This window comes from Salvelinus alpinus, chromosome 18 (assembly GCF_045679555.1).
Source record: "Salvelinus alpinus chromosome 18, SLU_Salpinus.1, whole genome shotgun sequence".
NCBI classification, from domain to species: domain Eukaryota; kingdom Metazoa; phylum Chordata; class Actinopteri; order Salmoniformes; family Salmonidae; genus Salvelinus; species Salvelinus alpinus.
The window spans coordinates 37,106,686-37,177,843 of record NC_092103.1 but is presented as its reverse complement, the minus strand read 5'-3'; the positions used below and the strand labels follow the sequence as shown (position 1 = coordinate 37,177,843).

The window sequence follows — 71,158 nt, the reverse complement described above, 5'->3', positions numbered from 1 at the left end:
ATTTGTCCTGTATGTCAGACCCAATTATTTTGTGTCACCATGCCCATGACATCCCTCCCTGTTGTCAAGGACTGGAGTTGTCAATTAAACTAAGTTACTAGGTTTCTGGGAGAATTTTTTTTATATTCTTGATCTGCTAGAAAGCCCTTTTGGATTTGTGTTCTCAACAAATCAATGCTTACAGTGAGACTCAAAAGGAAATTCGACTGCATATTATTTCAAATATGCTTTCTCAATGCAAGCCTGGTCACTGATTTTTATTGAGTGGGGGCCCTTAAATGGTTTGGTTACTGAAGTGGGTTACTAAAGTTGGCTGGCTAACTTAGAAGGTATTTCACAAAGAAGGATTACTATGTGGGCTTGGCTACAACTGTCCAACTGTTGCCCTTCCACTAAGCCTCAATATCACCAGTCGTTATCAATCGTAATGAACTTACAATTGAATAAGGGCTCTAATGATACAACTGACAGTGGTATCTGGTCATCTTCATTTAATTGAACAAGCTATTCTATTTGCTGGGGAGAAATGTAATTTTATTTCTGTCGCCCACGGATTTTGATCACGTTAGAAGAACATTGCATTGTGGGTATGGTGTAGTCAGAGCCAATCAGAGCTAACAATGGAGGATTTTGAGTAGAAACTCCCCTCTCATCCCCAAATGACAATGGCCTCTTGTATGTGTGTTTGTGCCTGTGCATGTCTTTTTTAGGGAGGGAGTGGAAACGAGGAAATGTCCGTGTGTGTGTGTGTACTTCCGCGCATTGTCTGTGCGTGTGCAAGCTGAAGAGCTTACCACTCACCTGTCTCACGGTTCTTGACCCCTGAGGAACGTTTCAGTTGATCTGAAAAGCCCTCAGCAGGGAAACGGACCTAATGCGCGCGCCTTAGCCTGTAATATCGCCCTTAGTCTGTTCATTTGAAATGTCTTTCAAAGAAAAAGTGCAATATGGGCTTTCATCTACACACCTGTAGCTTCAACATAGCTTCCTAACAAGGATGTTTTTTTTTACAACAGACATAAGGTGTCCCAAATGGCACCTTATTCCCTACATAGTGGACTACTTTTGAAGAGAGCCCTGTATAGAGAATACAGTGATATTTGGGACACAGACATTCACAGCATACTGAGAGTTGACATTCAGAGGCACAAAGAGAAAAATGTCTCCTGACTGGCCCTTTAAAAAGAAAATTGGGCTGTGTGTGCTGTTGCAATGTGCTTTTTTGTGTGTATTTCACTCTCCACCTTGCGTCATTGTCATTGTAGATGCTGTGTGCATACTGTGTGTGAAAAAAAAGGAAACAATGAATGCATATCCTTTAACTTCACTGACGTGCGTACACATGCATGGGGAAATGTTGACAGGTCTTCTTAGCTTTATTTGTATGTGTCAAGCTGATATGGGCCATTCAACTGTATTTCATCAACTTTGATTATACAAGCCCTCTGTAACACAGTGAATCTGTATTTTAGCGTGAGCTTCTTTTACAACGAAACCAATTGATTTCTTTCACTTGGCGTCTTTCATTACGTTACACTGTCTATCTCGTAGTAGTGTAGTCCCAAGCATTTTTATTAATGATAATGGTTATAATAGCAAACACTTGATTAATATTTTACTTGTTTTAATTTTTACCAGCTGGCTGGTTTATTTGTTCTATGCAGCAGAGATGTATTGGTAAACCTGTACCTGTGCTCTACTTTGAAACATTGAAAAATCAAGTATACAAAAAAAATGATATACTAAAGAGTTGTAATAATTGGTTATTTCTGATTCCCCTGCTACTGTTTTTACAAGAGGGCTCATTGTATATTTCTTGAATTGTTTGGATTCTGTTTTCCTACATTCTTGACTATTTGTAACCTGTGATTTTTCTAACAAACGAGTTGAACCAATATGCTAACATGAGGTTCCGCTGTCATGAATGGAACGCTAAGGATTTTCTGCTGCATATTTGAAATATGAATTAATCAACACATCACTATGGAGGGTGAGGTTTCTCTGATGCAACACATCATCAGATATTTGTCATCGCTTTTCAGCCACTATATCACCTACATTTTGTGGGTTGAAGAACTTGGTAGGTAAGAGGATGGCAGTCAATAGACAGATTGCTCTCTGAAAGACCGAGTACTGTAAATCAATTTCATTGTTCAATCAGAGATTAAAAAATCAATAATTTCTTTGAATATCATCATTTGCAAACTCACATGGACCTTTCCTAAGGCTAATCAGCTCAGTAGGTAGGGGAACCAGAACTGAATGGGGACCAGATATACCATTCCTCCGTCTGAAACCTTGGCCGGTATGATATTCATGATAACAGCACTTAGGTCTGGACAACTAACTTGACATAACATTTGATCTATTTCAATTATTTATCCTCTATTTCTTTTATTTTTTTCATCTTTGTAAAGGGATTTTAAAACTATGCACACGAGTCCAAGACTCTCCGAGAGGTCCACCCAAACTCATGACCTTAAGAATTATAATATTAATAATAAGAGATTTATATGATTAAAAAAATCAACAGTTAATGAATTTATATCAATAGACGACTATTGAAATTACTATTTTTCTGATTTTCCAGAATTATTTAGACATTATACACATACACACAGGTATTGCTCCAAAGTTCTCATCTTTTTTTCACCTAAAATGCATTTATTCTATCACATTCAACTCACATGTGGAGAGACACTGTGACATGATGAATTGGAACTATATCTGTACACACATTGTAATGTTTCCTTTTCAAGATGGTAAATGTCTATTTGAACAATGTAAATGTCATATTTTGGGGAAATAAAGCCGTTGTTGGGTATCTAAAAAAACTTGTTGGCTGATTTATTACACATTCATAATACAATGTACCTCTCAATTTCATATAGGAGGCCATACAGTAACTCCATAATGATCATGTTGTTACTTTGACTCCATCTTGTAGTGGAAATATGTCTGATTTACAAGTATACAGTATCTCCAAGACACAACAATCACTTACATGTGATTAAGCAATGAATCATCTAGCTGGTACCACTATCATTCACATTTACCAAGGAACATGTTGCAATAGTAATTTCAACTAAACTTCCGGAGGACCTATAATCCTTTCACTCCCTCCTCTCCACCTTCTGTTCAAATCAAATCACATTTTATTTGTCACATACACATGGTTAGCAGATGTTAATGCGAGTGTAGCGAAATGCTTGTGCTTCTAGTTCCGACAATGCAGTAATAACCAACGAGTAATCTAACCTAACAATTCCACAACTACTACCTTATACACACAAGTGTAAAGGGATAAAGAATATGTACATAAAGATATATGAATGAGTGATGGTACAGAACGGCATAGGCAAGATGCAGTAGATGGTATAGAGTACAGTATATACATATGAGATGAGTAATGTAGGGTATATAAACATAAAGTGGCATAGTTTAAAGTGGCTAGTGATACATGTATTACATAAAGATGGCAAGATGCAGTAGATGATATAGAGTACAGTATATACATATACATATGAGATGAGTAATGTAGGGTATGTAAACATTATATTAAGTGGCATTGTTTAAAGTGGCTAGTGATACATTTTTACATACATTTCCATCAATTCCCATTATTAAAGTGGCTGGAGTTGAGTCAGTATGTTGGCAGCGGCCACTAAATGTTAGTGGTGGCTGTTTAACAGTCTGATGGCCTTGAGATAGAAGCTGTTTTTCAGTCTCTCGGTCCCTGCTTTGATGCACCTGTACTGACCTCGCCTTCTGGATGATAGCGGACAGGCAGTGGCTCGGGTGGTTGTTGTCCTTGATGATCTTTATGGCCTTCCTGTGACATCGGGTGGTGTAGGTGTCCTGGAGGGCAGGTAGTTTGCCCCCGTTGATGAGTTGTGCAGACCTCACTACCCTCTGGAGAGCCTTATGGTTGTGGGCGGAGCAGTTGCCGTACCAGGCGGTGATACAGCCCGACAGGATGCTCTCGATTGTGCATCTGTAGAAGTTTCTGAGTGCTTTTGGTGACAAGCCGAATTTCTTCAGCCTTCTGAGGTTGAAGAGGCGCTGCTGCGCCTTCTTCACAACGCTGTCTGTGTGGGTGGACCAATTCAGTTTGTCCGTGATGTGTACACCGAGGAACTTAAAACTTACTACCCTCTCCACTACTGTCCTGTCGATGTGGATAGGGGGGTGCACCCTCTGCTGTTTCCTGAAGTCCACAATCCTCTCCTTTGTTTTGTTGACGTTGAGTGTGAGGTTATTTTTCTGACACCACACTCCGAGGGCCCTCACCTCCTCCCTGTAGGCCATCTCGTCGTTGTTGGTAATCAAGCCTACCACTGTAGTGTCGTCCGCAAACTTGATGATTGAGTTGGAGGCGTGCATGGCCACGCAGTCGTGGGTGAACAGGGAGTACAGGAGAGGGCTCAGAACGCACCCTTGTGGGGCCCCAGTGTTGAGGATCAGCGGGGTGGAGATGTTGTTACCTACCCTCACCACCTGGGGGCGGCCCGTCAGGAAGTCCAGTACCCAGTTGCACAGGGCGGGGTCGAGACCCAGGGTCTCGAGCTTGATGACGAGTTTTGGAGGGTACTATGGTGTTAAATGCTGAGCTGTAGTCCTCTTCTCTCTAAATACCAAGTCACTTGGCTCCGACATATTCTCACATGGTGTATCCTATCATTGGTATGCGGATGACACTCAAATACTTTTCTCCATCCCCCTTCTGACACCCAGGTGGCGACACGCATCTCTGCGTGCCTGACAGATATCTCCGCTTGGTTGTCGGCCCACCACCTCAAGCTCAACCTCGACAAGACGGAGCTGCTCTTCCTCCCGGGGAAGACCTGCCCGCTCTAAGACCTCTCCATCACGGTTGACTCCACGGTGTCCCCTCCCAGTGTGCAAATAACCTTGGTGTGACCCTGGACCCTGTCGTTCTCTGCAAATATCAAAGCAGTGACTCGCTCCTGCAGGTACATACTCTACAACATCCGTAGAGTACGACCCTACCTCACACAGGAAGCGGCGCAGGTCCTAATCCATGCGCTTGTAATTTCCCATCTGGGTTACGGCAACTCGCTGTTGGCTGGGCTCTTCACTTGTGCCATCGAACCCCTGCAATTTATCGAGAACGTTGCAGCCCACCTGGTGTTCAGCCTTTCCAAGTTCTCCCATGTCATCCCGCTCCTCCGCACACTACACTGGCTTCCAGTCGAAGCTTGCATCCACTACAAGACCTTGGTACTTGCCTACGGAGCAGCAAGAGCAACTGCCCCTCATTACCTCCAGGCTATGCTCAAACCCTACACCCCAACCTGAGTACTCTGTCCTGCTACCTCTTGGCCCTCCCACCCCTATGGAAGGACAGCCCCCACTCAGCCCAGTCAAAGCGCTTCGCTGTCCTGGCACCACAATGGTGGAATCAGTTCCCCCTTAAGCTAGGACAGCAGAGTCCCAGCCCATCTTCTAAAAACATCTGAAACCCTACTTCTTCAAAGAGTATCTTAAATAATCCCACAGCAACCCCCCTCGCACCCCCTCCTCACCCCACCCCCATTTTTTTAAAAGCAGAACATTTTTATTTTGTGAACTAACACTCGCACTTGACTCTTTTCCCTCTTACTTGCTCAATTTGCTGATAGCTACGTTGAGGAAAAATTTACTTACCATGACTGTGATATCTGGGTTGTCCCACCTAGCTATCTTATTTTTTTTTTAAATTACCAGTTTTTCTCCCCAATTTCATGGTATCCAATTGATAGTTACAGTCTCGTCTCATCGCTGCAACTCCCGTACGGAGGCGAAGGTCGAGAGCCGTGCGTCCTCCAAAACAAAACCAAGCCGCACTGCTTCTTGACACAATGTCCGCTTAACCTGGAAGCCAGCCACACCAATGTGTCGGAGAAAACACATACCTAGCTATCTTTATATGAATGCACTAACTATAAGTCACTCTAGATAAGAGCGTCTGCTAAACGACTCAAATGTAAAGTGTTAATGTTTAGGTCACATGGTATCGCTCTACTATGGCTGGTTAAATCGATGCCAATTTGAAAATGCAATGTTATATTGAAAGGAGAAATTGCATTTATATTTTCATATCATTGCGCATTTAATCCGATAAACCATGGTTTGTACCTTTGCTGGCTTTTTGACTCCCCCATAAACTATGGTGTGCAGGTACAGTATGTCTATTGCACTTTGCTGGCTCTTTGGCACTCCAATAAACTATTGTGTGCAAGTACCGCAATTGCACCACGTCAGTATACATTTATTTTCCTAGATGCTTCTCTTGTGATATTTTGTGGTTCCCTTTAAATTTCAATCGCATTGTTAAACTGAACATCCGCGATTCAGATTGATTAGAGCCCTTCATCTCAGTTTAAGGGACTGTATTGTGGTCATCCATGGCTTCCTGTTTCACTGGGGTATAAAAATTAGGTAACACGCATGTACAATCCATTTGTCATCCATCACCCCGGGGAAAGGCAAAGATCTTACAAACAAAAAGAGACAAATTGTTGTTGAACTTCATAAAAATCAGGCACTGGGTACAAAACAATAGCTAAAAAACGAAATACCACTTACCACTAGGGATGGGGAAAAAGTGTGACACCACTCCAGCCCAAGAGGACTGGAGTTGCCTATCCCTGCTGTAGGCTGTACCTCAGTAAGCACGGATCGACGCTGGTACCTTTTGGATGTCTTTTTTTGGTGCAGTCCTGACCAGCCTTGATTTCCACGTCCACGGATGTTGTTTTTTGGTCCGATCTGGACCAAATCTGAACCAATCATAGACATCTAGGTTTGGTTCAGATTTTGTCTGGTCTGGACTGGCCTTGATTTGGCCCAAACATTAACGTCTATGAATGTTTTCAACTTTCATTCCGAAACAAAAACTAACCTGATTTCAACGTCTGGAAAATACATACACCTATTTTCCCCTTTCATTCAGAACCTAAATTTAACCTAACTTTTACGTCTGGAAAAATTGCTATTTTAGACATCTTTCAATGTAATTTTGCTTACTGGGACTATTCTTGTAGGGGCGGCAATTTTTTGGTCTAGCCTAGGGCAGCAGAACGGCCCAGTCCTGCTTCCAACCAAGGCTATCTGAGATAATCTAAAGAAGTTTCAGGGCTTCCAACTTTTGACGAAGGCTTGGAGTGAGATTTGCTATGTGAATTTCATTGCTCAATGGCACAACCCCTAGACGGGGTTCTGGGTGTCCTCTCCCAAGAAAACTGTACTGTTTTAAAGCTCATTTCCTGCAATTCTACATATTCTGACATGGTTTAGGCCTATGACCAGGATGGAAAAGAAAAAAATTAAATGCAGAGGTCAGGTGTAATTAGAACGACTGTTACTTTGAGTATGCTAATATTTTTATTTTACATATTTTTTGGGTGGTTTGACACTTTATTCAGACAGTAATTAAATGAGCTGGGGAGACAGGAAAATGGGAAAAACAGTAGAAAGGTTGGATGCAGGGATTGATCCCTGTTCTCAGGTGAAAAGCTATATGTGACACATGTCAGGGAGTGTTACCACTACACCAAAGCTCTGCACAAGAATGACTAATATTAACAATTGATAGCATTGGGTAACCAAATCATATTCTCCTCAATATTCAGTTGATTTATGCCTACTAATTGAAGATCCTTGCCATCATTTTACTCTACATAGACAAAATATGATGCATTTGTGAGTTGTGAGTCTCCCTAAAATGTTGAAAATTATATTTGATTCCTGGAGCATTTATCCAACGCTTATTTCTATGACTTATTCAAAACTGTCCATGAATGGCTGAAATAATACATAGCCTCATATAATATATTTTGTATATGCATAGTAGGCATATCAGATTTTAAATATGTGATTACACTGGCAACACTGGCAACATTGGAAAGAAGTGGAATAATAAAACAAGTGTGGGGAATAACAGTCGTGTTCTTGCTGACAAGCACAGTAATTAACCTATATTGTTACCCTATATAATCCCCCATTGTTAAGAATGAGAATTGTTCCACTGATCAGACTAAATCAAGCAAAGCCCCATATACTACCCACCACTGCAACCCGTATGCTCTCGTTGGCTGGCCCTTGCTTCATATTCATCGCCAAACCCACTGGCTCCAGGTCATCCTATAAGTCTTTGCTAGGTAAACCCCCACCTTATCTCAGCTCACTGGTCACCATAGCAACACCCACCCGTAGCATGTGCTCCAGCGGGTTCTGAAGGTTCTGAATGAAAGGGGAAAATAGGTGTATGTATATTTCACTGGTCATCCCCAAAGCCAACACTTGCTTTGGCCGCCTTTCCTTCCAGTTCTCTGCTGCCAATGACTGGAACGAATTGCAAAAATCACTGAAGCTGGAGACTTATTTCTCCCTCTCTAACTTTAAGCATCAGCTGTCAGAGCAGCTTACCGATCACTGTACCTGTACACAGCCAATCTGTAAATAGCACACCCAACTACCTCATCCCCATATTGTTATTTATCTTCTTGCTCTTTTGCACTCCAGTATCTCTACTTGCACATCATCATCTGCACATCTATCACTCCAGTGTTAATGCTAAATTGTAATTATTTCGCCTCTATGGCCTATTTATTGCCTACCTCCCTACATTTGCACACACTGTACATAGATTTTTTTTTCTATTGTGTTATTGACTGTACGTTTGTTTATGTGTAACTTGTGTTGTTGTTTTTGTCGCACTGCTTTACTTTATCTTGTCCAGGTTGCAACTGTAAATGAGAACTTGTTCTCAACTGGCCTACCTGGTGAAATATATATATTTTTAAAGATAATAAAATCTCCTGAAGACAAGATAACATAAATCTGCCCCTACACCCTAACCAATTTATGTTTGCATTTAATTATGTGTATGTGTATATTTTATTCCCCCTCGAGAATAAAATATACACTTTTGGGTTCACAATCTGTTTGACAAAATTATTTTCATAGTTACAAATCAGGTCGCCCTACCAAACTTCCTTGCTAAAACATACTCTAGGTCTGTTTGCTGCTTTTTTGTTGCCACAGCCTAAATGCCAATCACCAAACCAGGGGACTAACGCAAGTGTGAATTAAACACGCTGTCAAAAGGCTGCATTCTGCAATAGGGGAGTGAGTAACAGCAACCTAATTTTGTTGTACATAAAACAGCGATACCGTGCTGCTCTTTTTACAGTTTTATAAACCTAGCGGATAACATTCTCTCTCTCTCTGAGGTTCCAGGAAGATGAAGGCGAGTGCAGACGGGATTTTAGCTTGCTCCGAATAACCTTACATTTTAGTAAGTTTGTGAGGTTAAAGTTAACAAAACTCGGTTTACAGTAAACACAACAGAAAACAACACTCAGTAAACCGCTAATTTAATCTGAAACTTGGCAAAATGTAAGAAAAAAATGTGAGAAAGAGAAATGGGAGGAGAAGGCAGTTGCTAGCTGACCACTCATACACCCGGAGCGAAACTGCCACCTGACTCCTCAGGAGAAGAAATTGAGGAATCTGGACATTCGGTTGATTCAGAAACTCCAGTTAATAGTCCTGCACCCCAAAAGACACAGAAAGAATTGTCTTTGCACGATCTCCAGGTCAACATAATCTATGCTGTCTCTGCAAAGATAAACGAAAGAGCCAATGGTCTGGAGAAAATGATACACGAAAACACATAAAAAAATTGTTGACCTCGAGACCTCTTTGACTCATGCATATGAGTATCGAAGAGCGTAAACATGCAAACACTGCAACCTCTGATAAATGCACTACACAGGATAAGACCATTGACATGCAAGAGCACTTGTCAGAAGCAGAGCGATACCAGAGAAGGTGGGGGCTACAGCTTTAAGGTGTCCCAGAGGACCAGGGTGAGAATGTGAAGTGCATAGTAAGTGACATCTGTAACAATGTAGCCCTGGACTTCCCCGAAGGATATATGGACATGGCTGTGGATGTCGCTCATCGTATTGTGAAGAAGCAAGATGCCATCGGCAGCCGCTCGATCATCATCCAAGTCGCTTTCTGCACAGCGAGAGATGCAGATTGGCAGAAAGCAAAGGAAAGCGCCTTTTTGAAAGAGAGAAAATGTTGAATCGGTGAGGACCTGACTGCAGCAGACAAGGTAGCAAAGGCAAAGTTGTGGCCTCTCGTCCAAGAGGCCAGAAATCAAGGAATGGGTGGAAACTACAGAGGAATCATGGACTGAAAATAAATTAAACCGGGGTGATTTGCTCCTCCAGTAGGCTTACAAGATAGCCCTTTCCCTACAACAAACGGAGCGTTCTAGTTTTGAATTGTGGTGTTATGGTTTACAAGTTAAGACTTCTGTAAATACATAAACTCAGCAAAAAAAGAAACGTCCTCTCACTGCCAACTACGTTAATTTTCAGCAAACTTAACATGTGTAAATATTTGTATGAACATAACAAGATTCAACAACTGAGACATAAACCGAACAAGTTCCACAGACATGTGACAAACAGAAATTGAATAATGTGTCCCTGAACAAAGGGGGGGGGGGTCAAAATCAAAAGTAACAGTTAGTATCAGGTGTGGCCACCAGCTGCATTAAGTACTGCAGTGCATCTCCTCCTCATGGACTGCACCATATTTGCCAGTTCTTGCTGTGAGATGTTACCCCACTCTTCCACCAAGGCACCTACATATTCCCTGACATTTCTCAGGGGAATGGCCCTTGCCCTCACCCTCCGATCCTACAGGTCCCAGACGTGCTCAATGTGATTAAGATCCGGGCTCTTCGCTGGCCATAGCAGAACACTGACGTTCCTGTCTTACAGAAAATCATGCACAGAATGAGGAGTATAGCTGGTGGCATTGTCATCATGCTGGAGAGTCATGTCAGGATGAGCCTGCAGGAAGGGTACCACATGAGGGAGCAGGATGTCTTCCCTGTAACACACAGCTTTGAGATTGCCTGCAATGACAACAAGCTCAGTCCGATGATTCTGTGACACACCGCCCCAGACCATGACGGACCCTCCACCTCCAAATTGATCCCGCTCCAGAGTACAGGCCTCGGTGTAACGCTCATTCCTTCGACGATAAACGCGAATCCGACCATCACCCCTGGTGAGACAAAACCGCACTCGTCAGTGAAGAGCACTTTTTGCCAGTCCTGTCTGGTCCAGCGACGGTGGGTTTGTGCCCATAGGCGACGTTGTTGCCGGTGATGTCTGGTGAGAACCTGCCTTACAACAGGCCTACAAGCCCTCAGTCCAGCCTCTCTCAGCCTATTGCGGACAGTCTGAGCACTGATGGAGGGATTGTGAGTTCCTGGTGTAAGTCAGGCAGTTGTTGTTGCCATCCTGTACCTGTCCCGCAGGTGTAATATTCGGATGTACCGATCCTGTGCAGGTGTTGTTACACGTGGTCTGCCACTGCAAGGACGATCAGCTGTCCATCCTGTAGCGCTGTCTTAGGCGTCTCACAGTACGGACATTGAAATGTATTGCCCTGGCCACATCTGCAGTCCTCATGCCTCCTTGCAGCATGCCTCAGGCACGTTCACGCAGATGAGCAGGAACCCTGAGCATATTTCTTTTGGTGTTTTTCAGAGTCAGTAGAAAGGCCTCTTTAGTGTCCTAAGTTTTCATAACTATGACCTTAATTGCCTATCGTCTGTAAGCGGTTGGTGTCTTAACGACCGTTCCACAGGTGCATGTTCATTAATTGTTTATGGTTCATTGAACAAGCATGGGAAACAGTGTTTAAACCCTTTACAATGAAGATCTGTGAAGTTATTTGGATTTCTACGAATTATCTTTGAAAGACAGGGTCCTGAAAAAGGGACGTTTCTTTTTTTGCTGAGTTTATATGAAACACATTTTTATAATGAGGGTAGAGTTGATTGCATAGGATTTTCCTTTCTATTTTATATATATGGACTTGAAGTTTGTCTTTCAATGCCAGAGGGATAGGAAACCTGTTGAAGAGGAAAGCTTTTTTTTTGTTGTTGTAAGGACTGCAACGCAGATCTTCTATTCATTCAAGAAACACATTCATACAAAAAGGACTATAATTTTGGGCAAAATCTGTGGGGCAGTGAAATTTTCTTGGCCCACGGGACTAATCATTCAGCTGGGGTTGCAATTTTAGCACACAATTTCAAAGGGGTATTTTTGTTTACTCAAGTGGACACAAATGGACAATGGCTAGTAGCGGTCATCAACCACATGAATAGATTATTTGTGTTGTGTATTGTATATTGATACTATTCTAGTCCTCCAAAATACTTTCTTCTAGAGGAAGTTGAGGAAAATCTTAAGTATTCTGAGAAAATATCCATCCAGTCAGATTATAGTTGGTGGGGATTTTAATATGGTTTATTATAATGAGACTGATACTGTAGATTGTCCCATAGGCCTAACATTGGTGTGAAGAAATTTGTGAATTTCTGCCAAAGCCTGGACTTAGTTGACATATGGAGAGTTAAAAACCCTGGAGAAAAACAGTACACATTGAGTAATAGAGATTGTTCACTACAAGCAAGAATAGACTTGTTGGTGATAACCTCTCGTCTTGAGCCCAACACTGTAGAGGTAAAAATGCTGACTGCAGTCCTGACGGATCATAAAGTTGTAAAGGAAATTTTCTTTGTGCATCTTATCTTTGGTGTCATAAACAATCCTTGGTTACTGCCTGTGTCTGGTCAAGAGATGAGGAGGGGGCCTTCCGGAGGAACATCTGGCAGAACGCACAAAATATGTTTTTTTTTAAATTAAAATAGGAGACAGAGCCAGTCACATGTAGGAACCAAAAAATTATCAAAATCATGTCTATGTACAGTAGGTTTAGATAGCAGTAAGGAACACCCTTTTGGAGCGCACTTCAGACCGGTACTTATGCATCTAAGTTTAACTGTGACCTCTCCAGCTTGCTGACAATAAAGAGTGATTCATTAGATATTGACTTTGAGTGTCCTGTGTAAGAATTTCCAGAACAAATTCATATGGCTGACTAAGAATGTGCAAAAATGATAAGAAATACTCTGGTGATTATTGGAAATTAAATAACTCATTGTTATTGCATGATGATTTAAAAAATGTGATTAAGAATATAATTTATGTTTACTGGAATTTAGCTACCTCTAATGCAGAATATGGGAAATATTGGGAACTGCTGAAATTGTAAATTACTTATGGAAAAGGGCTTGCTTTAAGAAGGAGCTTTCAGGTAGCTGAGATCTCTAAGAAAATTGTTGATATCACAGAGATTGAGCATCATGATCTTAATGATAAAGCTAAATTGAATGATTTACAGAATCAACTAGATACATTGTATGAGGAAACGGCTAGAGGATCCTTCATAAGATCCAGAAAACAATGGCTTGAAAAAGTCAAAAAGAACAGTAGATACTTTTTTTAATTTGGAAAAGAGGAGAGGGGAACTCAACACACTTCGGAATCTTAAGATTAATGAGTTAACCTCTGAGGATAGAGAGTTGTAATCAGACTTTACCAACAAGTTTTATGAGAATCTTTACTTCTCAGATAACAGTTTGAGTGACTAATGATCTCCTTGATTCTATAGAGAATGTTAACTCGATTAGTGAAGAGTTCAGTCGGTCTTGTTGTCAAGATTTATCCATTATGGACATCCAATATGGGGTTGCTTAATAAAAAATAACACATTTACAGGTTGTGATGGATTAACCTCTGAATTTTACAAAACCTCTGAAGAAATAGCAACATTTTTACTTGAAACCTTTAAGTAGGCTATAAAGAAGGGAGAACTACCTGCCTCTCTGAAGCAAGGGGTTATTACACTTATACCTAAACCACACAAGGATCTCTTAATTATTGATAATTGCCATCCAATCACACTCCTAAATAACGACTAGAAAATTATAGCCTCAATCTTTGCGAAAAGGTTAAAGTCGTGCTTGAATGATCTGGTTGATGAATGTCAATCAGAGTTATGAAAGGGCGCCATATATATAATAATCTGAGGCTGGTGTTAGACTTGGTTGAGTATTGTGATCTATTGGATGACTTCTCTGTTATCTTATTTCTGGATTTTCAGAAAGCGTTTGATACTTTAAGTCACAATTTTATCTTTGATTGTCTTAAGCATTTGAAGTTTGCTAGTTTTTTTGCTGACGCTATTAGAACTCTGTATAATGGTGGCAATAGCTGAATCAAACTCTGTCATGGAATATCCTCAAGGTTTAACATTTACAAAGGAACGACAAGGTTGTCCAATCTCACCTTTTATATTTTTGTTAGTAGCTCAAATCTTATGCTCATTAGTTTATCAAAGTCAATTTGAAGGCATTACATTCCAGGCCAGAGAGAACAAGATATCCCAACTGGTGGTAAAGATCACCAAAAATCTTAAGGCTGTGAATGATCTTAATTTGAATCCTGTAACTGAATCTACAAATCTATCAAAAATAAATGATCCTCATGGTTAGGGAGGGATTTAAGTCTTCAAGGGAGGGTGCTTTTATCCTAAGCTGAGGGGCTATCTATTGACACTCAAATCCACTTGCTGTACCTTAGATAGGCCATTGTACAACTTCATATAGAAAAACTAGCCACATAAGATAAAAATAGATGTCATCACCAACAGGGTTTGTGACAGCGGTCTAAATGTCTTAGTCTTCACTCTCTTTATTCAGACATCAAAAGTAAACTGGGTTAAAAGGTACTTTAAAAAATCCTTGTTGTTTCTGGAATATTATACCTCATTTTGTTTTTCAGAAGCTCGGAGGGCTTAATTTTTTACTACAATGTCCCTATATTGTGTGTAAACCTTCTGTGAAATTGGCGGCTTTTCACAAGCAGGCTTTAATGGGTCGATATTACATAGAAAGAAGATGTTATTTTACCGTAACTGGTTCTCGAAAAACATTGTCCTTGTCAGCTAATTAGTTAGTATTTGTGTAAATCTATTGATGTGGAGAGAATTTATGTAAAGTTACAACTTTGAGGTTTCAAGCAAGGAAAATTATACCCAGTGAGATAAAATCTTTACTTCAGAATAATTCTAATTTTGGAACATCTCCTATTGTAAGTGATATCCAGGTGAATGGCATAGGTTTACTAGATAAGAAATTCAACAATCGTTTAGTAAGGGATATTTTCTACATAAATTCTATTCCTTCTACTATATTTTGTTGGGCATCATCGTTTGATGTAAACTGGCGCCGTGCTTTGCTCACTCCACACACATTTATGGTGACCAATAAAGTAAAGGAGATCTTCTTTAAGATTATCCATAGATTCTACTAGTGTAATAGCTTGAATTCTAAATATATACCCAATGTTAACATTGAAGGCAGTTTTTGTGAACTAGAAACGGAATCTATTGAACACTTACTCTGTAATTGTTTACATAGTGAGCTGTTCTGGACTGATGTAAAACTATATATTGTCAACAAAATGCATACAACCATTGAAATATCTAAGTTTGACATATTATTTTACTACACTGATTCCACAATTGAACGTCAGTATGTCATAAATCTCTTTATTTTATTATGAAAACACAAATCAAATTGTATGTAGAAAAAGTCCCTTTTTAAAAAATGTTATTCTGATTTGAAAAACTATTTAGAATCATTAAAACGTATACAAAACGTCAAAAAAATGTATTTGCTACATGTCTGTATTTTTAATTTAATTTATTTTTATTTCACCTTTATTTAACCAGGTAGGCTAGTTGAGAACAAGTTCTCATTTACAAATGCGAGCTGGCCAAGATAAAGCAAAGCAGTGCGACACAAACAACAACATAGAGTTACACATGGAATAACAAACATATAGTCAATAATACAATAGAAAAAGTCTATATACAGTGTGTGCAAATGCGGTAGGATAAGGGAGGTGGGCAATACATAGGCCATAGTGGCTAAATAATTTCAATATAGCAATTAAACACTGGAGTGATAAATGTGCAGAAGATGAGTGTGCAAGTAGAGATACTGGGGCGCAAAGGAGCAAACTAAATCAAATACATTTGATTTGATATAATGTGGATTTGTATTCTTCTTTTTTTTTTTTGTGTTCTATATTTCTTTGTGTAATCCCTCTGTTTTTCGTGTTTTGCGTGTTACTGTTAAATAAAAAAAATACAACATTTAAAAAATGCCGCTCTAATCTTGAGGGGCGTTTCTTTAAAATATGTGAGTGGCACGACTCACAAGATAAAGCAAATGACAGAGCCCTGATGTTAAATAGCAGGCGAAGATGTTTCGATTTCAAAACGATTTAGAGCACAGTTGAAAAGTTAATACGCTGACTATAATGGACTAATTAGAAAAATAAAAGCAGTCAGTTTCAATGCGTGAGATAAGACCTGTGTCTCACGGCCAATGCTTGAGAGTTGGTAGCTCGGAGAAGGCTAGGCTACAGTAACGTAACCTATGATATCTCAAGTATTGGCACCTACAGAAATAGCTTTACACTGAATTCTGATGACAGGACAACCTGAGCATAAAAGGTAGGCAATATCTATCATTGATACCTAACTAAGTTATTTTTAGCCGACTTACAGTAATGTCAACGCCATCACTTTTATTTTATATTCCGTGAACTGATGGAGATGAAATGGTTGAACATTGTTTGTAGTTTCATTGTAAGAGCAGGGGTGATTTACTTGAAAGACGTGTAGCCAAGTAACGTTACTGTTAAGATCTCTCATTTCACTTCAATGGATTGATTTCATATCGAGGTAAATCGCCTGTATAAGAGTTTGCACTCGACTAAAAAAAGTCCTGATATTACCAGCTAATCTGTTTGACATGCCTTAAAAGTGAGAGAAACCCATGGCGGTTAGTCAACCTAAAAGTGAAACTGAAAACCGGTATGAACATTGCACGCCCAACGTTAGTTGTGGGCATGGTTTACCAGGTCTAGGCACAATTTCTAATCCAGGGACCTCTGAAAACCCGCCAAGGTCTGAAAACTAGCTCAACATTTTTTTGTGAAGCAAGAGAGGAGTTGTAACATTTATCCAATAAAACTTTCCCCCCCCCATAAAGTGAGCAAATTAAAAAAGTAATATCGACGTCATTTTAATGACGTAGACTAAGAAGCAAAATTCTGTTTAATGTCAAAATAATAATTATTCCAGATCATTTTCCATCAGTGGATTTCGATTTAAGTTGTTTTGACTGCTATGATTAAGTAATAAGGCCCGAGGAAGTGTGGTATATGGCTTTTAAATCAATTTGCCAGCTCCAGGTAGGCTACACAAGTGGCACAAATTGATTTGCAATGACTCCAGTGATATTGTCATTTCAATATATTTATTGTATCAAATGGTAGGCTACAGGTAGCCTGCAATGGCATAGAAATGAATAGCCTACTTGATGGCCAATATATGCAAATTTCTACTCGTGATGCGCTCTAGACCCTAGAATTGAGTATGAGTAAAACCCTTTCCTTGATACTGTTATCCATGAGAAAAGTCAACATTAGAATTAGAGGTCTACCGATTATGATTTTTCAACGCCGATACCGATTATTGGAGGACCAAAAAATACGATGCCGTTTAATCGGCCGATTTTTATTTATTTATTTGTAATAATGACAATTACAAAAATAGTGTATGAACACTTATTTTAACTTGATATAATACATCAATAAAATCAATTTAGCCTCAAATAAATAATGAAACATGTTCAATTTGGTTTAAATAATGCAAAAACAAAGTGTTGGAGAAGAAAGTAAAAGTGCAATATGTGCCATGTAAGAAAGCTAACGTTTAAGTTCCTTGCTCAGAACATGAGAACATATGAACGCTGGTGGTTCCTTTTAACATGTGTCTTCAATATTCCCAGGTAAGAACTTTTAGGTTGTAGTTATTATAGGAATTATAGGACTATTTCTCTCTATACGATTTGTATTTCATATACCTTTGACTATTGGATGTTCTTATAGGCACTTTAGTATTGCCAGTGTAACAGTATAGCTTCCATCACTCTCCCCGCCGCTACCTGGGCTCGAAACAGGAACACATCGACAACAGCCACCCTCGAAGCAGCGTTATCCATGCAGAGCAAGGGGAACAACTACTCCAAGTCTCAGAGCGAGTGACGTTTGAAACGCTATTAGCACGCACCCCGCTAACTAGCTAGCCATTTCACATCGGTTACACCAGCCTAATCTCGGGAGTTGATAGGCTTGAAGTCATAAACAGCGCAATGCTTGAAGCATTGCGAAGAGCTGCTGGCAAAGCGCATGAAAGTGCTGTTTGAATGAATGCTTACGAGCCTGCTGGTGCCTACCATCGCTCAGTCAGACTGCTCTATCAAATCATAGACTTAATTATAACATAATAACACACAGAAAAACGAGCCTTAGGTCATTAATATGGTCGAATCCGGAAACTATCATTTTGAAAACAAAATGTTTATTCTTTCAGTGAAATACGGAACCGTTCCGTATTTTATCTAACGGGTGGCATCCATAAATCTAAATATTCCTGTTACATTGCACAACCTAATATTTACGTAAAATTCTGCCAAATTAGTTCGCAATGAGCCAGGTGGCCCAAACTGTTGCATATACCCTGACTCTGCGTGCAATGAACGCAAGAGAAGTGACACAATTTCACCTGGTTAATATTGCCTGCTAACCTGGATTTCTTTTAGCTAAATATGCAGGTTTAAAAATATGTACTTCTGTGTATTGATTTTAAGAAAGGCATTGATGTTTATGGTTAGGTACACGTTGGAGCAACGACAGTCCTTTTTCGCGAATGCGCACTGCATCGATTGTATGCAACGCAGGACACGCTAGATAAACTAGTAATATCATCAACTATGTGTAGTTTTAACTAGTGATTATGATTGATTGATTGTTTTTTTATAAGATAAGTTTAATGCTAGCTAGCAACTTACCTTGGCTTCTTACTGCATTCGCGTAACAGGCGGGCTCCTCGTGAGGCAGGTGGTTCGAGCGTTGGACTAGTTAACCGTAAGGTTGTGTTAAAGGTTGCGTCAATCGAATCTGGTATCAGGATAAAATGTGATTCAGAGTCACCGAATATACTTTAAGTATTTTTATTTAACATAAGCGATAAATGGTAAATGCAATTTTCATATATACGGGTTCACTGTATCACCACGCAGGGTAAAGCAGAGAACTGACTGAAATAGTACAGACTTCTTTTATACTGTGACAGATGTAGTTCCAACTTTAGAGTTGGCCTGTCACAGTAGAGGCTTAGCGTGGTTTAAACTTGCTAGCCTATCGGTGGTGCCCAGGCTGGTCCCAGCCTCACAGCACACAGGATCCTGTAACGGCTTTCTTCTGTGGACGAAGGAGAGAACCAAAGCGCAGCGTGGTTAGTGTTCATCATGTTTAATAAAGAACATAAACGTGAACACTACAAATACAAATGTGAAAAACCGAAACAGTCCTATCTGGTGCATAGACACAAAGACAGAAAACAACCACCCACAAAAACCCAACACAAAACAGGCTACCTAAATATGGTTCCCAATCAGAGACAATGACTAACACCTGCCTCTGATTGAGAACCATATCAGGCCAAACATAGAAACGGAAAACTAGACACACAACATAGAATGCCCACTCAGCTCACGTCCTGACCAACACTAAAACAAAGAAAACACAAAAGAACTATGGTCAGAACGTGACAGATCCAGATATCCGGAAGTGTTTGTTGTGAAGTTTGAGTTGAGTTGTCGGTGGCTACACTGCTCAGTTCCTGTTTTCTTGTTATTCAGCATTTTTCCATCTTGTCTCAACCTTCTGGTTAGCACAGTCAACACCCTAGATTAACAACAGCTTTTCTGCAGTCACGCTATGTTTTGTGATTAACATGTGTTATTTCTATAAGGCATATATTTTTGTTAAAAAGAGAACAAAACCATCCTTCAGTTGCAAGATTGAATCCCTGAGCTGACAAGGTAAAACATCTCTCTTTCTGCCCCTGAACAAGGCAGTTAACCCACCGTTCCTAGGCCATCATTGAAAATAAGGATGTGTTCTTAACTGACTTGCCTAGTTAAATAAAGGTGTAAAAAAATATACATTTTTTTTACCGATTTCCGATTGTTATGGAAACTTGAAATCGGCCCTAATTAAACTGCCATTCCGATTAATCGGTCGACCTCTAATTAGAATGCAGTTCACTTTAAACCACCTCAGAGAGAATTTATCTAAAGAGCTGTAGTGCGCCTAAAGTCGTTTTCCAATGCTTTGTTGCTGTTATCAGTTCTAGCGCGTTAATGTTTTATGACCAATCTAAATAGACTACCTACAACTGGTAAAAAGTTGTCAAGACGTGCGTGCTGCTCTGTGACACAGCTACCTCTGCTGTAGCACTCGCTCAACCAGTGCTCTCAACGCACACACACCCCTCCGGCCCTCATCCTCTCCACCATTAAATTCAAAGGGCTTTATTTAAAGCAACTGAAATAGATAATAAACAAAATTGAAATAAACAATATAAAATTATTAACAGTAAACATTACACTCACGAGTTTCAAAGGAATAGACATATTTCATATTATGGCATTCACTCACCTACTTGTTCACTCACAGCCTGTTCAATTCCTGATAAGCAGCAGCAGGTCATGGTGATATATATATTATATTACATTACTATTGTAGCTGGAAATGGCAGATAAAAAATAAATGGATATCTACATAGGCCCATTATCAGCAACCATCACTCCTGTGTTCCAATGGCACGTTGTGTTAGCTTATCCAAGTTTATAATTTTAAAAGGCTAATTGATCATTAGAAAGCCCTTTTGCAATTATGTTAGCACAGCTGAAAATTGTTGTGCTGATTTTAAAAAAGCAATAAAAACTGGCCTTTAGACTAGTTGAGTATCTGGAGCATCAGCATTTGTGGGTTCGATTACAGGCTCAAAATGGACAGAAACAAATAACTTTCTTCTGAAACTCGTTACACTATTCTTGTTCTGAGAAATGAAGGCTATTCCATGGGAGAAATTGACAAGAAACAGAAGATCTCATACAACGCTGTGTACTATTCCCTTCACATAACAGCGCAAACTGGCTCTTACAAGAATAGAAAGAGGAGTGGGAGGCCCCGGTGCACAACTGAGCAAGAGGACAAGTACATTAGTGTCTAGTTTGAGAAACAGACGCCTCACAAGTCCTCAACTGGCAGCTTCATTAAATAGTACCGGCAAAACTCCGGTCTCAACGTCAACAGGGAAGAGGCGACTCTGGGATGCTGGCCTTCTAGGCATTCTTTTAAAGTTCAATACTCAAAACTTGATGACTTGGTTTGAAGTTACTTAGAGCTAATTTGGACATGAAATTCAGAGTATGCAAACTGGGGGACATCGAATTAAATTGTGTTTTGGTTAGAACATGCTCATGTTAATGGTTGGTGGCAGTGTCAATAAACTTTGATCAGTGCGGAGAACAAATTTGCCTGACCAGTCTGAAGTGTCTCCACTCTAATCATGAGGGGGGATTTTTAACAAACGCGCATCCAATCGCCTTAGTCCCAGACCTTTACTAAACCAAACTCCAATCTGCAGCGGGAACAAAATGAGGATCTCTCCCGGGTGATGCCACAGTTACAATGCTTGTGATGTACAACTGCAAATCAAATCAAATCTGATTGGTCACATACACATGGTTAATAGATGTTAATGCGAGTGTAGCGAAATGCTTGTGCTTCTAGTTCCGACCATGCAGTAATATCTAACAAGTAATCTAACAATTTCACAACTACCTTTTGCACACAAGTGTGTGAAGTGTGTGTGTGAAAGGAATGTGTGTGAAAGGAATGAATAAGAATATGTACATATAAATATATGGATAAGCAATGGCCAAACGGCATAGGCAAGATGTAGTAGATGGTATAGAGTACAGTATATACATATGAAATGAGTCATGTAGGGTATGTAAACATTATATAAAGTGGCATTGTTTAAAGTGACTAGTGATACATTTATTACATCCAATTTTTTATTATTAAAGTGGCTAGAGATTTGAGAGTGTATGTTGGCAGCAGCCACTCAATGTTTGTGATGGCTGTTTAACAGTCTGATGGCCTTGCGATAGAAGCTGTTTTTCAGTCTCTCGGTCCCAGCTTTTATGCACCTGTACTGACCTCGCCTTCTGGATGATAGCGGGGTGAACAGGCAGTGGCTCGGGTGGTTGTTGTCCTTGGATGATCTTCATGGCCTTCCTGTGACATCGGGTGGTGTAGGTGTCCTGGAGGGCAGGTAGTTTGCCCCTGGTGATGCGTTGTGCAGACCTCACCACCCTCTGGAGAGCCTTACGGTTGTGGGCGGAGCAGTTGCCGTACCAGGCTGTGATACAGCCTGACAAGATGTTCTCGATTGTACATCTGTAAAAGTCTGAGTGTTTTTGGTGAAAAGCCGAATTTCTTCAGACTCCTGAGGTTGAAGAGACGCTGTTGCGCCTTCTTCACCACGCTGTCTGTGTGGGTGGACCATTTCAGTTTGTCTGTGATGTGTACGCTGAGGAACTTAAAACTTTCCATCTTCTCCACTATTGTCCCATCGATGTGGATAGGGGGGTGCTCCCTCTGCTGTTTCCTGAAGTCCGCGATCATATCCTTTGTTTTGATGACGTTGAGTGTGAGGTTATTTTCCTGACACCACACTCTGAGGGCCCTCACCTCCTCCCTGTAGGCCATCTCGTCGTTGTTTGTAATCAAGCCTACCACTGTAGTGTCGTCTGCAAACTTGATGATTGAGTTGGAGGCGTGCATGGCCATGCAGTCATGGGTGAACCTATTGGGGCGGTAAGCAAATTGGAGTGGGTCTAGGGTGTCAGGTAGGGTGGAGGTGATATGATCCTTGTCTAGTCTCTCAAAGGACTTCATGATGACGGAAGTGAGTGCTAGTCGTTTAGCTCAGTTACTTTAGCTTTCTTGGGAACAGGAACAATGGTGGCCCTCTTGAAGCATGTGGGAACAGCAGACAGGGATAGGGATAGATTGAATATGTCTGTTAACACACCAGCCAGCTGGTCTTTGCCTGCTCTGAGGACGCGGCTAGGGATGCCATCTGGGCCGGCAGCCTTGCGAGGGTTAACACGTTTAAATGTTTTACTCACGTTGGCTGCTGTGAAGGAGAGCCCGCAGGTTTTGGTAGCGGGCCGTGTCGGTGGCACTGTATCGTCCTCAAAGCGAGCAAAGAAGTTGTTTAGTTTGTCTGGGAGCAAGACATCGGGGTCCGCGACAGGGCTGGTTTTCTTTTTGTAGTCCGTGATTGACTGTAGACCCTGCTACATACCTCTCGTGTCTGAGCCGTTGAATTGCGACTCTACTTCGTCTCTATACTGACGCTTAGCTTGTTTGATTACCTTGCGGAGGGAGTAGCTACACTGTTTGTATTCAGTGCATATGCTCTGATTTCAAAACGATTTGGAGGTACAGTTGAACATTTAACACACTGAATAGAATTTTTATATATACATTTTTTTAAAGATTATTTTCCGGATTAATTCGAAAACAAGGCAACCGTAGACATGTCGTCCCCCACAAGTGATGCAGCGTCCCCCCTTGGGCAAATTGAGATAATGCGTTTGACAAACAATTTTCAGTTATCGTGTTTGATCACAGATTTATCCATTATATTTATCAGTGCCCGGATTTTTTCTCCAACCTTTTATTTTAACTTGGCAAGTGATTTAAGAACAAGTTCTTATTTACAATGACGGTTTACCAAAAGGCAAAAGGCCTCCTGCAGGGATGGGGGCTGCTATATAAAAAAAAAAATAGGACAAAACACACATCACGACAAGAGAGGCAACACAACACTACATAAAGAGAGACCTAAGACGACAACATAGCATGGCAGCAACACATGACAACACAGCATGGTAGCAACACAACATGGCAGCAGCACAAAACAGGGTACAAACATTGTTGGGCACAGACAACAGCACAAAGGGCAAGAAGGTAGAGACAACAATACATCACACAAAGCAGCCACAACTGTTAGTAAGAGTGTCCATGATTGAGTCTTTGAATGGAGAGATTGAGATAAAACTGTCCAGTTTGAGTGTTTGTTGCAGCTCGTTCCAGTCGCTAGCTGCAGCGAACTGAAAAGACGAGCGACCCAGGGGTGTGTGGTTTGGGAACCTTTTAACAGAATGTGACTGGCAGAACGGGTGTTTGTATGTGGAGAATGAGAGCTGCAGTAGATATCTCAGATAGGGGGGAGTGAGGCATAAGAGGGTTAAATAATTATTTCCTATAAAGGTCGAAGATGTAACATATGTTTCCCAAAACACCACACAGAGAGAAGGTTCGCTAAGTGCATCGCTGAGGCATGTGTCCATACTGATAGGATTAAATGAAAGGAAACGCTGCTCTCGGATGAGCTTTCTCCATTCAAATCTTACCTTAACATTATAGTTATTCCACACTACTGATGACGGATCAGCTCCTAGAAATATAATATCACCTATGGCTGCAAATATTGTGGTGGCTTATTATAATGCTTACCTGTCACGATCGTGTGGAGAGACGGACCAAGGCGCAGCGTGATAATGATACATCTTCTCTTTATTAAAGAAGATGAATGAACACGACACACTTTAACAAACTAACAAAAAAACAACAAACGACCGTGAAGCTATAAACGTAGTGCACACACACATGCTACAAACGTTCAACATAGACAATTACCCACAAACACCTAAAGCCTATGGCTACCTTAAATATGGCTCCCAATCAGAGACAACAATAACCAGCTGTCTCTGATTGAGAACCAAATCAGGCAACCATAGACTTTCCTAAACAACTACACTCAACCATAGACAATTCTAAACACCTACACTGAACACAACCCCATCTACTCTATGAAACCCCCTCAACCATACAAACCACACTAGACAATACAAAAACACATACTAACCCATGTCACACCCTGACCTAACTAAAATACTAATGAAAACAAAGATAACTAAGGCCAGGGTGTGACATAACCCCCCCCTTAAGGTGCGAACTCCGGACGCACCAGCATAAAGTCTATGGGAGGGTTTGGGTGGGCGTCTGTCCATGGTGGCGGCTCTGGTACTGGTCGTGGTCCCCACCCCACCATAGTCACTACCCGCTTTCGTAGCCTCCTCCAAATGTCCACCCTCCAACTTAACCCCACTGGATTCAGGGGCAGCACCGGACTAAGTGGCAGCACCGGACTAAGAGGCAGCACCGGACTAAGGGGCAGCACCGGACTAAGGGGCAGCACCAGGATAAGGGGCAGCACCGGACTAAGGGGCAGCACCGGACTAAGGGGCAGCACCGGACTAAGGGGCAGCACCGGACTAAGGGGCAGCCCCGGACTAAGGGGCAGCCCCGGACTAAATGGCGGATCCTGGCTGGACAGCTCTGGCGGATCCTGGCTGGACGGCTCTGGCGGATCCTGGCTGGACGGCTTTGGCGGATCCTGGCTGGCTGACGGATCTGGCTGCTCATGGCTGGCTGACGGATCTGGCTGCTCATGGCTGGCTGACGGATCTGGCTGCTCATGGCTGGCTGACGGATCTGGCTGCTCATGGCTGGCTGACGGATCTGGCTGCTCATGGCTGGCTGACGGATCTGGCTGCTCATGGCTGGCTGACGGATCTGGCTGCTCATGGCTGGCTGACGGATCTGGCTGCTCATGGCTCTCTGGCGGCTCTGGCAGATCCTGTCTGGTTGGCGGCTCTGGCAGATCCTGTCTGGTTGGCGGCTCTGGCAGATCCTGTCTGGTTGGCGGCTCTGGCAGATCCTGTCTGGTTGGCGGCTCTGGCAGATCCTGTCTGGTTGGCGGCTCTGGCAGATCCTGTCTGGTTGGCGGCTCTAGCGGCTCCTGACTGACGAACGGCTCTGACGGCTCGGGACAGACGGGCGGCTCTAATGGCTCGGGACAGACGGATGGCTCAGATGGCGCTGGGGAGACGGATGGCTCAGATGGCGCTGGGGAGACGGATGGCTCAGATGGCGCTGGGGAGACGGATGGCTCAGATGGCGCTGGGGAGACGGATGGCTCTGGCCGTATGAGGCGCACTGTAGGCCTGGTGCGTGGTGCCGGAACTGGTGGTACCGGGCTGGGGACACGCATCTCAAGGCTAGTGCGGGGAGAAGGAACAGGGCATACTGGACCCTGGAGACGTACATTAGGCCTAGTGCGTGGTGCCGGCACTGGTGGTACCGGGCTGGGAACACGCACTTCAAGGCTAGTGCGGGGAGCAGCAACAGGATGCACAGGACTCTGGAGACGCACAGGAGGCTTGGTGCGTGGCGTAGGCACTGGTGGTAATGGGCTGGAGACACGCACCATTGGACGAGTGCGTGGAGGAGGAACAGGGCTCTGGAGACACACTGGAAGCCTGGTGCGTGGTGTAGGCACTGGTGGAACTGGACTGGGGCGGGGAGGTGGCGCCGGAAATACCGGACCGTGCAGGCGTACTGGCTCCCTTGAGCATTGAGCCTGCCCAACCTTACCTGGTTGAATGCTCCCCGTCGCCCGACCAGTGCGGGGAGGTGGAATAACCCGCACCGGGCTATGTAGGCGAACCGGGGACACCATGCGTAAGGCTGGTGCCATGTAAGCCGGCCCGAGGAGACGCACTGGTGGCCAGATAGGTAGAGCCGGCTTCATGGCACTTGGCTCAATGCTCAATCTAGCCCTACCAGTGCGGGGAGGTGGAATAACCCGCACTGGGCTATGCACACGTACAGGAGACACCGTGCGCTCTACTGCGTAACACGGTGTCTGCCCGTACTCCCGCTCTCCACGGTTAGCCTGGGAAGTGGGCGCAGGTCTCCTACCTGCCCTCGACCCACTACCTCCTAGCCCCCCCCCAAGAAATTTTTGGGTAGTACTCACGGGCTTCCAGCCTTGCCTCCGTGCTGCCTCCCCATATCGCCGCCTCTCTGCTTTCGCTGCCTCCAGCTCAGCTTTGGGACGGCGATATTCTCCAGGTTGAGCCCAAGGTCCCTTTCCATCCAATATCTCCTCCCATGTCCAAGAATCCTTGATGCCTTGCTCCTGTTGCCGCTTGGCCCGGTGCTTGATCCTGTGGTGGGTAATTCTGTCACGATCGTGTGGAGAGACGGACCAAGGCGCAGCGTGATAATGATACATCTTCTCTTTATTAAAGAAGATGAATGAACACGACACGAAACACTTTAACAAACTAACAAAAAAACAACAAACGACCGTGAAGCTATAAACGTAGTGCGCACGCACGCACGCACGCACGCACGCACGCACGCACGCACGCACGCACGCACGCACGCACGCACGCACGCACGCACGCACGCACACACGCACGCACGCACGCACGCACGCACGCACGCACGCACACACGCACGCACGCACACACACACACACACACACACACACACACACACACACACACACACACACACACACACACACACAGGCTACAAACGTTCAACATAGACAATTACCCACAAACACCTAAAGCCTATGGCTACCTTAAATATGGCTCCCAATCAGAGACAACAATAACCAGCTGTCTCTGATTGAGAACCAAATCAGGCAACCATAGACTTTCCTAAACAACTACACTCAACCATAGACAATTCTAAACACCTACACTGAACACAACCCCATCTACTCTATGAAACCCCCTCAACCATACAAACCACACTAGACAATACAAAAACACATACTAACCCATGTCACACCCTGACCTAACTAAAATACTAATGAAAACAAAGATAACTAAGGCCAGGGTGTGACATTACCCTAATAATAATGCACTAAATCAAGATGTGGCACATCATTGTACACACGTTAGGCTACACATTATGAAATACACTGAGTGTACAAAACATTAGGAACAACTTCCTAATATTGAGTTGCACCCCCTTATCAGCTTCACATGTACTGCAAAAACATAGGCATTGTAGATAGACAGGGGGAAATTATTTGATATAGCTTCATAATATTATGTCTTACACTGTATTTTGCAGGTACGAAGGCAGACAAAGTTTACAGCTATAAAGCTGTAAGGGAACCCACAACATGGCAAGCACACAGCAGTCTGCTTTTGAGTATGTCCAAAATGGCAGAGCCCTTCTTGAGGGTCACCTCCAGAAACCCTCCTTGGTCGTTGATGAGTTGCGAAAGAATAACATCCTCAGTGAAAAACAAGTTAGAGAAATTAAATCCCATAAAAAGAGGTCTGTCAAAACCAGAAAGATGCTGGACATGATTATCAAGAAAGGGGAATATGCCAGTTATGAACTGTTAAAAATATTGTACAACACAAGGAACCAAACCTTACCAAGAACAAACCCTACCCAGAATCAACCTCGCCACCCAGATTTACATCAATGGATCAGCTGCTTTTCGTTTACGGATGACCCAGATTTACAGAGTGGCCTCGTCTCTGGTACGTAATGTGATCCAGCTGCTAGTATATGACAATAGAGTTGAGATTACAGGGTAGGTTAGCATGTGTTGGGGTATGATCTTTGACCCTCTGTAACTTTCTCACATCATTATTCACGATTCATTCAGGATTATCCGTAGTCATGGTAGCATCCACATTAATGTAGAAGTGTTTAGAAACATTATATTCTTATATACAATAAGTGATTCCAAAATGACACAGTACATAGTTTACCATTCATTTCATTCAAATAATCTGAAACGCAACCAAAACAAACTGCAAATGCATCCAACAAGTTTGTAGCGTCACAAGCTTGAAGTAGTCATTTGGAAAATGTAAGGAAATGTTAGTGTTTTCTCATTACTCTTGTCTGTTTTCTCTCCAGAATCAGGGCCTTGTGAGAGGTACAAAAGGCATCTGCGAACGAAAGCCGTTGAGTTTCTTCATGCAAAATGGGACCAGCACATGCATTTCCTCAAAGACAAGGCAAAATGCAAACCCTTTACTTACATTCCTGTCGTTTTGGACACCGACTCGAGTGAGCTGTCCAAAACTAAAAGCAAGTACAAAAAAGCACGCTCTAAGAAACTTAAGACTTACATTCCAAGAGACAAGGGAAAACTGTCCCCTGGTCACTTACTGGAAAGCAGTGAGAAAAAGATTCTACTTGTTGGTAAACCTGGCATTGGAAAGACAACTGTTGTCCAGCAAGTTTTGAATATCTGGGCAGAGAATGAGAATCCTCAAGAGAGTTATATGTTCTACTTTGATGAGCCTTCGATGAGATCAATGTCTCACTCTTCACAGCCCTCATCCTTGAGGTCTCTGCTGTTTGAAAGATACCTTAAGCCAGAGGAAGGCACAGAGGATGTGGTGCTGTGTGATATTCAAAATAATTCAGAAAATGTTATCTTCGTGTTTGATGGGATCATGGATGTGATTGGCAACCCCGTGCTAAATAACATTATGGCAAAAGAACTTCTGTGTGATGCCAAGATTCTGACCACGTGCAGACCAGAGGCAGAAGACTGCGAGTTTTTATCTGACTGGCCGTCTTACAGAGTGGAGGTCCAAGGATTCAACAACGAGTCCATCCATGCTTACTTAAAGTGGATGTTAGGCACTGAGGATGACTATGTTTGTAGTGTTGCGAGCAACGACGCACTATTCAGTCTATGCCATGTCCCAATGTACGCTTTCATAGTGACTGCTTGTATTTCATTTAGTCCCTGTGAGGCTAAAAACCACCCATGCACCATAACAGAAATGTATGTGCGGATCTTTCGTCATTGCATGAAAAGACATGGTGACCAAAATGTTGAGTATCTGGATAAGTACATTCATGACAATATGGGGAACATCAAGTTTCTAGCTATAAACTCTTTCCAAGCATTACTTGCGAAAACTGTAAACTTGACAGAAATGGATTGCAAGGACAACAGTGTTCAACATGCGTTCTTGACATCCAGTGCAGCAAAGGAATCATCAACTGGCCATTCGTTTGCTTTTCTCCACAACACGATGCAGGAGTTTTGGGCTGCTCTTTTCCTGTTGATGACACCTGGAAACATCACCTCCGTCCTTCAACAGTGCCAGACAGAAGAAGGAAAGTACTTGAAGTACATTGTGTCCTTCCTCTGTGGACTCTTGTCCAGTGACATTGCTGAATTGATTAACTGTGTAGTGCCAGAGGACCAGATAAGGGAAATATCTGACATATACCTTGAGAAAGTCATAGACACCTTCCTCGGGCCTGCAATACTACAGGGACATGATGAGTCCCATACCGAGTTGGATGCTGATCTCCTCTTCGTTTGCCAGTGCTTGTATGAGCACCAGTCACCCGAAGCCTGCTCACTCCTTCTACAAAAAGTGGAGTATGAGCTTGATCTCTGTGGACAATATCTCGATCCTCAACAGTGCTGTGCCGTGTCATATGTAATCAACCAGTCCACAAACAGGAATGTCCGTCTGTACCTGAATGACTGCACTTTCTCTGATCCAGGATTGAGGCTAATTCTGGGCTCTTTGAAAAATCTTCAATGTCTCAGGTGAGTCTGCTATCAGTGATCATTTCCACTATGCTTGTAGCTTTGGAAGTGCTCTCAGCTCTGGCTGGAAGAGTTTAGACAGTATATTCATACTAATTGGTAAAATATTGTATCAATACTTAAACTAACAGATTCTGAAAGTATCACATTGACATGGTACATAACATGGTTTGAACACTATCATCTTGCCTTTAGATAATTACAGTAACATAACTTGTGTTAATAGATTGGATCCCACTACACAATGTCAGGTGTGGAAAGCTGCTCTTCACTCAGGGAACCAGAGTGACTCTGAAGCCTTGCTAAGACTGTGTGAATATGAAATTCACTTAAGAGTCAAGGAGCAACAGGACCAAAAGGTGTGGGAGAGAGTGGGAGAGGTCCTGAAGCGCAAGAGACCAGAGAAGGTCAAACTCTGTCTACATTTGGTTGACAACTCACTGCATGCAGCTGATTCCTTGGGAAAGAGCATATTTGACTGTTTGCCAAGCGTTGAGGCTATCAGGTGGGTACATTAAATGTACTGGAGGGTCATTATGTAGGTTGTTTATTATGTAGCTGAGATCAAACATCATTATGATAACTGTATAACCATTGTATAAAACCATTATTTTAGGTTTGTTGAACCTGTTGATCTGAGACGATCGTTAGTGGCATGGAAAATGGAGGTGAGGTCATTCCAGCAGGATATCTTGATGCACGGGGCTCTGTACCAGATGGAGACGGGACTGAAATCTGTAGAGGACCTGCAAGCAGTGCTTTGTCTGGCTAGCACATATTCTTTAGAGGAACAGAGCAAATTCATTTTGAGTTTGTACCAACATATAGGAAAATATGAGCATGATGAAGGTGTAGCAGTTCTACCAATATTGCAGCCAGTTTTCAAGTCATTTCCTGCAGTCTGGTACATACACTTTGCTGATACGAAGGCCTCTGTCCTCCTTGAGGTGATGAAACTCCAAAACGTGAAGAAACCAGTGGAGCTGTGGTGGTCAAATGATGAGTGTGACATGAGCCTCATTCATTGTTTGCCTTATATTTCACAGCTAAGGCAAGTTCTGTTATGTTATTTGTCTGATTGAAACCCATTTTGTTTATGCGATTTACAGGCTAACACTTTTCATTGTCTATAGCTTTAGCATAAAGGTCCTAATGGAGTGTGGTCATTAAAAAAAAGTTCTCTCTATGAACAGGTTCAATGACTGCATTCTGATCCAGTATGATGACACTAAAGGAACCATTGAAGGCCTTTTGAAACTCTTCTGTTTTGCAAAGCAGCGTCAGCTTGAGACAGGAGAGGAGACACTGAGGATGCTGTCGACGGTATGCAGCTACTCAAACTTCCCTTTTGAGAGTGGTAACAAAGACGAACAGAGTGATTTTCTGCTAGATTTGTACTCCTCTGCAAAGTCGTTTGAACTTGAATTGGAGGGCCACATTCTCCCATCATTGTTGACAGTCTTTCAGTCAGCTCAGCCTGCAGCCTGGGTCCTCGACCTCGGTACAGACAAGGCCTCCATCCTACTTGAGGTGCTGAAACTCCAAACAGAGAAGAAACCAGTTAGACTGAAGGGCTGGCTAGAAACTGATAAAAGCAAAATATGGAGTTTTCTTCGGTGCCTACCATATATTTCACAACTGAGGTAGGTCAATGGTCAGTCCCTTTCAAACACATACAGTAGGTGAGAATAGTTGTTCCACCCTTTCATGGCCTAACACATTGTTTTCTGGCAGGATTGTTCCTCAAGATGAGAGTGATACAGAGGTGAAGATGCCTACACTGACTTCTGAGCAACTAAAGAGATTCTTCCTTTTGCACCTGCTTGATCATGGAGATCTAGACAACACTGAGACAGGACAGAGCTCTGTTGAGGAACTGTTGTCAGTTCTTGGGTTTGCTCATTCAGACGACTCTCCAGAAAGGTGCTTGTTTCTGTTAGATCTGTTCTCACATGGGAAAGACTACGAGACTCAAACAGGCAGAAAAGTTTGTCAAGCATTACTTCCTGTTTATCGGTCAGCCCCTGCAGTCTGGTCCATAGACCTCTCGGAGAGAAAGGGCTCTCTAAGCTGTGATGACCAGTTCCAGCTGTCTCTGTGGGGTGCATTCCCTGTCGGCTCAGAATGGGATGCACAGCTAGCCTCCTCACTCCTCCAGGCCCTAGACTATACCATCACATTGTCAGGGTGGTTGCCCACTGTAACCTGCAAGGCAGTAGGTGCAGTCCTAGGCCAATCTGCCCCTGGAGAAAAACTCAACGTCAGTCTCACCCCAGATAGTATCTCATTCCAAGGAGCTGCATTACTCTTCAAGCAAGTGAAAGAGTTTCACAAACTTAAGTATGATTTTGATAGTGGTATTTTAACAATGTAGAATGGTGGGGGTAAAAAAAAGCATTTTGATCATGATTTGCAGAATAAGTCCTCTTTTATTTGTATTGACTTCCAGGGTAAACGAAATGTCAACAGCGAAGCTGGCCAGATTGGCAAGGTCAATGACATGCCGAAGACCAATGGTCGTTGAGGAGCTGACTCTTGTCTTCTCTAGGTCAATTCCAAAAGAAGGGGTGCAGTGTAGAGTGCTCAGTGGTTTAGCTTTACTCCTTAGAGTTTGGACTGTAAGGGTCTTAAATCTGATAGACTGTCCAATCCAGGGTTTCCTTCTCACTACCTTGTTGTGTCATCAGGGTCCACTCACTATCAGGCAAGTTTCTAGATCTTCTTCACACTTGAAAAAATATGGACTTTTGTTTTGTGAGGTGTGCTATTGTTTTGAAAGATGGGTTTGTGTATGTTTCCATGACAGACTGAGTAAGGAGACTCTGCAGCAGCTGGCTGTTGTGGTGTATGAGGCTCAGGATGAGGAACTGACCCAATGCTTTCTGGAAAAGTTGGGTAGTGATCTGTGTAACTGTACACTGGACTGGGATGTGCTTCACTACTTGCTGAAGACCACCACACAACCCATCACCATCAACCTCAGGAGGAGCAGAATCAGAGACCAATACATACCTTATCTCCTCCCTTTGCTGAAGAATGTTCACATTCAAAGGTCTGGGTGACACAAGATATTGATTTCTAGTTTATATTGAATATGTTACACGATTCCAACAATGAAAATGTTGTTTTCCTGTTATAGTAATTATATCACTTGGTACTGTATTCCTTTGTGTCTGCAGGACAAGCTCCCAGTTTGAAAGGACAGCTCTGAGAGAAATACATGAGAAACGTGCTGGTCACTTGGTGAACAGTTTAGTGAAGTCATCAGATGACTGGATCGACCTGAACAACCTGGTTTTGAACCATGATGACTGTGAAGCACTTCGTTTTGCCCTGCACTACAGTGACGGTGTCAAACTCAACTTGTTGTTGACCATCATTCCAAAGGAGGAAATGGAGAGCATTCTGACTCTTCTACACAGAGTCTCTGAGCTCAGGTCACTGTTCAATTGTCTATCAGCATGCCTTACCTTGAATGTGACTTTTACTTGATTGAAGTTTGTGTTTTTGGGTATGAGCGACGTGAACAGACAACCTGGTCGCACCTCATTTGCATGATATTATGTTTTTTTGTGTTCCTTTAATTCGTATGATATGTTACAAATATGTTACAAATGGTCCTGTGGCGTTGGAATAGAGGTCGTACAGTTTCATACGTCTTGGCGGTCATACAGTATCTTGTTGCATTAGCATTTGATGCTAATATTAGCTAGCAGGTTAGCTTAGCATCACTATCAGGCTAGGTTAACATAGCTAGCAGGTTAGCTTTTTTTATTACATTTTTTTAACCCCTTTTTTCTCCCCAATTTCATGGTATCCAATTGGTAGTAATTACAGTCTTGTCTCATTGCTGAAACTCCCGTACGGACTCGGGAGAGGCGAAGGTCAAGAGCCATGCGTCCTCCGAAACACAACCCAACCTAGCCGCACTGCTGCTGACACAACGCACATTCAACCCGGAAGCCAGCCGCACCAATGTGTCGGAGGAAACACCGTACACCTGGCGACCTGGTCAGCGTGCACTGCGCCCGGCCCGCCACAGGAGTCACTAGTGCGCGATGAGACAAGGATATCCCTGCTGGCCAATCCCTCCCTAACCCGGACGACGCTTGGCCAATTGTGCGTCGCCCCATAGACCTCCCGGTCGCGGCCGGCTGCGACAGCCTGGGCTCGAACCCAGAGTCTCTGGTGGCGCAGTGCTCTTGGCACTGCATCGCAGTGCTAGCTGTGCCACCAGAGACTCTGGGTTCGAGCCCAGGCGGCTGCGATGCAGTGCCTTAGAGTACTGCGCCACCCAGGAGGCCCTGCTAGCAGGTTAGCTAAACATGGTTAGGGTTAGCTAACATGCTAAGTATTTGTAAAATGCTATGGTTGCGGTTAGCTAAAGTTCCTAATTAGCTAAGATGCTAAAGTTGTACCCAATGCAATTCGATCATGCAACTTTTGTTTCTGTCTGAAGTAACCAGACCATTTGCAACATATCGGCTGTAACCCCCACCAAAAAATGGTATTATCCTTTGTGTAGTCGGAGAGACCAAGCTGTAATAGAATACTGTTCCAAAGTACTTGTCCACCAATTTCTGCTTAACTTGCAGGGTAGACAGGAAACTATTGCTGGAGCTGCTCCATACCTGTGCAGGATTGAGAAGGAGGAGAGGAGAGGCACCTGCACTCCTGACACTGCTGCATCACAAACTGGACCTCTCCTGCTCCTCTGCCATAGACCTATTTGGGCAGGAGAAAGAGACTGTTTTGAGCCTCAGTTTTGGAGACTGTAGGGTCATCTCCGCAGCCATCCAGGAAGCTGATGGTGACACAGAGCTGATCCTACATGACTGCCATGTTGAGGATGCAGGACTAGAGGAGCTGTTTCATGTTTTGCACAGGATTCATATGAGGTGAGATGCCTGTCTTAAGAAAGATTCCTTGTTTTAACATTTGTCTGACTACTTATATGTCCTCTCCTGAATCCAACATTTACTCCTGCAGTAAATGGCAACCGCACACAACCATTCTGTGATCTTGTGAGTGCTTTACATTTGAACGTCCAGTAAGCTAATGACATTGTTTGACTTTGTTACACAATAGCTTTGGAAAACCTCTTCTGCTGCAAATCCTGCACTTGATATTTGTGGAAGATGGCGACAGGTCAGTGAGGCTTGCTTCATTACTCTCCAGAGCCCTGGAAAAGAAGGTGGACCTCAGTCAGAGCCCTTTAGACTCGAGGGCCTGTTCAACACTTGCCTTGGTTCTAGAACACTCGGAAGGGCTTTCCGAGCTGGACCTCAGTGACTGCCACCTCACTGACACACACCTGGATGTGCTGCTCCCACATCTGCACAAAGTTCAAGTCCTGAAGTAAGGACAATATCAAGTAGAATGTCCATTGAACAGCAAAAACTATTGCAGATTGCACTTTTAAGACAGTAAAACTACACCATGTTCTCTCTTTCAGTCTTTGCAATAATGAAATCACCGACAAAGGTGCTGTGAAACTTAACCTATACATGATCGGCAATAGCTTTACAGAAACTGTATGGTGAGTAAAACATTCTTGCTTGTTGTTCTAACATAGCAGCGTTAGCTAGATAGTTAACAACTATAAAAAAGTTGGATAGCTAGCCTGCTAACGTAACTGTTAGCTAGCTAGCTAACTTAGCATTATAGCTAGGTAGCATAGAAACCACAACAACCAAACTCTCCGAATGGCTCGGGAGGAAGGCATAGTCATAGACAACGGTTCAGTACCCAGGTGGATTTTTTGGGGGTTGTTGATGTTTCTGTCAGAACATTCCCAGTGGCCCGACACTCCTCCATAGCTGATGCTAAGTGATAATTTACACTTTCAGGTTGGGCTGTTTGCTTTGGATAGCTTTTGAAACCTCTGAAAATGTCCAGAGAAAGGAAATATGCAATTTGTTGACACTACAACATAGTAGACTTATTTATTAACCTTTATGTAAATAGGGAGTCACATTGAGAACTGTTTTTACAAGAGTCCTGTATACGTTTATAAATAAAACACACTATAATAAAACACAACAGCCCTACATATACATTACAAATAAAACACACTATAATAAAACGCATAATACACAAGATTAAACATATTTAAGAAAAGCAATCATATTCTGTAACATAAGTCTCCAATCAACAATTTAAAAGGCCTGAAAAGCACCGTAATATCTAATTGCAAGGAATTCTGTGTATTGTTCCACACATAAGGGGCAAAAAAACTAAAAGCAGATTTTCCCAATTCTGTGGAGACCAAAGGATTTCCAGAGTTATCCATCCCTGAGAACGGGTTTGCTAATTTGTATGTCTCAATGAAGTAATGTACAGAGGAGGTTTCTGCAAGACTGCTATGTAAGTAAATAAGAGTGCAGTTCTCTTCTTACAGACAGAGGTCTATCCCACATGTTTGTAAAGAATACAATGACTAGTCCTAAAACCATCTCCAGTGATAAAACGTATTGCTGAATGGAATACTGAGTCCAATGGTTTCAAAACAGGCTGGCGCGTGCATATAAATGTCACCATAGTCTATTACAGGGAGAAGCATTGTTTGAACAATCTTCCTTCTATTTTCAGAATTGAAGCAGGATTTATTTCTATATAAAAAAACAATCATCGATCTCCACTCCTTTGTCAAGTATTCAATGTGTGTTTCAATAGAACAACTTGTCATCAATCCAGATACCCAAGTACTTATAGTGAGAACCTTGCTCCATTTGGAGTGCAAATATGCAAGTCCTTAAGGTCAACATTAGGAGACCTAGAGAACAGCATAAACCTGGTTTAATTTGCATTTAACACAAATGTAAGATCAGTAAGTGATTTTTGGAATGAGTCAATCATGCTGAATGTCACGAATGGCCTGCTGCACTAAAGAGGCTCAGGGATAAATAACTCATCTGCGTAGAGGTGAATGTTACAGGTGTTAACAGTATTTCCAATGTAATTTATACACAACGTGAACAACAATGGCCCCAAAATCAAACCCTGCGGTACCCCTTTAAGCACTTCAAGAAATTCGGATTTAACCCAGTCTATCATAATAGCGAGGGGACTGTCACTAAGATAATTGTGAAATCACAAACAGGCATCAGTGCCAAGGTGTAACACAGACAACTTACTCAATAAGATAGAATGATCAACTGTATAAAAGACTTTTGACAAATCTATAAGTAGGACAGACAGCACAATTAATTTTAGCATCCAAAGCATTGACAATATCATTTACAACTGATGTGGTTACAGTAATAGTACTGTGCCCTGGTCTAAACCCTGACTGATGTACATTCAAAATACAGTTCACAGATAAAAAGAAGTTCCAAGCTTGATATGAACACCTTGATATGGGACGATAGTTGTCAAGATCACAACAAGCCCTTATGGAGTGGCAGCACATAAGTTGATTTCCACACTTTAGGAATATTTCCTGATAAATCTTAAATTAAAGATGTGGGTTATTGAGCCCACAATGAGGGAAGCTGCACACTTGAGCAGACCCTTCAGCCAGATGGTTGGCCCCTGTAGATTTATTTAATGTCGAATGCCAACAACACATCAAGGACTTTATTGTTTGAATTGCTGAAAGGAAAAACCCTACCGATCGGTAAAATTCCCCCATCAACATCCAGTACATTGTCATACTGAGTAGGTTTTTGAATTCTGTCAGAGCCTGCAGAAATAAAATGTTGATTTAAATTCATTAATGCTATCAGTTATCAGTAATAGGGCCAGACTCTACATTCATTTGTAAGGGAAGAGTAGAAGTACCACCCTTTAATGATTTCAGTTTTCTAGAATTTATATGGATTTCCAGTACATGTACAGTCAGCCAGAGGGTTCATATAATAATAGCATCTCTATTGCGTATGAATTCAGATAATTCAGGTGTGAACCAAAGGTTCGATCTATTTTGAACTCTCCGTTTTTATAAACGGGCATGCTTATCTGAAATGTTGTTAAAAACAGTAATAAATTGATTTCGAGCCAAATTCAGAATGGATACACATTCACAAATGCAAGTGAATAAAAAATGATTTGCAACTCTGTTTTTCTCTGTTTGCAGCGGGTCATTTCATAGGGAATGGTCAGAGACGCTCTCATATTGTAACATCATCAAAAGTTTGACAATAAAGGCGCTAACATTGCATCCATTCTAAAAGTTGGTTGAATTCTCTAAATCTATGGCTCTGCCTGCCTCCACAACTGTCACAATGTAGAATCATTCCTCTCCACAGGCTCTCCAACAAGATGATCACTGAGTTTGACATCTTATTGGCGGACAATCGCTACAAACTGTGGCCAGCTCATGTGGAGCCTGGGCACGATCAGCGCGTTACTTCCCTGGGATCTACCTCTGTGACAAATGAGACCTCTAAAGTATTTTCAACAGTAGAGTTATTGATTTAAATTGAACAGCACAAACTGTTTTCACAAAATGATTTTGGTGTAAAATAGTCCATATGGCATGTTTCTCATTTATTGCCTGTGATGTGATTGCCATATAAATAACTTTTTACAATGGATTTTTCACTTAGACATGTGTTTTGCATATGCTAACCTCACTGTTGTCTTCCACTTGTATAGAAAAAAACCCTCATTGAAGAATTTGACCCTGACAAAACAATAACCGACAAGATTATCTACAGGTAACTACTTTGGGTTTAATGATCAATTACAGCTATGTTTTTAAGGCTTTGCGTACCCATGTTTTATTTCCAATCACAGCCCAAACATTGCTGAAGCAAGCCTATGGTCGGGATCAAATTTATTGCAGGTAGTGAGTTAGTGCATTTTAAATTGTCTGTCTGGTTGTATGCTGGAGGACTTCTTAGTCAGGTTTGCAGAAAGAGTAATGAGAGCAAGCTTCAATACAGAAAACGTAGCAAACGACGCATTTGTGGTAATTAAGTGCATGGAGGCCGCCATCTTAAGGCACGTCCCTCATTGGTTACTCTTAGCCTTTCCCCACATCTATTTTACTCTCCCTCCATTTCATGGGGGTGGCAGGTAGCCTAGTGGTTAGAGCGTTGGGCCAGTAAAGGTTGCTAGATCTAATCCCCGAGCTGACAATGTAAAAAAATCTGTCATTCTGCCCCCGGTAGTTAACCCACTGTTCGTAGGCTGTCATTGTAAATAAGAATTTGTTCTTAACTGACTTGTCTAGCTAGATAAAAATGAAATAAAACATGGTGCTCCCCAGGTTCCAGTGTGGGTCTCGTGGCAGGTTTCAGTGCAGAGCTACAGGGCTGGTTTTTGGGATGAGGGGGGCAGGAATTGTGGAGTACAGTGTGGTCCACTGGGACAGGGATATCCTTGCTAACACCAGCTATGAGCCTGCAGGCCCCTTGTTTCAACTCAGGAGTCCAGAGGGACATATGTACCAACTACATCTACCTCACTGCGAGGTTACGGGTGAGTGAATTGTTGTGGCTTCACCAATCTGCACTGAAACACCACACATTACTATGACAAATTGGTTTCATGCATTTCATCTCTCTCTCCCAGTGTCTGCAGCTGAGAACCTTCTTGTGGCCCACATATGCAGAAAGAACAGGGAGTTCTTAATACCCAAGGTGACACACTCACACGTGATTGTAAGCATTAGTGGGCTTTCAAATTATGGAAAAGCTCGTAAAAAACAATCCAACAGCAACCGTATCCAAGGACAGGTGCTACTGTTCCTTGAGCCTGAAGCAACTCCAAAAGAGCAAAGGCTCTGGGTGTTCCTGCTGCCCCGAGACATGCCGCCAGACGAGGTACGTCCAAGTCCCTGAAAATGAACTTCTCCTTTTTAAAATATTTTGTCAACTTATGAATAACTGGTTCGTTACCTGGGCCCGGTTTCCCAAAATTATCTAAATAAAGGGAAATACATTTTAAAAATATATACTTCATATTCATCATCTCCAGCACCATCCCAACATCGACATACTGTATGTGAAAATGGCGTGTTTTGTGTTAAAAAAAGATAAATATTGTGTTTCCAATGACATCATCAATCAATTAGTAGGAAATGCCTACTCACAATTGGTCAACATCACACGATGCACACTGACGATTATTATACATATTTTTGCAAATAGTTATTTAATCAATAATGCAGATGTTTTTTTTAAGGGCTTGTAATAAGCTTTTCACGTTAAGGTTGTACACCTGTTGTATTTGGCACGTGACATTTTTGGGTCATTGGAAACACTTATCTTCCACAAGCTTTTTTACTACAAAACAAAAATGTGCTTTTTTCACATACAGTGGCAAGAAAAAGTATGTGAACCCTTTGGAAATACCTGGATTTCTGCATAAATTGGTCATAAAATGTCATTTCTCATATTGAACAAACCGTGTAAACATTCACAGTGCAGGGTGGGGAAAGTATGTGACACTTTAATAACTGGTTGACCCTCCTTTGGCAGCAATAACCTCAACCAAACGTTTTCTGTAGTTGCGGATCAGACCTGCACAACGGTCAGGAGGAATTTTGGACCATTCCTCTTTACAAAAACTGTTTCAATTCAGCAATATTCTTGGAATGTCTGGTGTGAACTGTTCTCTTGAGGTCAAGCCACATTTTTCCGTTGATGATAGCAAGCTGTCCAGGCCCTGAGGCAGCAAAGCAGCCCCAAACCATGACGCTCCCGCCACCATAGTTTACAGTTGGGATGAGGTTTTGATATTGGTGTGCTGTGCCTTTTTTTTTGTCCACACATAGTGTTGTGTGTTCCTTCCAAACAATTCGACTGTAGTTTCATCTGTCCACAGAATATTTTGCCAGTAGCGCTGTGGAACATCCAGGTGCACTTTTGCAAACTTCAGACGTGCAGCAATGTTTTTTTTGGACAGCAGTGGCTTCTTCCGTGGTGTCCTCCCATGAACACTATCCTTGTTAGTCTTTTACGTATCGTAGACTCGTCAACAGAGATGTTAGCATCTTCCAGAGATTTCTGTAAGTCTTTAGATGACACTAGCATTCTTCTTAAAAAGAGGAGTATCCCATCAGCTTTCTATAGGCTAGGCCTACAATATTTATTTATTTATTCATCAACTTTCCTAATATTAAGCACAATGCTTCGCTTTACAACAGGAGTATAGCCTACCTGGCTGGCATGAAAATGAACCACGGGAAAAGCATCCTCCATTCGCTATTTAGGTGCATAGATGACGTGTATTTGTTTTTCCTCCATGCCCCTGTTCCAAGACAGGTGTATGATAATGGTCCATTCTAAATCAAAACTAATTTCACACATACAGTGGGGAGAAGAAGTATTTGATACACTGCTGATTTTGCAGGTTTTCCTACTTACAAAGCATGTAGAGGTCTGTAATTTTTATCATAGGTACACTTCAACTGTGAGAGACGGAATCTAAAACAAAAATCCAGAAAATCACATTGTATGATTTTTAAGTACTTAATTAGTATTTTATTGCATGACATAAGTATTTGATACATCAGAAAAGCAGAACTTAATATTTGATACAGAAACCTTTGTTTGCAATTACAGAGATCATACGTTTCCTGTAGTTCTTGACCAGGTTTGCACACACTGCAGCAGGGATTTTGGCCCACTCCTCCATACAGACCTTCTCCAGATCCTTCAGGTTTCGGGGCTGTCGCTGGGCAATACTGACTTTCAGCTTCCTCCAAAGATTTTCTATTGTGTTCAGGTCTGGAGACTGGCTAGGCCACTCCAGGACCTTGAGATGCTTCTTACGGAGCCACTCCTTTGTTGCCCTGGCTGTGTGTTTCAGGTCGTTGTCATGCTGGAAGACCCAGCCACGACCCATCTTCAATGCTCTTACTGAGGGAAGGAGGTTGTTGGCCAAGATCTCGCGATACATGGCCCCATCCATCTTCCCCTCAATACGGTGCAGTCTTCCTGTCCCCTTTTCAGAAAAGCATCCCCAAAGAATGATGTTTCCACCTCCATGCTTCACGGTTGGGATGGTTTTCTTGGGGTTGTACTCATCCTTCTTCTTCCTCCAAACACGGCGAGTGGAGTTTAGACCAAAAAGCTCCCATTCCTCCTCTGGATCATCCAGATGGTCATTGGCAAACTTCAGACGGGCCTGGACATGCACTGGCTTGAGCAGGGGAACCTTGCGTGCGCTGCAGGATTTTAATCCATGACGGCGTAGTGTGTTACTAATGGTTTTCTTTGAGACTGTGGTCCCAGCTCTCTTCAGGTCACTGACCAGGTCCTGCCGTGTAGTTCTGGGCTGATCCCTCACCTTCCTCATGATCATTGATGCCCCACGAGGTGAGATCTTGCATGGAGCCCCAGACCGAGGGTGATTGACCGTCATCTTGAACTTCTTCCATTTTCTAATAATTGCGCCAACAGTTGTTGCCTTCTCACCAAGCTGCTTGCCTATTGTCCTGTAGCCCATCCCAGCCTTGTGCAGGTCTACAATTTAATTCCTGATGTCCTTACACAGCTCTCTGGTCTTGGCCATTGTGGAGAGATTGGAGTCTGTTTGATTGAGTGTGTAGACAGGTGTCTTTTATACAGGTAACGAGTTCAAACAGGTGCAGTTAATACAGGTAATGAGTGGAGAACAGGAGGGCTTCTTAAAGAAAAACTAACAGGTCTGTGAGAGCCGGAATTCTTACTGGTTGGTAGGTGATCAAATACTTATGTCATGCAATAAAATGCAAATGAATTACTTAAAAATCATACAATGTGATTTTCTGGATTTTTCTGGATTCCGTCTCTCACAGTTGAAGTGTACCTATGATAAAAAATTACAGACCTCTACATGCTTTGTAAGTAGGAAAACCTGCAAAATCGGCAGTGTATCAAATACTTCTTCTCCCCACTGTATAAATTATTAAGCATATGTAAAGACAACATTAAATTAAGAATAGTCTGAGGGGTGACAATATTAGCCTATCACTTGTGAATAATTTATTATCACTTGTGCATTAAGGCAAGAAACTGCGCATACCTTTTTTTTGCGACCTTTTTAAAACCATGGTCGCACACCTCATGTATCCTAGCCCATAGGCCTATATGCTTTGATAAGGTTTGTAATCACAGCTAAATAAGTGCTCTAATAACTTCTTAAAATGAAGCACATTAATCCGCTTTATAAGCGGTGTAGAGCTTAACTGTCATACATACATGGGCTGTGCATGAGTTTCAAGTTTGGGGAAGATCATTTTCACCTTTTGAGAACCGCTAATTGATTGCATTTTGGAACATTCGCGCTTATAGCCTACTGCCGTGTGCGCATTGCTGTGCTTATAATGTGAAAAAATAGACTAATAGTTTAGCTTCAAATGTTAAACTATCAGCCTCATTGCTTTTTAATTTTTTGTTGTTGATGCAAGTGGTTGTATTAATTTGGGATCTACTGCCTCCTACAACTGTCCCAGACAGAGTATGTTTGGAATATTTATTTATTGTGCAGAAGGACAAGTTGACCAATCGAATAGGTCAACTTTTTCCCTATTGGGGATAGTAGATTCACATAGGCTAGTGTTTTGGCTGTTCGTTAGGCCTACTCATCTTGTTGGCTGATAAAAAGTAGGCTAAATGTGGACAGTTCTAACATCTTCAATATGCCCCTCGGAATTCCATAAGAGGGACACGCGCAGTTGCATCCCCGATGTCTGTCTATATTCACTTGTAGCTTACTTCTTAGCTGAAATGCCTGTGAGAAGGACCTGATCATGTGACTGGCATTGGCTACATCTGAGAGAGACATGTGAGTGAGAGGTGCTTCTGAGCACAGCAGCCGGGAATTATAATTAGCTTTTAACTTATTAGATTCAACCCAAGTGCACAATGGCCACTTTGGCCGCAAAAGGCATGGATTTTTATTGGGCGTTATGGCCACACAAGGCGGATGCCGGCGGGAAATTTGAGGGACTGATGCTTGTCAAATTGTGAACGAGAGACTGATGAAGTGTGTGCAGCCTGCGACTTTGTCAAATCATCATTAGATTCTATCTAGGAGCTGGGCCGTCGTCAGTATTGTGGAATAATTATAAATTCAAGGTAAGATTTGAATGGAGAAAGCTGATCCGAGAGTACCGCTCCCTTTCTTTCGATCCTATCAGTATCGACAAATGCTCAAACGACGCACTTAGTGACCGTTCTCTCTACGTGGTGTTTTGGGAAACACATGTGACATCTCCAGCCATTATAGGAACGTTAAAATACTTGTAAGCTTAAGGTCCTTCACTACGAGTCAGTGATGCACAAAGTAAACTGCAATATCGGGCCGATTTCCGCAACAACTAAGAATGTGAATCGCGAGGCTACACTTCTCTGCTGTTCTGGTCCTGCAGATATCGGGCGCGTTCCTCTGCCCATGCGTTGCTGATGCATGCCAGATCTTACGCCTGGATAGGTATTTTACGTATCAGCTAACCACATCATGTTATAGCAATCTGGTGCCCAATGGCACGGTCGGCGACGTGGAACACAACCATTGGTTGATGCATGTAACATCTGAGCAGGGAAACGCGACCATCATGTTGCAGCAGTGTGAAGTGCACATGGGCAGATATTCTTTGCTACTTCACTGTCTTGGATCAACCTCATCTGCAGAATCTGCAGTTCATCCTTATGCTCGTTGCAACGTCATATAGCTGAGTCTGTTTAAATTGTAACATGAGGGAGAAAAAATAAAATAACTAAGCATTTTGAATTCCAAACCAGCCCCTTGCCCCTACCAACTCACTCGGAGTTCCCTTCATTTTCAAGTGTAGCTGACAAAACTAAGAGGGTGACTTCCAGAGTGGCAAGAGGATCCAATTAAGGGTCTAATTAGCCCCTCCCACCCTCTCTAATGTTCACTCCTTCAGCATTTGGACACTTGTGCATATGATGGAGGCGCATGTGAACGTGCAAATCGAGGGGCGAGGGGGAAGATGAAAGGCCTGGTTTGGAATTCAGCATTCCTAAACCTTATTTCATCTGTCTGAGTCAAAATATTTTTCTCACAGGTGGAGAATCAGCACAAAGAGTTCACATTCATTAAGACCAGCTCATCCTGTATGCTGACACCCACAGCCAAATATAGTGTGACTTCTGACCTCAAACAAGGCTTTCTTGTTCAACCCAAAGTAAGTGGAACAGAAAACCAGAGACATCTTGCTAATAATGTCACATGTTATTCTGCCTTCCATTAGGACTAACCATACCATTTGTCCATCACTCAATCTCTCCTTTTTTCTTTCACATGTTCCCTCACTTACTCTTTCAGAAATGCACATTGCACATTGCACATTGCACATACCAACACGCCACCTTTGAGGTCTTCTTGAACCGTAGTATCACAGAACTCAAGATGAAAATTCTGGAGACAAAGCTAAAGACGCGGAAACGCTGGTGTCGCCGAGTGATTCTCAACACACCACGGGGTAACCGTTTCCTTCTTACCAACCAGTCAGACAGGATATTTGCTTTATCATACACACAGATTTAATTTTAAACCTGTACCGTTATCCTACATTACATTCAATCTGATAACATACAGTAGCTTACATTCTGAGAAGATGGTTATCTCATCTGCCTGCTGCATTAAATAAATTCCTGGCCACACAGGTCTTACCATGTCTCCTCCCCTACTTTCAGCAGATAATGCTGCTCAGGTGAAAAGATTCACTGAGCAGCAGTGGATAAAGAACCTGTGTGAAATACTGGGAGAACTGTCAAAGGACGAAATTAAGAAGCTTAAGTCAATGATGAGGAATAAGGAACAAAAGCCAATCGCCAAGAGTGCTCTGGAGGGACGAAAAAGCCCTGAGGAGCTTGCAGAGCTGATGGTGGAGACCTGGGGGGTGCATGACTCCATCAAGGCCACCAAAGAGTTCTTGGAGAGACTGCCACGCAACGACGATCGAGTGACATCCTTGCTGCAGCCATTCTTGTAGCAATTTGGCAAAGGGTGGGGTGGGAGATGATGGAAATGTGGTGGCTACCTGCAAAAAACTATGGGAGTGTTTTTACAAGGTCCAAAAAAACTCAGGGAAAATAAAATCCATTAAAATTGATATAATGAACAGAACATTTAGAGAACAACTATACTGTATTGCAGTTGTCTTTAATTTTGTAAACTTTTTGAAAAAAATCAAGTTTAGTTTAACAATATTTTGAGATTTGATGTATATTTCTATATTTTAAAACTTTTTTAAATCACTGAAATATGTACAGTATGACCAACGACATCTTTGTAGTTCAATGTATATTTATATTTTTTAACTTTTTTTTCAACCACCAGAATAATATGTAAAGTATGACCAATTACTTTTTCTACCTGTTTGAATCATAGCGTTGTCTCATCCACACATTCTGATATAACCATGAATCTAATCCGTGGCCAGTTATTTTTCTACCCTTTCACTGTCATAATGGTACAAATCTTTGCCGCAAATCCTAAAACTAGTATGTATGATTATTGTTATCCTCATTTGACATCAGGAAAGACAAAAATGCCAAAGCCCTCATCATTAGTGTACTTGCTGTTATTCCCTCTTAATAGTCACAGTTTGCATCACATAGTAACCAATTCTTGATATTAACCAATTGCCTACACTGCTGTGCTTGATGTTTTTTTTATTTTATTTTATTAAATGTGCTTTTCTATGCAATAAAGATTAGGGTACACACTGAGCAATAACCTACAATATTGGTAGGCTTTAACCTAATATTTTGTTGATTAAATACATTATTTATATTGCATTATTGAACTCTTCTTATACAATAAACTGCAGTCAACAGACTGCACTAGCCCAATAGCAGCTAGCTAGCTGCAATCCTGATCGGCTTCCCCTGGCTAACGTCCCTGTCCCGAAGCAAGCACCAACTAGCCTGGAGCTAGCCTATGCTAGGCCCATCTCCCGGCAAGCTGAAGAGGTCCATCAGCCACTCCTTGGGCTACAATACATATTTTGCCAATTGGCCTGGACCCCTTTTCTTGCCGATACGGAACCCCGCCGATCCATCACGACTAGACTACCGACGTAATCCTCCCGAGGGGTTTTTCAACAGGCCCCACCGTCGCGGCGTCCCCTGAATGCCCATCTGCTAGCCGTCTAGAGCATACCGGACTGTTAGCTGAGGTGGTCCATCAGTCAATTTCTTGGGCTACTATACCTATTTTGCCAATTGGCCTGGACCCTTTTACTACACAGACCCCTGCTGATCCATCACGACTGGTCTGCTGACGTAATCCGCACGAGGGGGCTACAACAGACTTCGTCCGTCGTGACATCCCTCTAAGGCCCTTCTGCTAGCCTGCTAGCCCCGGCCCGCTAGCTGTCTGAATCGCCGTGTCTCCAGCCCGTCCAGCTACTCATTGGACCCTATGATCACTCGGCTACGCATGCCTCTCCCTAATGTCAATATGCCTTGTCCATTGCTGTTTTGGTTAGTGATTATTGTCTTATTTCACTGTAGAGCCTCCAGCCCTGCTTAATATGCCTAAGCTAACCCTCTTGTCCCACATCCCACACATGCGGTGACCTCACCTGGTTTAATTGATGTCTCTAGAGACTATACCTCTCTCATCATCACTCAATGCCTAGGTTTACCTCCACTGTATTCACATCCCACCATACCTTTGTCTGTACATTATGCATTGAATCTATTCTACCGCGCCCAGAAACCTGCTGCTTTTACTCTCTGTTCCGAACGTACTAGACGACCAGTTCTTATAGCCCTTAGCCGTGCCCTTATTCTACTCTTCTGCACCTCTGGTGATGTAGAGGTTAATCCAGGCCCTGCAGTGCCTAGCTCCACTCCCATTCCCCAGGCGCTCTCATTTGTTGACTTCTGTAACCAAAAAAGCATTGGATTCATGCATGTTAACATTAGAAGCCTCCTCCCTAAGTTTGTTTTATTCACTGCTTTAGCACACTCTGCCAACCCGGATTTCTTAGCCGTGTGAATCCTGGCTTAGGAAGGCCACCAGAAACCCTGAAATTTCCATCCCTAACTATAAAATTTTCCGACAAGATAGAACTGCCAAAGGGGGCGGAGTTGCAATCTACTGCAGAGATGGCCTGCAGAGTTCTGTCTTACTATCCAAGTCTGTGCCCAAACAATTTGAGCTTCGACTTTTAAAAATCCACCTTTCCAGAAACAAGTCTCTCACCATTGCCGCTTGCTATAGACCACCTTTTGCCCCCAGCTGTGCCCTGAACACCATATGTGAATTGATTGCCCTCCATCTACCTTCAGAGCTCGCACTGTTAGGTGACCTAAACTGGGACATGCTTAACACCCCGGCCATCCTACAATCTAAGCTTGATGCACTCAATCTCACACGAATTATCAATGAACCCACCAGGTACAACCCCAAAACCGTAAACACAGGCACCCTCATAGATATCATCCTAACCAACCTGCCCTCCAAATACACCTCTGCTGTCTTCAACTAGGATCTCAGCGATCACTGCCTCATTGCTTGCGTCCGTAATGGGTCTGCGGTCAAACGACCACCCCTCATCACTGTCAAACGCTCCCTAAAACACTTCAGCGAGCAGGCCTTTCTAATCGACCTGGCCCGGGTTTCCTGGACGGATATTGACCTCATTCCGTCAGTAGAAGATGCCTGGTTATTCTTTAAAAGTGCTTTCCTCACAATCTTAAATAAGCATGCCCCATTCAAAAAAATGTAGAACCAGGAACAGATATAGCCCTTGACCAGTGTAACAGTATAACTTTAGACCGTCCCCTCGCCCCGACACGGGCGCGAACCAGGGACCCTCTGCACACATCAACAACAGTCACCCACGAAGCGTCGTTACCCATCGCTCCACAAAAGCCGCGGCCCTTGCAGAGCAATGGGAACCACTACTTCTAGGTTTCAGAGCAAATGACGTAACCGACTGAAAGGCTGCTAGCGCGCACCACCGCTAACTAGCTAGCCATTTCACATCCGTTACACCAGCACAAAAACATCCTGTGGCGTACGGCATTAGCATCGAATAGCCCCCGCGATATGCAACTTTTCAGGGAAGTTAGGAACCAATATACACAGGGAGTTAGGAAAGCAAAGGCTAGCTTCTTCAAACAGAAATTTGCATCCTGCAGCACAAACTCCAAAAAGTTCTGGGACACTGTAAAGTCCATGGAGAATAAGAGCACCTCCTCCCAGCTGCCCACTGCACTGAGGCTAGGAAACACTGTCACCACCGATAAATCCACAATAATTGAGAATTTCAATAAGCATTTTACTACGGCTGGCCCTGCTCTCCACCTGGCCACCCCTACCCTGGTCAACAGCCCTGCACCCCCCCACAGCAACTTGCCCAAGCCTCCCCCATTTCTCCTTCACCCAAATCCAGATAGCTGATGTTCTGAAAGAGCTGCAAAATCTGGACCCCTACAAATCAGCAGGGCTAGACAATCTGGACCCTCTCTTTCTAAAATTATCAGCTGAAATTGTTGCAACTAGCCTGTTCAACCTCTCTTTCGTATCGTCTGAGATCCCCAAAGATTGGAAAGCTTCCACGGTCATCCCCCTCTTCAAAGGGGGAGACACTCTAAACCCAAACTGCTACAGACCTATATCTATCCTACCCTGCATTTCTAAGGTCTTCGAAAGCCAAGCTAACAAACAGATCACAGACCATTTCGAATCCCACCGTACCTTCTCCGCTATGCAATCTGGTTTCCGAGCTGGTCATGGGTGCACCTCAGCCACGCTCAAGGTCCTAAACGATATCATAACCGCCATCGATAAGAGACAATGCTGTGTAGCTGTATTCATCAACATGGCCAAGGCTTTCGACTCTGTCAATCACCACATTCTTATTGGCAGACTCAACAGCCTTGGTTTCTCAAATGACTGCCTCGCCTGGTTCAGCAACTACTTCTCAGAGTTCAGTGTGTCAAATCGAAGGGCCTGTTGTCCGAACCTCTGGCAGTCTCTATGGGGGTGCCACAGGGTTCAATTCTCAGTCAGACTCTTTTCTCTGTATACATCAATGATGTCGCTCTTGCTGCTGGTGATTCTCTGATCTACCGCTACGCAGACGACACCATTCTGTAGACTTCTGGCCCTTTTTTGGACACTATGTTAACTAACCTCCAGACGAGCTTCAATGCCATACAACTCTCCTTCCGTGGCCTCCAACTGCTCTTAAATGCAAGTAAAACTAAATACATGCTCTTCAACCGATCGCTGCCCGCACCCACCCGCCCGTCCATTATCACTACTCTGGACAGTTCTGACTTAAAATATGTGGACAACTACAAATACTTAGGTGTCTGGTTAGACTGTAAACTCTCCTTCCAGATTCACATTAAGCATCTCCAATCCAAAATTAAATCTAGAAAAATTAAAAGCATCCTTCACTCATGCTGCCAAACATATCCTCGTAAAACTGACTATCCTACCGATCCTTGACTTCGGCGATGTAATTTACAAAATAGCCTCCAACACTCTACTCAGCAAATTGGATGCAGTCTATCACAGTGCCATCCATTTTGTCACCAAAGCCCCATATACTACCCATCACTGCGACCTGTATGCTCTCGTTGGATGGCCCTCGCTTTATATTCGTCGCCAGGTCATCTATAAGTCTTTGCTAGGTAAAGCCCCGCCTTATCTCAGCTCACTGGTCACCATTGCAGCACCCACCCGTAGCACGCTCTCCATCAGGTATATTTCACTGGTCACCCCCAAAGCCAATTCCTACTTTGGCCGCCTTTCCTTCCAGTTCTCTGCTGCCAATGACTGGAACGAATTACAAAAATCACTGAAGCTGGAGACTCATATCTCCCTCACTAACTTTAAGCACCAACTGTCAGAGCAGCTCACAGATCACTGCACCTGTACATAGCCCATCCAACTACCTCATCCCCATACTGTTATTTATTTTTGCTCCTTTGCACCCCGTATCTCTACTTGCACATTCATCTTCTGCAGATCTATCACTCCAGTGCTTAATTGCTAAATTGTAATTATTTAGCCACTATGGCCTATTTATTGCCTTACCTCCCTTATCTTACCTCATTTGCACACACTGTATATAGACTTTTTTTCCTATTGTGTCATTGACTGTATGTTTGTTTATTCCATGTGTAACTCTGTGTTTTTGTTGTTTGTGTCGCACTGCTTTGCTTTTTCTTGACCAGGTCGCAGTTGTAAATGAGAACTTGTTCTCAACTAGCCTACCTGGTTAAATAAAGATTAAATAAAATAGGTTTGATATTGTCATTGACAAACTGAAGAACAGTAAGCCTAGCAATGTATGTAGCTAGCTGGTTTAATAATAAAATTATACAATTTGAAGATAATTGACTTCAATTGTATTTATTTATGGAAAGGTGATCTAGTCTGCTTGGCTAGCGAGGAGAATTTTTGTGGTGAGTGTTGCCAACTAATTTTCAGGGGAAGTTGCTAGAGGCAGGTCGATTTGTTGCTAAAAGTTGCTAAATGACATTGTGATATCATTGCGTAATAATGTAAAACAGAGTCATTACTTAGCGTCATTACGTAGAATACACAATAACGTTACTCAAATTGACTGGCCATCTCAGCGAAAAATATGATTTGACATTTGTTAGTTTAGATTTGTTTGTTTATCACATATTTTTATTTGTAAAAGTAATATAAATGCAAAACATTTTATATGATCAGATATTTTTATTTTTAAACACAACACTTAATTATTGAACAATTACATTTGACTTTTCTTTTTGTCTAGTAAACCTGCACATTCTGAACAATTATAGTTTTAAGCAGTGTATTGGTAGTTAGTTATCATGCATGGCTGCAAAAGTGCATTGTGAGTGACGTCAGCAGCAGACGCTCAGCTCGTGCACAGGCAGCTGCAGTCAGCCAACAATGATTTGCAAATTGCTGAAATTGCTGCTGGCTGTGCAAGAGCTGAGCTCCTGCTGTTGACGTCACTCACAATGCACTTTTGCAGCCAGGCACGTGTTGTGACCGAGAAAATAGTTTTTGTGTCATTTAGAGGGGAAATGCGTGCATTTTAGCGTTTGAGTCACTTTTCAAAAGTTGCTAAAAGTTCCAAATACATTTTTAAAAGTAGCTAAATTTGTTGCTAGGTGCTGTTTTAAAAGAAAGTTGCCAGGGTAGTCTGAAAATTTGCTAAATTGGCATCACTGTTTGTGGTAGTCTAAACAGAATCCATGCTACGTCCACTTTGACGTGACCGCATTCAATTTAAACGGTTAGAGTAGGGTTTAGGCGAGGGTATGGACCGAACATTTACCTATTTTCTTCATCATCCGGGTCACGCTCGCAGTTTGCGGATGTGATTCAAACGCGGAAACAACACGTTAGAAATGGTAAAAGATCATTGCCAGGGCTACTAGCCATTTTGTGATATAACCTGTATAATGTTACTATTTATTTTATAGCCACAAGCCTATTTAAATGTCTACGGAATAGCTGATACAATTTCGTAAGGGAAGCTCCAGAGACTAAGTAAAAGCCAGAAGAGTTGCACGAACTCGCTAGCTAGATACTAACATTACTTAACTAGCTATAATCCCTCATGTCTGTATGGTAGTTACAGACAGTTAGCTAGCTATCACACTATCGTCGTTTTCATGTGTCGTGCATGGTTCATTTTATCACCCAGACAGATTATGAAAGGAAACGTTGTAACTACCTTGCCTGACTATCCAACCAGGCTGACCTATAATGCTGTTCTAATAATAGCTAGCCTATAGAACCCCACAGTGGAGGTGTCATAATACCCATAAAACCTAGCGGCCAAACATGTAAATGGTTCCAATTTTTCCACCATTCATTGTTTCCCATAGGGTATTTTAGAAACACTTAAAATAAGGGCTGTGTTTAATCTAGGCTTTCACTGGCGTGACGTTTTGATAACCATGTAAATCTCTCTTGGACATTTTACTTTGATTCAAAAATGCTAATTAGCATCAAAATAGGCATCATGCAATATTACAAAAAGCTCCTGCATGTCATCTTTAGCTGGCACCTTCGCTAACAGGTACATTTAAAGAAATGTCATTACTACATTTAGCTAACATTAGATAGTTAATCCAGAGATTCTGGGGCGGCAGGGTAGCCTGGTGGTTAGAGAGTTGGACTAGTAACCGCAAGGTTGCAAGTTTGAATCCCTGAGCTGACAAGGTACAAATCTGTTCTGCCCCTGAACAAGGCAGTTAACCCACTGTTCCTAGGCCGTCATTGAAAATAAGAATTTGTTCTTAACTGACTTGCCTAGTTAAATAATGGGAAAAAAAAAATGTTTTGCCTCGATTCGGCAGTCTCCAGATCATCATGGCATTTGTGGTTCATTATGATAGCCACATTAGCAGCTAATTAGCGTTTATTTTGTTGGCGAATATATTTAAGTCACTTTGTCCGAGAGAGATTTACACTGTTATCAAAACATCACGCCAGTGTAAACCTACACAAAACGCAGCCCTTATATTAAGTGTTTCCAAAATCCCCTATGGGACAAGTGAATGGCTGAAAAATGATTGGAACCATTTCCCTGTTTGACTGCACACTTTTATGGGTAATATGACTCATATGGTGGTACTTTATTATTATCTCAATAATAGCTTGATACAGTATTTTCTCAGTTTAACCTCGCACTCATACATTTTGTCTTAATTTCTTGCAGGCAACAGGGACAGATCGAGCAGTTGGCATGGGCCTGGTTGGCTTCAGCCTCCTATTGTTTACATACTACACAATCTGGGTCATCATACTGGTAGGTCACAGGAGGTTGGTAGTACCTTAATTGGGGAGCACGGGCTCGTGGTAATGGCTGGAGTGGAATGGTATTGAACACGTGTAACTGTTGTTTTTGTCGCACTGCTTTGCTTTATCTTGGCCAGGACGCAGTTGTAAACGAGAACTTGTTCTCAACTGGCCAGCTGGTTAAATAAAGGTGAATTTTTTGGGGGACATGGGGTATTGATGCCATTCCATTTGTGACGTTCCAGACATGAGCTGTGCTCCCCTCAGCAGCCCCCTGTGTGGTAGGTATAGCCTAGCTACAGATTGTTACACCAGATAATGTGATTTAACTAAAGATTTTTTATATCCATTACTGGGAGTTACAGGATAGGTACTGTTTGGTGTAGAACAGAGAATTTTCGACCAAGCTTGGTGATACTGGCATCGTTCTCCTGTTTCCACGAATCAACGATTAAGACAGTATTACTAAGGTTGGTCGAAAATTCTTTGTCCTACACCAAACAGTACCTATCCTGTAACTCCAAGTAATGGATACCAAAAATATTTGGTTAAATCACATTATCTGGTATAACAATCTGTAGCTAGGTATAGCCTAGAACTGCTATTCTGGTCCAAAATTGGTTTGTGCCGTCTTGCCAACGGGCTGTCTTGCCAACATCCATTTGAATTCAATCATCTTTTGACAGCACGCCTTTTGATTAGAAAAATATTTGCCCATTGTAGAACTGCTCAGAAAGCGACATTTTGGGCCTGAATGCCGAAACATTCAATAAATAAAGATGCTGAAAGTTTACCCATTTTGCATACACCACCATACCATGAGACATACATGTCTTCATCACTGGAAAAGATAAAGATTTTTTAATTTTAATTTACGTTAAAACATGTTCTTTTAAATTATCTAAAAACGCATAAACTAATTTGTTGTAACTTAGGCCCTATTTTACATCTAACATTTTTGTGTTGCGCCGGCCATAGGTTGAGACACAACATGCTCTTGAAAACAGGGTGGGTGTCATGTTTTGGCTGATAAATGTACTGAAATGGGAATGAAATTTCAACTTTCAAATGGTACCATAAAGATCGTTGGAGGTCCACACATTCGAGATTGTTGGCTTTGCATTGTAATTTGCAAGTTAAACTCGCTGCCAGGAATCCAATAGAAGATGATGTATTGTTTGTGTCAACTAACTCGTGGGATATTGTACCTTTTCCAGCCCTTCGTGGACAGCGATCATGTGGTCCACCAGTATTTCCTTCCACGGGAGTACTCTGTCATTCTACCTGGGATTGCAGCATTGATACTGCTGCTCTGTGTAGGTGAGGTCTTGAATGCTACATAAGATGGGTTCTAATCTAGTGTTTTGCTCCCTTCCCTGTTCCCTACCCTCAGCCTGTCCATCTAAAATGACTGGATATACATAGGATATACGGCATTCTGCTTGTTCACAAGGACCTCCCTGAGCTAGGTGCAGCTGAGATGACCATCTGATGGTGTACAAATCACAGAACAGCCTAACTGGGCATGAACAGATCCATATGCAATACACCCAAATTGGTGAATATGTGGCACCTACAATGGTAGCCAAATATATTGGTAGCCTTGCACTTTTCTTATAATTCCCCATTTCTTCTAAAATAAGTTGAACTTGGGAATAATTTTTTTTGCCTCCACACGTTGTTATTGGATTGTCCATGGCAGAACCATTTTTTGTGGGAGAAACTTAAGTTTACAGTGTTTAATTTCGAAAATGTAAACAAATGGAATGGACACAATTTTTGGTACCCAGGAGCTAATATTTGGTTAAACATCCTTTTGCGAAGATAACAACAAAACAAAGTATTTTAGCCATCTATGAGCTTGCTATACCTTTCTACTGGGAATTTGGCCACCTTTTTAGCTGCAAATGACTCCAATTCTTCAATGTTTTGAATGTTGCCTTCTACCAACTGCTGTTTTCAGATTTCCCCAAAGGTTTTTGATGGGATCCAGATCTGGATTCCTCGCTGGGCACTCCAGAACATTTTTGAATGCTTTATTTGGTCATTGGTAAACATAGTGCTGATGTATTGCCAAATTTTGTTTCATTGGTCTACAGAACATTTCCCTGGGATTTAGGCATGTTTAGATGGGATTTTACAAAGTTCAATGGGTCTTTCTTGTCTCTTTCAGCATTGGAGTCTTCCTATGTTTACCAATGACCAAATTAAGCATTCAAAGAAAAGAACACCCTCCCTACAATCAAACATGGGGGAGGTTCGCTAATGCTTTGAATGCTTTGCTTTGATGCCTCTCGTACTAGGGGCCTTGAACGTGTGCAAGACATAATGAAAACAGCAGATTATCAAGGTGTTTTGGAGTGCATTGTTCAACCCAGTGTCTAAAAACTGGGTCTCTGTTGAAGGTTGTGGGTCTTCCAGCAGGACAACAACCCGAACACTCATACATATATATTTTTTTTTAAAGCCCCCAGGAATGGTTCAAGAATAAACACTGGACTGTTCTGGAGTGGGCAGCAACTGCTCCAGATCTGAATCCCATCCAAAACTTTTTTTTTTTTTTTTATATATAAGGGAAAGGGAGATACCTAGTCAGTTGTACAACTGAATGCCTTCAACTGAAATGTGTCTTCTACATTTAACCCAACCCCTCTGAATCAGAGAGATGCGGGGGGGCTGCCTTAATCAACATCCACGTCTTCGGCACCCAGTGAACAGTGGGTTAACTGCCTTGTTCAGGGGCAGAACGACAGATTTTTACCTTGTCAGCGCGGGGTATATGCCATTTGTTTACATTTTCTTAATTAACATTCCCCTCCCAAAGAAACGTTGGTTCTGCAATGTTGACAATAGAACAAAGGTGTGGAGACCAAACTTTATTTTTTAATTTCAACTTATTTTAGAAGAAATTGGGAATTAATTAAGAAAAGTGCAAGAGTGCCAATATATTTGGCCACCACTGTAGTTCCGTCTGGTCTTGATGAGAACAGTGACCTTATTCTTCTCGTTTTAAGAGTAACCACAGACATTCTCCTCTCCTCAGGTACCTTCATTGGAGTGGTCACCAGGAAGAACCGCAAGCCTAAGGTGGACTAAGAGGGATGGTGTCACAGAGACTCTGTCAGACGGGTCAGGATGTAGAGCTAGGAGTTATGCTAACAGTAGCTTCACTAGAACCTCCCTGGTCCAGCGTCTTGCCTTACATTCCGTTGGGAGAAATCAAAAATAAAGTCTGGACTGCTTCTTTCTGACAGCTGATGAAAACATCTAATGACTGAAAGACATAAGACAAGACTTGAAGAGCTGCTGTACACCACCACCTATCCCATCTCCTTATATTCAGACCCACAACCTTGCGGTTGGCAATGCATGTCAGAGATTGACGTTAAAGTCTGAAAGGCTTTGCCCATCGGGCAAGTCAGAAGGCTTTTTTTGGTTGCCAAAAGATTATGATCACTTCCCTGAAAATGTAAATTAGTTATTTATACACAAACTGCCATAAATGGCCTGCCTGTCACCTACACATAGGGAAGGAATTTGATCAGTACTGGAATTCTTTGTATTTTGGTTGTTATCAGTAAAAACATTAATAGCAGGCTCAACTTGCCCGACTGCCGACTGCCATAAATTGTTTGTCTTTTGCGTAAACAATGGGAATGAACCAGAAAGATCAGCTTTGGGCTACTGGAATTCTTTTCAGTTTGATTTCTATATGTATTTATTTTTCATTACATGCCCATTGGGGCAAACTCAGAGCAGGCCAAACTTGTGCAACTGCTCACTTTACTTGACCCAGGCAATAGGGCAACCCTTAATGTCAATCCCTGCATGGCTGCAGATGCTATATTTATCCTTAAGGAGCATTGTCACTTTGCCAGGGATACAAAATTCAAAGGGCACTCGTACATCTGAGCAATCTTATTTGCAGGTGCATGGCAACAATTGAACAAGATGAAGGAAAAATGAAACCGCACACTGCTCTTGATAGTATCACCGATCTTTAATAAGCTTACTTGTGAGGCCTTCGTCAAAGCTTTTGTGAATTGTTTTGAAATTTGCACCCTTATGTAGACCGAGCTCCACCCACATCTGTTCCACACATCGAAGGGGGTTGGAGGCAAAGGAAAAAGGGGATGAAATCAATGTGTAGGTATTCAGTTTCACTGTATGTGGTCAGCCCTAGATAAAACCTGGCTTCATAATGTGGAGAGGAATTAGATTAGCTGATTTTGTAGAGTACTATATCAGATTTGATCAAAGTTTCACTGGTGTCCCATTTCACCACATTTTGGATGTCTTTTCAGACACTGTTTTAAGACTTAAAGATTTATTTTGAGTTCTTAGTTGCTAAGAATGACCCATGTCAATTGTTTAGTTAGTAACTGTAGTCTACACGGACTGAAAGGGCCCAATTGATATCCAAGCATATTTATTATGTCCACACAAACACTTGGTATTTTAAATACTCATTGTGGCAAATTAGGAAATCTGTCATGCTTTTAAATACCATTAAGTGCTTGGCTAGTTCAAGTACAAGATAACTTAGCATCTGATATGATGGACGATTTTCTAAAGTCTGTTGAGCAAAACAAGGTCTAGAAATGTGGATGGTGTATAGGGTTAAAGGTCCTCTGTATTCACAAAATAAAAATGTTATATTGATAATTCTCGCACAATTCATTCAGGATTTCAATGTTTAGAATGTGGTCTATAATGAGAATTGATTCAAATCATGTTGTATTGTGTAGGCTATACATCTACGATTTAGGTCATATCATTGATCACATCAAAAGATTCCTCGTAAAATGTGTCATATATGACGTTTTTTATAACCTGTGTGTCCGAGTTTTTTTCAGGTCACAGACGAGCTAATGCTTTGTGAAAGGAGATTTCTGGTGCAGCTTGTTGGGGGTTCCGCGCAGTGTCATTATCGCCACATCCCCGCTTGCGCGCATTCATTGAAAGAACGGATTGCGATGTCAATCGTGGATAGGAGGAATGCGCTGATCTCGGGAACTATAGAGCAGACACGGGAGGACCTGAATTAGTGGCATCGATGAGCCAAACTGAGGCAAGAATCTTCATATTTTGGAATATCTATTACTAATGTTAACGCAAATATTATTTTAATATTGCTTGTTTTGTTATGATATGTTTTTGACTATATGAACGTAGCCTACTGTAGTTTTTTTTATTCGTGCTAAATTTACCCGTCGGTATCCCATGCGCGCAATGACAGGCAGCGGATAGACGACAGAATGATGTATCCGAATTGTGTGTGAAAAGTTTAATTTAGGCAGCAAAGAATAACACCATATTCAAACCATCCAGCCAACATTATCAGAAATTGTTGGCTGTATCACCGTTATGCGCATGCAATAACCCTTTTTAGCCTATTGTTTTATTGTATGGCTAGTCCTATAGTAGCCCATATATTATTGTGTACCCTACACATGTATAGGGTATTACTATATGGCAAAAGGTGTAGGCCTACTTTATTATGCTGGTATACTGCTGTGGGTGTGGTGTGGTGTCAACTCGGTTCCACTGGTCGTTGGGTCAATATAGAGCAGTGCAGATACTCAAATTGGACGGAGTCCTCTCAAAGATTCTGCATGTTGATAAAAACAACCTATTTTCTACCCTGTTTTATCAATGGTTTATCCTTGATTCATCATGATTTAACATAATAAAACGACTAATTAAACGGTTATTTTGCTAATAGATGCTTGAAGCTGGGTACTCTCCAAAACAAGGACCTCATTAGTTACAGCCACTGTGCTTGAACAGATAAAGTGCCCCTAGGGCTTGCAGGGGCGCATTGAGAGCAACAGCTACATCTAGACCCTAGGGACTTGAACAGACTTGTTCCTCCTGCGTGTTGTCAAGGAGACAGCTGGTTGATCCATGATCACTGATGGTTCATATTTACATACCCCATGTGGGGGGAAGGAGGGATACACTAGCAGGGCTGGACTGGCCATCTGTCATTTTGGGAAAATGCCAGATGGGCTGGTTCATTTTTAGCCCAGCGGGCCTGTCTAACTCAGGTTTTTTGTGCAAAATAATACATTTTTGGCTATTAATGTGGGGGTGTTAAAAATGTCAGGGTTGATTTCTGGTCCCAGTCTGCCCCTGTACACTAGCCTATATTGACAGTCCTTAGTGATTTCTGGTCTCAGTCTGCCCCTGTACACTAGCCTATATTCCCAGTCCTTAGTGATTTCTGATCCCAGTCCGCCCCTGTACACTACCCTATATTCACAGTCTTTAATTATGTGGCTAATAATGGGGGCCTCAAGGAAAAAATGGCCTGGTGTAGGGGCCTCGAGGAAAAAAATGGGCCGGTGTGGGAACCTCAAGGAAAAGAAGGGGCAGGTGTGTTAGAAATGTCAGGGCTGATTTCTGGTTCCAGTCCGCCCCTCTACACTAGCCTATATTCACAGTTACCCTCTACTCGCTTGTTCCTAACAGGAAAGGCTTCTGTGGTCAAATGTATGTGGCCTGTTTGATTTCACTGTCAGTCAATATCGGGCCAATAAAAGCTCTCCATTCTCTGAGGCCTATAGAGCCATTGCACTTTTGTTGCCGTGGTCACTTTCTGCATGCCACAGGCAGCCCAGGTCTCTCTACGACACAACTGTTATTTTCAACCTCTGGTTTGCCCAGCAATGAGCTACCACACGTCAATCGATAAGAAGACCAACTTGCGTGGTCCAACTGGTCTTACCTGCGTAGTTGTCTTTTTTTGTAAATGGCATTACATTTTAATGGAGACAAACAGCCCTTTTAGTGATGTGGCATTTTGTAGAGATGGTTGCAAGTGCTGGTGCTTGAACACTCATTCTGGTGTGTGTGTGTCATCCCCACCCCAGATGGAGATGTCTGGGGGTCCGGTGGGGGTGACGCGGAGGACTGGGACAGTGAAGAGGACGATGTGGGGGGGCCTGAGGCAGCAGTGGAAGCTACTGGGCCTGTTTGAGATTGACCAGCAGCACGAGTTCTACAGCCTCACCTCTATGATGAAGGAAGGCCTCTCTGCAGCCGTGCAGACCACCATCGACAACCCACCACCGGTGAGCACCAACCACGGGTCACATTAGGTGTGGTGCAAGTATTCTAAGTAAATTTTACTAAGCATGTTTGCACCACGTTAAAAATCTGACCTGTTTATTTCAGTGGAGGATAGAACACTTAAAACAAACTTAGAACACGAGACTGTCTTCACTTACACCTTGTTTTTAACCCTTTGTGTTTAATGCCCTGTGTACAGGTATTTTACAAACGTCACACCCAGTGCAAACACATGGTAGATTAAGATGTTTTACAAGGCTCACAAGGGATAGACAGTTTGATCTGGGCATGGTGTTGTCAGTGTGCATAACCATGTACAGTGGTCTGAAACTAGTCAAAAATACCTTTTAAATGGTCCAAACAAACTACAATATACATACATACACCTGTCATATGCCATTGTGAACATTTTCATGTTTGGTTATAAACTGGATACATTTTGATTTCCTGGTGGTGGGTAACTATTGACTCACCCCACCTCCATCACCCATCAAGTTCGCCCAGAGGACCATGCGAAGGTCAACAGGGGTGGGGATGTAACATGAACAAAAGGAGCTCATCAGATAGAGCCATGCTCCATCCACCTCTATTACTCATGGCTTAAGGCCCCATACAGAAGCACCCTGGGTCATGTTCATTAGGCAGCAAACGGAAGAAAATGGACTGGAACAGGGAGTGATTACCTGGACTTTTCCAATAAGAAAGGCTCAAACTGTTATGGTTCTCATAGTTTGTTAGCCGCTTGTTAGCTTACTACTAGCTACAATGGCACCTTCTCTGCAACAATCGTTTTGTTTAAGACGTATGCCCAATTTTGAAACCTGCTCCCTACTATTTGCTCTGATGACTTGCCCTTGCGGATCTGAGAAGGTGTTACCATATTGCTTTCACCCATCCGGTGCCCTCAGATCGACCAAAAGTCATCAGCACCAAGGTCAGATGGAAAGTTGGTCAGTATCCGGTTTGAAACAGAGTATTTGGCTGAGCTAGGGGAGGTGGCTATTAGTAGCTTGTGCATTTGCTTTGTTTAACTGACAAACACTGTTGTTGTCCCTACAATGTAGGGGGGGACAAAACAGGATTATGTTAGCAACCTGATCTCAGAGCATTTTGTATTATTCTGTAAGTAAAAACCGAGACACCCCATTTAGTATGATATGTTACTTTTCGTATGGCATGTATTCATTTGTGGATGTCCATCACCCATTTGGTATGATATGTTACGAATTATGTTACGAATATGCAAAACATACAATATGCCATGAATTCTAGAGAGGTGGCTAACGTTAACTAGGCTAGGACTTAGGGTTAAATAAAAATGTAGGCGTTAGGTTAAAGGGTTAAGGTTAGGGGAAGGGTTAGCTAAAAGGGTTAAGGTCAGGGGAAGGGTTAGCTAACATGCAAAGTAGCTAAAAAGTAGTAAGTAGTTGAAAAATTGCTAATTAGTTCAAATGCTAAAGTTGTCTGTGATGAGATTAGAATTCTCAACCTTTGGCTTAAGTAATCATCTGTTTAATGTAACCATAGCAAACATAACGTAATATATCATAACATATAATATTATGGCCATCCGAGTGGCGCAGGTGTCTAAGGCACTGCATCGCAGTGCTAGAGGCGTCACTACAGACCCGGGTTCGATCCCGGGCTGTATCACAACCGGCCGTGATTGGGAGTCCGATATAGCGGTGCACAATTGGCCCAGCGTCGTCCGGGCTAGGGGACGGTTTGGCCGGAGGGGCTTAACAAGTAGGCCATCATTGTAAATAAGAATTTGTTCTTAACTGACTTGTCTAGTTAAAAAATGTATGTACAGAATAATACGAAATGCTCTGCGACCAGGCTGATATATATTAGAGCCAAGTGGGACTTGGATTTGGGTGTAATCATGAGAACTTATTTGCAGAAACCATTTTACATTGGCGTTTGGTTGCTGTGCCGGATCCTATGTTGCTGAATACGTTTTTTTTCTTTTTCTCACTTACTCACTCGCACGCACGCACGCACGCACGCACGCACGCACGCACACACACACACACACACACATTCAAATGGAGCCTGCTGACTCAGCAGTGTGATACATGAATGTCCAGTCTGTTGTCTCTTACTCACGTATTATCTTACACACACACACACCCTGTTGATCCACCTCTTGTAGCGTGTTAGCTAATTTTGTGTCGCAATGTTTAGATTTCATGAAAAGTTGAGAGGAGTTCAACAGGAAAGGTATCTGTACATTTTTGTTGTTGGTGGACTGTCATTGCTGTTGTCTTTTTTTCATATTTAAAAATGTATCTGTGTAGAACATACACATTTAAAATAGTGAAAACAAAACAAATGCCTTCTTTTTAGAATGCAAAATGTTAGATATATCTGACCCACAGTGATTATAGACCACTTGGAAATGTTTATTGCTTTGCATAATTGGTATATGTTACAGGTAACCATTATTCAGTTTTCTTTCTTTTTTTTAATCATAGGATGAATTGTCAGAAGATGATTACAGATTGGAGCTCACTCAAATACATAAGGTATGCTGATTTCCAAAACTCTCTCTCCTCTCTCTATCTCTTACTGATACGAGGAGTTTGTCTATGCAAACAGCAGGTATCTAATAGAGCCAAGATATCTTGTGGAGTTCCTCAAGGATCTATTCTTGGGCTGGTTGTTTCTGACCTACATCCATGACCTTGCTGCTGTATCTATCACCTTATTTTCATTACTGTTTGCTGATGATACCAATCAGATCTGAACTCAAAATAACTCTCTCTCTCTCTCTCTCTGTGTAGGACTTTAAAATGGAGACGTTTGCAGGGCCAGTGTTTGCCAGCTTGCGTCGCTCCCTGGGGATGACAGAAAAGGAGTATCAGCACTCTCTCTCCTCCGATGGCTCATACCTGCAGTTCATCAGCAACTCCAAAAGCAAGGCTGACTTCTTTCTGACGTGCGTAAGCATATTCTACTCCTCTCGTCATCTCTCCCTTTCCTGCTAGTGTATATCTCTCTCACCACACATAGACATGCAGCAATAGTGGAAATATAGAAAAGTTCCTTTGTTACTCCTATTTTGGGATTTTATTATGGACCCCCATTAGCTGTTGCAAAAGCAGCAGCTACTCTTCCTGGGGTCCACACAAAACATGAAACATAATACAGAATGACATAATACAGAACATCAATAGACAAGAACAGCTCAAGGAACGAACTATATAAAAAAAAATTAAAGGCACACGTAGCCTACATATCAGTACATACACATAAACTATCTAGGTCAAATAGGGGAGAGATGTTGTGCCGCGAGGTGTTGCTTTATCTGTTTTTTTAAATCAGGTTTGCTGTTTATTTGAGCAATATGAGATGGAAGGACGTTCCATGCAAGAAGGGCTCTATATAATACTGTACGCTTTCTTTAATTTGTTCTGGATTTGGGGACTGTGAAAAGACCCCTGGTAGCATGTCTGGTGGAATAAGTGTGTGCGTCAGAGCTGTGTGTAAGTTGACTATGCAAACAATTTGGGATTTTCAACACATTAATGTTTCTTATAAAAAGAAGAAGTGATGCAGTCAGTCTCTCCTCACCTCTTAGCCAAGAGAGACTGGCATGCATAGTATTTATATCAGCCCTCTGATTACAATTAAGAGCAAAATGTGCCGCTCTGTTCTGGGCCTGATCTCTGCATCTGTCTTTCTCTTCCAGGAACGATAAGTGTTTTTTCCTGAAGACACAGAATAAGAGAGAGGTGAAATTCCTCTTGTCCAATCTGAGAATCTACATGGAGCACTTAGAGAAGTATCCCCATTCACTGCTGGTCAAGTTCTTAGGTAAGACTAACAGGATGGACTCTCATCTCATGGAAAATCTTTGTATCTGTTTTTAGTTCTCTTAGCTACCATAGCTTTGTATTTGACTGACTTTCGGTTTGTTTTCAAGGTGTCCACAGGATAAACATTTCCCATAGGAGGAAGGTACAGACTGATTATAGATTGTTATTCATAGGCATAGTGTGTGTAATTATCTACAACTTTGTTCATGCCTTGTCTTACCCTTTTCACAGAAGTACTTTATTGTAATGCAGAGTGTTTTTTATCCTGACGATCGAATCAATGCCAGGTAAGCCTGTTTCAGAGTTAAACCAAAAAGTCTGGAGTAGGGACTATATTACAGGCTCTGGTAGCAATACTGTTATACTGACTTTGTTCTCTGTTGTCTTTTGTTACAGGTATGACATCAAGGGTTGTGAGGTGAGCCGGTGGACAGACCCAGCCCCTGAGGGTAGCCAGGTTATTGTTGTCCTCAAGGACTTGAACTTCAAGGGCCAGTATATCACTCTGGGTAAGAGGAACGAATCCTGTCATAGTATGTTACAGCAAGCGTTATGTCACATATGTGTACCAGATGACTGACTACAATGACAAAAAATACTTTACAGGTATATTGTAGTAATTGAGATAGGCCAGTCTGGTCATGCTTATAGCAGAGTAACATCCATTTTAATAACCCATATTATTACACTGTAAGTGGTACATGCAGTTATTTCATATATATGCTTGTGCTGATAGACCAGCAGCGGCCGTGGCTGCTCCGGCAGGTGGAGATTGACACGTCGTTCTTGCAGAGACTCAACGTGCTGGACTACAGCCTCCTGGTGGGCCATCAGCCCCTGCACCAAGACGAACGCCACCAGGGCCTCTCCTTTGCCACCCTTATCATGCGCACAAAAAAGTGGGTGGAAATTGTATTTTTCTTTCATTCTTTCTTGATGTTTACCCCCTCTCCTATTTAACCTTTTCAGATGGTTGTTGGTTTCTATTAACTCTGGTTACCCCCTCTCCTCTTTAACCTTTTCAGATGGCTGTTGGTTTCTATTAACTCTGGTTACCCACTCTCCTCTTTAACCTTTTCAGATGGCTGTTGGTTTCTATTAACTCTGGTTACCCACTCTCCTCTTTAACCTTTTCAGATGGTTGTTGGTTTCTATTAACTCTGGTTACCCACTCTCCTCTTTAACCTTTTCAGATGGTTGTTGGTTTCTATTAACTCTGGTTACCCACTCTCCTCTTTAACCTTTTCAGATGGCTGTTGGTTTCTATTAACTCTGGTTACCCACTCTCCTCTTTAACCTTTTCAGATGGTTGTTGGTTTCTATTAACTCTGGTTACCCACTCTCCTCTTTAACCTTTTCAGATGGTTGTTGGTTTCTATTAACTCTGGTTACCCCCTCTCCGCTTTAACCTCTCAGGTCAGTGATCACTGGCTCAAGCCCCACCCATGCGGGCATGCCCACTGTTCCAGGGGTGGTCCCAGAGGAAGACTCCACGCTGTTGGTGTCAGAGATGGATGGCGGGACAGGAAGTTGCAGCATTGCCGAGTCACGGGGAGGAAGTGACCCGGGCAGTGCCCTTTCCGGGAGAACCTGTACTGAGCAGCCGGCCGGGTCGGTCACAGATTCGATGGTGCTCAGGGACTTCCAGGCCCAGAACCGCCGGCTGCTGCCCAACTTCAAGAACCCGCTACACGTCATTGACGGACCGGAGCATCGCTACTTTGTGGGCATCATTGACATCTTCACTGTCTACAGCTTCAAGAAGAGGCTGGAGCATTGGTGGAAGAGACTGCGGCACCCAGGGCAGGCCTTCTCCACCGTCAGCCCCACCTCTTACTGCCTTAGGCTCTGCCAGTGGGTACAGGACCACACCAAGTAGACTCAGAAAAAGGGGAGGACGAGGATGGTTTGTTCCAGTTGCAGGCTGTCTGCCCAAGAACAAACATTTGTACACACACAGTAGCAGGCTGTCTGCCCAGGAACACCCGTTTGTACACACACAGTAGCAGGCTGTCTGCCCAGGAACACCCGTTTGTACACACACAGTAGCAGGCTGTCTGCCCAGGAACACCCGTTTGTACACACACAGTAGCAGGCTGTCTGCCCAGGAACACCCGTTTGTACACACATAGTAGCAGGCTGTCTGCCCAAGAACAAACATTTGTACACACACAGTAGCAGGCTGTCTGCCCAGGAACACCCGTTTGTACACACACAGTAGCAGGCTGTCTGCCCAGGAACACCCGTTTGTACACACACAGTAGCAGGCTGTCTGCCCAGGAACACCCGTTTGTACACACACAGTAGCAGGCTGTCTGCCCAGGAACACCCGTTTGTACACACACAGTAGCAGGCTGTCTGCCCAGGAACACCCGTTTGTACACACACAGTAGCAGGCTGTCTGCCCAGGAACACCCGTTTGTACACACACAGTAGCAGGCTGTCTGCCCAGGAACACCCGTTTGTACACACACAGTAGCAGGCTGTCTGCCCAGGAACACCCGTTTGTACACACACAGTAGCAGGCTGTCTGCCCAGGAACACCCGTTTGTACACACACAGTAGCAGGCTGTCTGCCCAGGAACACCCGTTTGTACACACACAGTAGCAGGCTGTCTGCCCAGGAACACCCGTTTGCATGCACGCAACTTGGACACTGACCAGAGACATGAAGCTATGCTTTTAAAGCGCTGTCATTTCAGATTGATCAAGGAGCAGTTACTTTCATGTTTCCACATCTCCCGACCAAAGCTAAAACAAATATAAACCATTATATACAAATATAATATTCACCATCGCGAATTCATGGGTTTCCTTTTCATATTCTTTGTTAAGTAAACAAAGAAAAAGGTGTGACATTTATAATCAAGTGCTATGAATTAATTCGCTGATTTTCCAAATTATAATCGTTTTTTAATTGTTGAAGTTCAATTAGCAAGTGAATGCTGAACACCAAAATAATTGTACAAATTTGCCACCTCATATGGATTTTTTTATTATTACAATTGAACTTTGAAGTGTTTATACCTGTGCAATTTTGTTGTATTTTTAAAAGTTGTGTTTTCACTTTTCAACTGACCAAGTGAATATACTCTCCCGATATGACTGTGCAGTGTGTATGTATATATATATTATTATAATTTTTTTCTATTCTTTGTGCGGTCATGGCAAGGTCAGTTTAAAGGGTTAACGTTTAAAAGTGATGACAAACGGTAGTCATAAAGGTTCTGTTCCCTACTCAGACATTGCTGACGCATGTCAGATCTTACAATGCCTGGATAAGTATTTTACATATCAGCTAACCACATCATATGTCATAGCAATCTGGTGCCTGACTGCACAGTCTATGACGTGGCACGCAACCATTGGTTGATGCATGCAATGTCTGAACAGGGGAACACAACCTTTATAAGACTGCCTTGTTCTTATGATGACCAACACATTTTTTAAAGGGAAAGTTCACTTCTGGAAATTGTATCTTATTTTTTACTTACCTAGGGAAGAACCTGGACACCCTAGGTAACACTGTAGGGAAGTTGAAAATACACAAAAAAATTGTGAACTATCCCTTTAATGCCATGTTGCCTCAGAAGAGATATCACTCACACTGTCCAGATTTTATGGTGAATTGTAGGCTAAAGACTTAGTCTTGTTTTTAGGAAATATAACACAAATGTGCTTTAAACCTCTTGAGGTGCTCCATTCTGTACCTCACCCTCGACTCCCTGTGTCAGTCAGGGAAATATGAGGATTGTTTTTAGGGGGTTTTCACAACTCTGTCTGGGTCTGAATGTTGTTTGAAAGTAAGGCACTGTATTTACAGGGTTTAAGTTGTCTAGAAACAGAAATCTATTCTATCCATGAATAGAATTTACTTTACATCCTATTTGAATGTAAGATGTAGCATAAAAAACATACACACAAAGTTGGGGAAATAAAATACCCTGATTTGAGGACTAAGTTATGTGGTCATTTTCACAACATATTCACTAATGTAAGCTACTTCGTAACGGTGTGGATGGCTAACTCTAATCCACCATCTATACTCTCTCCTGGCTCAACTTGTTGACCCCTGGTAAAGTCATGTTTGTGCCTTCTGTCTATAATAGGCGTGTGCTGAAACCTTTGCTCAATGCATAAAGAACTTTGAGTTAAGGTGTGTGTGAACTTTGCTTATTTGCTTACTGGCTTGTATCTAACTCTCTGAAGGTACCCTCTCTCTAAAGGTAGTTCAGTGGTTCCCAACCTTTTTTGCTTACTGTACCACCAACTGAATTTTGCTCTGCCCGGAGTACCCCTGAAGTACCCCCTCAAGTCCCTAGTTGGGAACCACTGCTCTTTTTTATTTTAATTTTTTCACCTTTATTTAAACAGGTAGGCTAGTTGAGAACAAGTTCTCATTTACAACAGTAACCTGGCCAAGGTTAAAGCAAGCAGTGCGACATAAACAACACAGAGTTACACATGGAATAACAAATATACAGTCAATAATACAATAGAAAAAGTCTATATACAGTGTGTATAAATGAGGTAGGATAAGGGAGGTAAGGCAATGAATAGGCCATAGTGGCTAAATAATTACAATATAGCAATTAAACACTGGAGTGATAAATGTGCAGAAGATGGGTGTGCAAGTAGAGATACTGGGGTGCAAAGGAGCAAAATCAAATAAATAACAGTATGGGGATGAGGTAGTTGGATGGGCTATTTACAGATGGGCTACATACAGGTGCAGTGATCTGTGAGCTGCTCCGACAGTTGGTGCATAAAGCTAGTGAGGGAGATATGAGTCTCCAGCTTCAGTGATTTTTGCAGTTTGTTCCAGTCATTGGCAGCAGATAACTGGAAGGAAAGGCGGCCAAAGGATGAATTGGCTTTGGGGGTGACCAGTGAAATATACCTGGTGGAGCGCGTGCTACGTGTGGGTGCTGCTATGGTGACCAGTGAGCTGAGATAAGGCGGGGGTTTACCTAGCAAAGACTTATAGATGACCTGGAGCCAGTAGGTTTGGCGACAAATAAGTAGCGAGGACCAGCCAACGAGAGCATACAGGTCACAGTGATGGGTAGTACATGGGGCTATGGTGACAAAACGGATGGTACTGTGATAGACTGCATCCAGTTTGCTGAGTAGAGTGTTGAAGGCTATTTTGTAAATGACATTGCCGAAGTCAAGGATCGGTAGGATAGTCAGTTTTACGAAGATATGTTTGGCAGCATGAGTGAAGGATGCTTTGCTGTGAAATAGGAAGCTGATTCTAGATTTAATTTTGACCTGGAGATGCTTAATGTGAGTCTGGAAGGAGAGTTTACAGTCTAACCAGACACCTAAGTATTTGTAGTTGTCCACATATTTTAAGTCAGAACTGTCCAGAGTAGTGATAATGGACGGGCAGGTGGGTGCGGGCAGCGATCGGTTGAAGAGCATGCATTTTGTTTTACTTGCATTTAAGAGCAGTTGGCGGCCACGGAAGGAGAGTTGTATGGCGTTGAAGCTCGTTTGGAGATTTGTTAACACAGTGTCCAAAGAAAGGCCAGATGTATACAGAATGGTGTCGTCTGCATAGCAGGTGGATCAAAGAATCACCCGCAGCAAGAGTGACATCATTGACATATACAGAGAAAAGAGTCGGCCCGAGAATTGAACCCTGTGGCACCCCCATAGAGACTGCCAGAGGTCCGGACAACAGGCCCTCCGATTTGACACACTGAACTCTATCTGAGAAGTAGTTGGTGAACCAGACGAGGCAGTCATTAGAGAAACCAAGGCTGTTGAGTCTGCCGATAAGAATGTGGTGATTGACAAGAGTCGAAAGCCTTGGCTAGGTCGATGAACACAGCTGCACAGTATTGTCTCTTATCAATGGTGGTTATAATATTGTTTAGGACCTTGAGCGTGACTGAGGTGCACCCATGACCAGCTCGGAAACCGGATTGCATAGCGTATAAGGTACGGTGGGATTCTAAATGGTCGGTGATCTGTTTGTTCACTTGGCTCTCAAAGACTTTAGAAAGGCAGGGCAGGATGGTTATTGGTCTGTAACAGTTTGGGTCTAAAGTGAAGAGGGGGAGGAATCTCAGACGATATGAAAGAGAGGTTGAACAGACTAGTAATAGGGGTTGCAACAATGGCGGCAGATCATTTCAGGAAGAGAT

General features: G+C 42.5%; 5 protein-coding genes across 19 annotated transcripts in view; 4 read left to right on the top strand and 1 right to left on the bottom strand.

The window, feature by feature from the left end:
• LOC139544265 (early estrogen-induced gene 1 protein-like) overlaps positions 1 to 2,834 on the top strand; it is a 76,081-nt gene extending 73,247 nt beyond the window's left edge. The window contains exon 12 of the mRNA XM_071351191.1: positions 1 to 2,834. This exon is cut by the window's left edge and continues 1,642 nt beyond it. The gene's annotated coding sequence lies outside the window, so the exon portion shown is untranslated.
• Positions 2,835 to 16,046: 13,212 nt separating this feature from the next.
• LOC139544557 (uncharacterized) lies at positions 16,047 to 47,127 on the top strand. 8 transcript variants are annotated; one of them, XM_071351815.1, is made up of 20 exons: positions 16,159 to 16,470; positions 27,954 to 28,375; positions 28,761 to 30,426; positions 30,653 to 30,931; positions 31,043 to 31,477; positions 31,620 to 32,069; positions 32,161 to 32,766; positions 32,876 to 33,130; positions 33,233 to 33,478; positions 33,606 to 33,863; positions 35,022 to 35,324; positions 35,515 to 35,784; positions 35,882 to 35,965; positions 38,676 to 38,817; positions 39,025 to 39,086; positions 39,641 to 39,852; positions 39,946 to 40,196; positions 45,392 to 45,511; positions 45,652 to 45,808; positions 46,023 to 47,127. In XM_071351815.1, exons 2-20 carry the CDS (start codon positions 28,006 to 28,008, stop codon positions 46,319 to 46,321), a joined length of 6,465 nt encoding a protein of 2,154 aa, XP_071207916.1. In that variant the 5' UTR covers positions 16,159 to 16,470; positions 27,954 to 28,005; the 3' UTR covers positions 46,322 to 47,127. The 8 variants fall into 8 exon arrangements, 7 of the variants coding, with proteins under 7 accessions (XP_071207920.1, XP_071207919.1, XP_071207918.1 ...); XM_071351817.1 differs by having other exon boundaries at positions 16,153 to 16,470; positions 32,876 to 33,478; positions 39,946 to 40,013; XM_071351812.1 differs by having other exon boundaries at positions 16,157 to 16,470; positions 32,876 to 33,478.
• On the bottom strand, positions 19,021 to 27,126 carry LOC139544558 (uncharacterized). Its single transcript, XM_071351820.1, has 2 exons — positions 24,471 to 27,126; positions 19,021 to 19,286 (listed from the first exon to the last, which is right to left on the bottom strand). Exon 1 carries the CDS (start codon positions 27,094 to 27,096, stop codon positions 24,961 to 24,963), a length of 2,136 nt encoding a protein of 711 aa, XP_071207921.1. The 5' UTR covers positions 27,097 to 27,126; the 3' UTR covers positions 19,021 to 19,286; positions 24,471 to 24,960.
• Positions 47,128 to 51,744: 4,617 nt separating the features above from the next.
• On the top strand, positions 51,745 to 58,773 carry LOC139544560 (dolichol phosphate-mannose biosynthesis regulatory protein-like). 7 transcript variants are annotated; one of them, XM_071351828.1, is made up of 4 exons: positions 51,745 to 51,764; positions 54,029 to 54,118; positions 55,326 to 55,424; positions 57,152 to 58,773. In XM_071351828.1, exons 2-4 carry the CDS (start codon positions 54,056 to 54,058, stop codon positions 57,335 to 57,337), a joined length of 348 nt encoding a protein of 115 aa, XP_071207929.1. In that variant the 5' UTR covers positions 51,745 to 51,764; positions 54,029 to 54,055; the 3' UTR covers positions 57,338 to 58,773. The 7 variants fall into 7 exon arrangements, with proteins under 7 accessions (XP_071207929.1, XP_071207925.1, XP_071207931.1 ...); XM_071351824.1 differs by lacking the exon at positions 51,745 to 51,764 and adding an exon at positions 52,370 to 52,712; XM_071351830.1 differs by lacking the exon at positions 51,745 to 51,764 and adding an exon at positions 52,488 to 52,712 and having other exon boundaries at positions 55,326 to 55,428.
• Positions 58,774 to 58,952: 179 nt separating this feature from the next.
• Positions 58,953 to 69,158, top strand: LOC139544559 (phosphatidylinositol 4-phosphate 5-kinase-like protein 1). Of its 2 annotated transcripts, XM_071351821.1 has the most exons (9): positions 58,953 to 61,184; positions 63,660 to 63,710; positions 63,969 to 64,123; positions 64,877 to 65,001; positions 65,111 to 65,145; positions 65,235 to 65,290; positions 65,400 to 65,512; positions 65,740 to 65,902; positions 66,420 to 69,158. In XM_071351821.1, exons 1-9 carry the CDS (start codon positions 60,714 to 60,716, stop codon positions 66,880 to 66,882), a joined length of 1,632 nt encoding a protein of 543 aa, XP_071207922.1. In that variant the 5' UTR covers positions 58,953 to 60,713; the 3' UTR covers positions 66,883 to 69,158. The 2 variants fall into 2 exon arrangements, with proteins under 2 accessions (XP_071207922.1, XP_071207923.1); XM_071351822.1 differs by lacking the exons at positions 58,953 to 61,184; positions 63,660 to 63,710 and having other exon boundaries at positions 64,037 to 64,127.
• The last annotated feature ends 2,000 nt before the right edge of the window (positions 69,159 to 71,158 follow it).

Coding starts and splice junctions, on each gene's coding strand:
- LOC139544558 (XM_071351820.1), bottom strand. CDS start 27,096: ATGTATCATTATCACGCTGCGCCTTGGTCCGTCTCTCCACACGATCGT.
- LOC139544557 (XM_071351812.1), top strand. CDS start 28,006: ATGGCAAGCACACAGCAGTCTGCTTTTGAGTATGTCCAAAATGGCAGA. Junction 28,376..28,760: donor ACAGAGTGGCCTCGTCTCTG/GTACGTAATGTG, acceptor TTTTCTCTCCAG/AATCAGGGCCTTGTGAGAGG. Junction 31,478..31,619: donor CCTTATATTTCACAGCTAAG/GCAAGTTCTGTT, acceptor CTCTATGAACAG/GTTCAATGACTGCATTCTGA.
- LOC139544560 (XM_071351823.1), top strand. CDS start 53,879: ATGATTGGAACCATTTCCCTGTTTGACTGCACACTTTTATGG. Junction 53,921..54,028: donor TTGACTGCACACTTTTATGG/GTAATATGACTC, acceptor AATTTCTTGCAG/GCAACAGGGACAGATCGAGC. Junction 55,425..57,151: donor CATTGATACTGCTGCTCTGT/GTAGGTGAGGTC, acceptor TCCTCTCCTCAG/GTACCTTCATTGGAGTGGTC.
- LOC139544559 (XM_071351821.1), top strand. CDS start 60,714: ATGCCACAGGCAGCCCAGGTCTCTCTACGACACAACTGTTATTTTCAA. Junction 65,002..65,110: donor ACTGCTGGTCAAGTTCTTAG/GTAAGACTAACA, acceptor TTTGTTTTCAAG/GTGTCCACAGGATAAACATT. Junction 65,146..65,234: donor ACATTTCCCATAGGAGGAAG/GTACAGACTGAT, acceptor CCCTTTTCACAG/AAGTACTTTATTGTAATGCA.